General features: G+C 37.4%; 6 protein-coding genes, 1 long non-coding RNA gene and 1 other non-coding gene across 8 annotated transcripts in view; 5 read left to right on the top strand and 3 right to left on the bottom strand.

The window, feature by feature from the left end:
* The first annotated feature begins 24950 nt into the window (after window positions 1-24950).
* Window positions 24951-25058, top strand: LOC112767540 (small nucleolar RNA R71). Its single transcript, XR_003184983.1, has one exon. It is a non-coding gene; the product is annotated as a small nucleolar RNA R71 (small nucleolar RNA).
* Window positions 25059-32922: 7864 nt separating this feature from the next.
* On the bottom strand, window positions 32923-36871 carry LOC140180663 (uncharacterized). Its single transcript, XM_072221930.1, has 6 exons — window positions 36788-36871; window positions 36489-36674; window positions 35749-36278; window positions 35318-35643; window positions 34435-34685; window positions 32923-33531 (listed from the first exon to the last, which is right to left on the bottom strand). The coding sequence occupies exons 1-6, from the start codon at window positions 36869-36871 to the stop codon at window positions 32923-32925; spliced, it is 1986 nt and encodes a 661-aa protein (XP_072078031.1).
* Window positions 36872-36962: 91 nt separating this feature from the next.
* LOC112763575 (uncharacterized) lies at window positions 36963-40149 on the bottom strand. The gene is made up of 3 exons (XM_025809211.1): window positions 40095-40149; window positions 38197-38295; window positions 36963-37915 (listed from the first exon to the last, which is right to left on the bottom strand). The coding sequence occupies exons 1-3, from the start codon at window positions 40147-40149 to the stop codon at window positions 36963-36965; spliced, it is 1107 nt and encodes a 368-aa protein (XP_025664996.1).
* A 6515-nt stretch (window positions 40150-46664) lies between these two features.
* LOC112765308 (MLO protein homolog 1) lies at window positions 46665-51648 on the bottom strand. Its single transcript, XM_025811217.2, has 14 exons — window positions 51430-51648; window positions 51240-51297; window positions 50920-51158; window positions 50682-50798; window positions 50495-50555; window positions 50325-50410; window positions 50172-50246; window positions 50005-50093; window positions 49842-49891; window positions 49698-49738; window positions 49391-49564; window positions 49278-49313; window positions 47276-47404; window positions 46665-47192 (listed from the first exon to the last, which is right to left on the bottom strand). The coding sequence occupies exons 1-14, from the start codon at window positions 51559-51561 to the stop codon at window positions 46794-46796; spliced, it is 1686 nt and encodes a 561-aa protein (XP_025667002.1). The 5' UTR covers window positions 51562-51648; the 3' UTR covers window positions 46665-46793.
* Window positions 51649-53697: 2049 nt separating this feature from the next.
* Window positions 53698-56430, top strand: LOC112764376 (uncharacterized). The gene is made up of 5 exons (XM_025809934.3): window positions 53698-54099; window positions 54842-54974; window positions 55260-55356; window positions 55498-55584; window positions 55913-56430. The coding sequence occupies exons 1-5, from the start codon at window positions 54060-54062 to the stop codon at window positions 56045-56047; spliced, it is 492 nt and encodes a 163-aa protein (XP_025665719.1). The 5' UTR covers window positions 53698-54059; the 3' UTR covers window positions 56048-56430.
* A 1157-nt stretch (window positions 56431-57587) lies between these two features.
* LOC112764375 (glyceraldehyde-3-phosphate dehydrogenase B, chloroplastic) lies at window positions 57588-60658 on the top strand. The gene is made up of 9 exons (XM_025809933.3): window positions 57588-58216; window positions 58318-58431; window positions 58526-58687; window positions 58785-58952; window positions 59035-59195; window positions 59310-59371; window positions 59457-59506; window positions 59612-60018; window positions 60271-60658. Exons 1-9 carry the CDS (start codon window positions 58118-58120, stop codon window positions 60404-60406), a joined length of 1359 nt encoding a protein of 452 aa, XP_025665718.1. The 5' UTR covers window positions 57588-58117; the 3' UTR covers window positions 60407-60658.
* A 6138-nt stretch (window positions 60659-66796) lies between these two features.
* LOC112764745 (glucan endo-1,3-beta-glucosidase 12) lies at window positions 66797-68576 on the top strand. The gene is made up of 2 exons (XM_025810507.3): window positions 66797-68267; window positions 68365-68576. The coding sequence occupies exons 1-2, from the start codon at window positions 66812-66814 to the stop codon at window positions 68394-68396; spliced, it is 1488 nt and encodes a 495-aa protein (XP_025666292.1). The 5' UTR covers window positions 66797-66811; the 3' UTR covers window positions 68397-68576.
* A 580-nt stretch (window positions 68577-69156) lies between these two features.
* LOC112767123 (uncharacterized) overlaps window positions 69157-70415 on the top strand; it is a 2257-nt gene continuing 998 nt past the window's right edge. The window contains exon 1 of the long non-coding RNA XR_003815348.2: window positions 69157-69625. This is a non-coding gene — a long non-coding RNA (uncharacterized lncRNA). The remainder of the gene's footprint in view (window positions 69626-70415) is intronic.

Below are 70415 nucleotides of genomic sequence, written 5' to 3' on the forward strand. Positions count from 1 at the left end.
ATTCTGATTGCTCCTTCAGAAGTGTGAAGTTTCAAGTGTACTGGTTCCTGTTCTTAATATTCTGCATGATCAACATACACATAAAATAAAGAAAAAATAGTAGAAACTCAAACAAAACTGATAAAATTAAAAATAAGAAAAATTAAAATAAAAAAATAAAAAACTTAAACTTAAGGATACGAAAACATCGGGTTACCTCCCGACAAGCGCTTCTTTACCGTCACTAGCACGACGGTCAGCTCCTCTAAGGAGGATGATCATAGGGGCTTAGCTCTTCACCCCCTCACTGTGAATTTCTTTCCTGTGCTCCCATTGATCAACTCTATATGCTCAAGAGACAGGATCATGTTCACTGTATGAGGCAGGATTGGACATGCAGTGAATACCACCTTCATTCCTGGGGAGAAGTCTTCAGTGAGAATTTTTTTGTTTCTCCATCCCCTGTGTACTTTCTTTTTTTTGGGAACCTCCTCCTTGGTGGATGATGCATTCCCAACACCAAACTTAGATTTGATGTCAGGAGAAATTTTATCGATTGTCACCAAAGGAGGTTTGAGCTGCAGATTCTATTGTGCATCATCAGGGGTTTCTTGAAGGTTTGGATTAATAAGCTCAGTCTGCATGCACCTCTCCTCTTCACCTGCTAAATGTATATCTTTGAAGACATGAAAGACCAGTTGCTCATTATGCACTCTAAGCACTAATTCACCCAATTCTACATCAATTAGAGCTCTCCCAGTGGCTAGGAAAGGTCTTCCTAGGATTATAGAGGCATTCTCATCCTCCCCCGTGTCAAGAATCATAAAATCTGCTGGGAGGAAGAACTTACCCACTTTGACCAAGATATTCTCCACTAATCCATATGCAGGCTTTATAGATTTGTCTGCCATCTGTAATGCTATCCTTGTGGGTTGTGCCTCTTAGATTTGCAACTTTTTCATCATAGACAAGGGTATTAAATTGATGCTTGCTCCCAGGTTACATAACACTTTCTCAAATGTGGTGCTCCCGATGGTACATGGAATTTGAAAGCTCCCTGGATCTGGCATCTTCCCTAGCAAGTTATTCTGAATTATGGCACTGCATTATTTAGTCAAGACCACTGTCACATCTCCCTTTAAAGGCTTCTTCTTTGATAACAACTCTTTCATGAATTTAACATAGAGAGGCATTTGCTCCAAAACCTCAGCAAAAGGAATATTGATTTGTAACTTTTTGAAAACTTCCAAGAACTTTGAAAACTACTTGTCTTTGGTCTCTTTTGAAGTCTCTGAGGATATGACATCTTAGGCTTGTACTCGGGAGCTTTAGGCAATGTAGGATGAGTGTCAAGAGAGACTGTGAAGGGATTGTCTGCACGCCTAGGAGGGGCGTGTACTACTGTGTCTTCAGTCTGCTCTAGAACTTGTGCTTCCATACTTGTCACTTGTCCACTTATCAAGGACCTTGCACTCCTCTCTTGGATTTGGAATTGTGTTACCAGGAAGGCTATTAGTGGTCCTCTGATCAATTTCATTAACTTTTGCGGCTAATTGATCCATCTAAATCTCCAAGTTTTTTATTTATGCTCTGGTTTCCTGTATAAAGCTTATTGATAAACCCAGATTTTATGATATATTTTGTGCTCAATTTAGGTGATTTATTCAATCCTTCACTCACTTATTCATGTTAATTGCATGGTTTTACTTTCCCTTCCTTATTATGTGATGTATGTGAAAAACATGTTTCCTATGCTTTAAGAATAATTATTTTAATTACCCTTTATTACCATTCGATGCCGTGATTTGTGTGTTGAGTAGTTTCAGATCTTCTAAGGCAGGAATGACTTAAAGGATGGAAAGGAAACATACAAAAATGGAAGGAAAGCACAAAATGGAGTTTTTAAAGAAACTGGCAGCGACGCGAACGCGTGGACGACGCGGCCGCATGACCAGCGCAAAAAGACATCGACACGAACGCGTGACTGACGCGATCGCGTACCTTGAGCAGAACGCAGATGACGCGGACGCATGACCGAAGCGAACGCGTGATAAGGAAAACTCCAGATGACGCGACCGCGTGACCCACGCGGACGCGTGACAGAGGCCACGCACTAGAAATTATAGAAAACGCTCCCAGCGATTTCTGAAGCCCTTTTTGGCCCAAATCCAAGTCCAGAAGGCACAGATCAGAGGTTATGAAGTGGGAGAATGCATCCATTCAAAAGGGAGAGTCTCCAATTATTCACTATTCATGATTTAGATGTAGCTTTTAGGGAGAGGTTCTCTCCTCTCTGTCTTAGGATTAGAATTTAGGATTTTTCTTGCTTTCATGATTGCCCCTTTTTATCAGGTTCAACTTTCCTTTTAATTAATTATTTTCTCAATTTGACTTATGAACTTTTCTATGTTACAGATGACTCTTTTAATTAATGTTATTTGAGGTATTTCAGTTTATTACTGCTCTTTTTTATTTATGTTACTGTTGCTTCCAATCTGAAGACATTTTTTATTTCAGTAGATTTACTTTTCCCCTTTTGGTCTTGGTTAAGAAATCAGTAACTCATGAGTTATCAAACTCAACGTGATCGATAATTATTATCTTTGCTAATTGAATTGAACTTCAATAATTCCGGTCCTTTCTTAGGAATTGACTAGAACTTGAAGATCAGACTAATTAATCCACTTGATCTTCCCTTGCTTTAGTAAAGGCTAACTAAGTGGGATTAAGATTCAATTCTCATCTCCATTGATAAGGATAACTAAGATAGGACTTCCAATTTCTCATACCTTGCCAAAAGTGTGTTTTACAGTTATTTATTTATTTTACAGTCATTTACTTATTTTAATTGCAATTTAAATTACTTGCTCCCTACTTTCAAAACCCCAATTTACAATCTTCATAACCAATAATAAGAACATACTTCCCTGCAGTTCCTTGAGAAGATGACCCGAGGTTTAAATGCTTCGGTTACAATTTATTTAGGGATTTGTTACTTGTGACAACCAAAACGTTTGTAAGGAAGGTTGATTGCTTGGTTTAGTAACTATACTTGCAACGAGAGTTTACTATAACTTCTAAACCATCAATCTTCCGTTCTTCAAAATGGCGCCGTTGCCGGGGAATTGCAAACGTGTGCCTTATTATTGGTTATTGTAAATATTTGCTTTTTGTTTGTTTATTTATTTTCTCCTTTTATTTTTATTAACTACTATGAATTCTCACGCCCCCTCGCTTTGAGTTTGGTTTTAATATTGTTGAAAGGAGTGAAAGCTATAACAGGAATATGCATCAAGGTCTACGCAATCAACGATGGATGGAGCCAAGAGGATCTGATCACCCCTTTAGGCAACGATCCCTTCCAAGATATCATGGACAAAGGCCATTCTACATTGCATACCAAGCTGATAGATATGGTGGACAACGTTGTAGTTACCAACAAGCCCCAACCTATGCTTATAGACCATCCTCTCAACATAACTTCGAACCACCACACTCACAAGCTCCTTTTCACCATTCACCACCATATGATCCTTATTTACCCCGATTTCAATCCAATTACTCCCAAACACCACCACTTCCTTATGTACCACGTCTAAATCTATCGCCTCCAGAATCACAAGTTCACCTCAAGGAAACAGTAAATCAACTTCAAACAATCCTTCATCAACTGGAGCAAGCAATAAGTCAATTATCTTCTAGACGTTCGAACATTCAAGAACCTCTCACAGCCCCATGTGGACAATCTAATGAAGAGCGTAGCATGAAGGAGATACTAGAAACTCCAGTGGACAAGACAGAGCATGACTTCGTACTGGAACAAGTAGAGGAAGCTGTCATTATAGAAGAAGAAGAGTTAGTTAAAGACTTAGGAGACGCTGAACTTCCATGGGAATCCAGAGTTGTGGAGAATTCTGTCAAGGACGTTACAATTGATGCTAAGGAGGATAGTGCACAACCCCCAAGGCAAATCTTTTATGAAGAACTAGATGGAATAATCCAAGAAGCAAGTTTTCTTGATGATGATAATCTCAAGTCAAGTTCTTCCAGTAATGAACTTGCATCCGCGAGTGAATTCTTTGAGATCGAAGAATCTTCCCCAAGTGAATACGAAGATGATGCGGAGGTAAATTTCTCTCAACCTCCAGTTTATGACTTAAGTGATGAGGAAGACATAGAAGGCTTTGATCGGGACATGGATGCATTTGAAGGATTTTGCAAAGAAGTGGAGAAATTCACAGAAGAGCACAAGGGAGTAAAACTCACAGAACCACTGGAAACACCTATCCCAAGGCCATTACCACCCAATACAAGCTTCAAGTGGGTACAATCCTTAACCTTTAACTTTATCTTTCCACTCGAATATGGGTTGCTTGAAACAGATGGCCAGCTTAGAGCTCTCTGCGGCTTTAAGAGTAAGAGGGAAATGGCTCGTACTCAGAGCTAGTGCACAAGGTTCAATAAGGTTCCACGCTTCAACTCGAAGTGCACGGATTGGCATCATGTTCAATCGAATGGGTCACGGAAGACATTTGGTCATCTTGGTGAGAATACAATTTCTAAGCCGCCCGGATGGAAAAATATAGATCAAGACGAAGGCGGATTTAAAAGCAAAGTTTGGGATCCTGGAATCTATTCTGACATTCGTCACCCCGGGAGCCTGAAAATCTGTTTGAAGCTGCTCAGAAGCTTTACATGCCTAGTTTGGGACCCCGGAGGCTATTGGCATTCCAAACATTGGTGGAGATTTCTGGATGAGTATAAGCATAAGCCACCATAACAGGAAGCTCATCTAATGTCCAACTTAAGGACTTTAAATAAAAGTGCTAGGTGGGAGACAACCCACCATGGTATGGTCGTTTCTTTTTCAGTTTTATTTCGTGTTATTCATTTTTATTCTTTTTTTTAATTGAACCTGAATATTATTCATTAGCATTGCATACGACATAATTGCATAATTGCATATATATATATATAAAAGGCGTGTGACGTGACTGCATCGCTCATGCGATCGCGTCAGTTGCGAAAAACACCTCCCACGCGTCCGCGTCATTCACGCGGCCGCGTGACTTGGAGATCGGCGTAAAGATCCAATGCCCAAAAAGTTGGGCTGGAATCGTGCGGCCGTTGTGTGTTTAGCACAAAACGACCCACACGGTTACGTCCTTGACACGATCGCATCACTTTCACAACACCCATCCCACGCGAAAGCGTGAGCGACGCGATCGCGTCGCGTGGATTGCACAACACCCCAAAGGAGACAGAGAGTGGCGCTGAAACGACGCTGGAATTGTTCGTTTCGCCCAATTTCCAGCGATGCGGTCGCATGCCTCACGCGACCGCGTCATTCACCATTTTTTCCATTCCATGCGATCGTGCCACCCACGCGATCGCGTCAACCCCATTCCACCCCAGCCACGCGACCGCGTGCCCCATGTGATCACGTGGGTTCAAATTCATTAACCCCCTCAGCCACGCGAAACCCTACCATTTGCGCCCCCCAACCCCATTCTCCTTTCTCTCTTCTCTGCAACCCTCCACCAACCAACCACCATCATCACTCCCAGCCACCACCTCCGACCGCCGCACCGCCAAACCCCCCCATACCTCACCGCAATGCCAAACCCCCCCATTCTTCCTTCTTCTTCTTCCACCCCCTTCTCTTCCCTCCACCACCGCGGCCAATCACCGACCACCGCACCGTCACCGCCGCGCCACCACCCACCACCAACATCCTCACCACCTCCCTTCCTTCCCCCTTCACCCCTACCCCTCCCATTAATCCTACCCGAACCCCTGCCACCGAACAGCCACCACCGCCGCGCCAACCACCCGTCAACCGCCACGTCAGTCACCACCACCACCACTCCCCTACCATCTCTCTGCCCTACTTTCATTCATACGCCTACCAGGTTCCGCCAAACGCCGCTCTTTCAATTCGTAGTTCATTATATATCTTTTTCCATTTATGTTCAACATTAGGCTTGTTAGATATGCATGTTTGTAGTGGATTATAGGTTGTTAGGTAGCCTAGGATGTGGTTAGTGGACTTAGGCCTGTTTAATTGCGCTGTTCTTGCTACTTGTTTTATAATTTTCGCAATTCTGCTGTTGCTATGATCTAAGTATTGTTCATATGATGTTCTTACTGTTCATGCTGCTATTGCGACTGCTCTTTCATGTTCATATTATTTCTATCTATTTGCAATTTATTTTAATTCACATGAACTATTCTGCTTGATGTTTATTTTCTGGGAACTTCCAATTTTAGTCGGAATGCTGCCCAAATTTCTGTAAACTATTTTGATTTTCATTCATGTTTTGGTTTTGGCAATTTGAATTCTGCTTTACTCAGCTTTTACCAAACCAATTCATGTATGCACGGGCAAGCTTTCTTCTTCTTCTCAATTTCCTGATTAATAAATTGCATTTTGGATGCTTCAGTTCCACTTTTTGCTATTTCCATATCTATATGCATCATCATCAACTTCCTTGTTTGTATATGAGTTGACTGTAGCTTCTAATTGTAAATTCTTGTTACTTAGAAAATGATCATCATGTCACTTACTCTAACCCTCTTTTTACTAACTCACTGATTTCAACTTCCTAAACTCTTTTTCATCCCTAACCAACCTAACTTTCACAACATCTCTTCTTGGTTTTTCACTATTCTCTGTAACCTTCTAACCAAGGCCTGATGATAATTTTTCATAATTAACATGAATTCTATTTATATCACATTTTGGATTGTGAATTTTTTTTCTCAGATTTCTAACTCCTATACAATCCATAATGCACATTTACTCAACTCATTTCATTATTCTACTGCTTCTTTGCCACTATGTGCTTATTTTGTTATTTGCCTACTTATTTTCCTATTTTTATTATATCCTAGATTTCTGTTTTTCAGGATGTCTGACACTCAAAGAAAAGGAAAAGGAAAGGCAACAACTGGCAAACAGAAAAGAGGAGAATCCTCTATGTCCATCTTGGACATCATGCATGATGACTCCTGGCGGGAGAAACACTTTACCCCGCAGGAGAAGGCTGACCAGCTACTCCCTACCACTGATCCCACTAAGTTTGCAAACAGATACTGCGAGTTGAAGTATCTGGTGTTTGCAACCTCCAGGAATCTGTACCTGGAGCGGACTCTGAAAATTCCAGAAGAACTCCAGCAATACACCTCCGATCAGATCAAACAAAGAGGCTGGTACTTCCTGGAGAGAAACCTAACAGAGGTCAATGCTTCTTGGGTAAGAGAGTTTTACTGCAATTACTTCAAAACTTCCCTAGATGCAGTGAACCTAAGAGGGAAGCAGATACTGGTCACTGAAGAGGCCATTGAGGATATTCTGAAGCTTCCGCCTAAATACGATCAGCTTGATGGTTACCAAAAGGCTGAGGAGAACATGCGCTTTATGAAGTTTGACTGGGATGCGGTCAAGGCAAGGATAGCCCTTGACTCGACTGTCCCATGGGTCATGGGTCAGAACACCACCATGCCTAAGGGAATCAAGCGAATATACTTAAATGATGAGGCTCGGCTCTGGCACCAGATCTTGAGCAACTTTATTATGCCGAGTACTCATGAGACGGAGCTACCTGCCGCTATGATCCCCCTCCTCTGGTGTGTGATGGAGGGTAAGGACCTGTTCCTGCCACGTTTCATCCGGTACTACATGGCCAGGGTCCACGTCAGAGGCACTCTCCCCTTCCCATATCTGATTACCCAGCTCGGCCGTCGGGCTGACGTGCCTTGGGAGGATGCTGATGAGAAGCCACCTGCTGCAGACTGCAAGAAGATTATCCCTCACAGCAGAAACTTTCTGGCTTTGGCTACAGACCTCCATTCTTCACTGCCCCTGATGAAACAGCCACACCTTCAGCTGGCCCCTCTTCATCTACTGCTACCCCAGCTACCACCACTGCACCTCCACCTGCCTCAGAGCCAGTTTATCACCTTGTGCACTGCCTATTTCAGCAGCTTGACCAGATGGAGCGCCGTAACTGGCACCGATATGAGAGATCTGAGCGTCGCAGCAAGCGACGCTATGAGCACCTAAAGCTGATGATACGATCTGGCGGCGACATCCCCTCTGAGCCTGACACACCATCAGAGCCATCTGAGGAGGAGGCGGATGATTGATCATAAGGCGAAGATCCATCCACAGAGAGAGGCTGAGTAGGCAGGCCCAGAGCAGGCCGCATCACAGCAGGAGGCCCCACATCAGATTCAAGCTGCAGACCCAGAGGTTCCTATTCAGTCCGCACCTCCTCTGCAGCAAGCAGACCCTCAGACCACCACCACAAAGACTCTAGCCACACCTCATTCCAGTGATGACACTCCTTCACACCCTGCTTGATTGAGCATCGAGGACGATGCTTTATTTTAAGTGTAGGGAGGTCGCCATCTCTGGCGCATTTTTCTTGGTGAACCACTACAGACTCTTTTTATTTTATTTTGTTATTTTTCTGTATTTTGATTTTGATTTTATTTCTTAGTACTTATATATTGCTCTTTTCATGTATTTCTACTCTATTTCTGCATATTGCACTTTAGTTTATATTTTAGCTAGTTAGTTTAGTGCAATTCTAACTTATTAGTTATAGAATATGTGGATTAATTAGTATAGTTTACCCTTTTAGCATATGATAGGTTTAGTTTAAATTGAAAATAAAAAGGAAGTAAACTAGAGACTTTACAAAAACAATCCACACCTTGTATATATAGCATTACATGTTAGTTAGTTAACAACATTTTATTAAGGAGAAACACTAAAACTTTAAAGCCACCCTAAGGTTTACATTGAGAATAATGGAAACTCTTAATTTTTACTTGCATGACATATATAACTGAGATATGATTTTTGAGCTAGAGAACACTCAGCCTGCGAGTTTTGAGCTTAATTGTATGGTTACATTCAAACCATAATATTTTATTCCTGTGTGTTTCACCCTTCTTTTTTATTCTGATATTCTTTACTTTGTTTTAATCTATATGTCCAATTATAGAATATAGATACATACCAAGAAAGTGATTGAGGCCATTGTTTGATTCTAGCTCACTTATCCTAAAATTAGCCTACCTTTTACATCACCCTTGTTAGCCCCCTTGAGCTTTTAATCCCCTCTTGTTCTATAAACTACAGTACTAGCCTTAAGTAGAAAAATAAAATAAAAATCCCAAGTTGAATCCTTGGTTAGCTTAAGATAGAAGTTGTGAATTGTTTAAGTGTGGGGAATCTTATGGGAACATGGATTATGGAAACAAAGGTAGAAAGTAAAAAAAAAAAGAATAAAGACATTTCAAAATAAAAGTTTTGGGAAGCATGCTCATGTGAAATCAAAATAATTAAATTACCATGTGCATAAAAAAAATTTATTTAAATAAAGGGGATATAAAATTCCCCAATTGCAAAATAAAAAGGAATCAATGCACATGGGACAAAAGTTAAAGTTAATATATGAGCTTGCAATATAAAGTGAGAAAATTTGAGTAAATAGGTAGAGAAGCTTTGCTTTACAAAATATGTATATTAGGTGAGATCTTAGACTAATCAAGGATTCACTTATTAGCTCACTTAGCCTTATACATATACCCTTACCTTTACCTTGGCCCCATTACAACCTTAAATAAAGACCTCATGAATTTTGTATGTCTGTATTATGTAATTGTTGATTGGTTAGATGAAGAACAAAGTTATAGAAAATAAGGATAAAAAGAAGAATAGAGTGATTAACCTAATAAACACTGAGTGACTAGAGAGTAAACACAAAATCCAGTGAGGGTTCAATAGCTCATCAACATATATCTCTGCTTAAATTGTTAATTGTCTTGCAAGTTTGTATAATATTTTTCTTTCCCATCTCAATTGTAAAAGTGCTTTAACATTATCTAAGGTTTGGCTATGCATATATGATTCCTTGAGAATGTGAATTAATTCAACTACATGTAAGTTTTATATACAAGTGAATGACAATTAGAATTGCATGACTCATTTAGGTAGTTGAATTTAGAATAGATTGCATTGCATGAGATTCCACCACTTCAACCTTACCTTACTCTTTATCTTGGATTTCGCATGAGGACATGCTATTGTTTAAGTGTGGGGAGGTTGATAAACCTATATTTTCTGATATATTTTGTGCTTAATTTAGGTGATTTATTCAATCCTTCACTCACTTATTCATGTTAATTGCATGGTTTTACTTTCCCTTCCTTATTATGTGATGTATGTGAAAAACATGTTTCCTATGCTTTAAGAATAATTATTTTAATTACCCTTTATTACCATTCGATGCCGTGATTTGTATGTTGAGTAGTTTCAGATCTTCTAAGGTAGGAATGACTTAAAGGATGGAAAGAAAACATACAAAAATGGAAGGAAAGCACAAAATGGAGTTTTTAAAGAAACTGGCAGCGACGCGAACGCGTGGACGACGCGGCCGCATGACCAGCGCGAAAAGACATCGACGCGAACGCGTGACTGACGCGATCGTGCGCCTTGAGCAGAACGCAGATGACGCGGACGCATGACCGAAGCGAACGCGTGATAAGGAAAACTCCAGATGACGCGACCGCGTGACCCACGTGGACGCGTGACAGAGGCCACGCACCAGAAATTACAGAAAACGCTTCCAGCGATTTCTGAAGCCCTTTTTGGCCCAAATCCAAGTCCAGAAGGCACAGATCAGAGGTTATGAAGTGGGAAAATGCATCCATTCAAAAGGGAGAGTCTCCAATTATTCACTATTCATGATTTAGATGTAGTTTTTAGGGAGATGTTCTCTCCTCTCCCTCTTAGGATTAGGATTTAGGATTTTTCTTGCTTTCATGATTGCCCCTTTTTATCAAGTTCAACTTTCCTTTTAATTAATTATTTTCTCAATTTGACTTATGAACTTTTCTATGTTACAGATGACTCTTTTAATTAATGTTATTTGAGGTATCTCAGTTTATTACTACTCTCTTTTATTTATGTTACTGTTGCTTCAAATCTGAAGACAATTTTTATTCCAGTAGATTTACTTTTCCCCTTTTGGTCTTGGTTAAGAAATTAGTAACTCAGGAGTTATCAAACTCAACGTGATCGATAATTGTTATCTTTGCTAATTGAATTGAACTTCAATAATTTCGGTCCTTTCTTAGGAATTGACTAGAACTTGAAGATCAGACTAATTAATCCACTTGATCTTCCTTTGCTTTAGTAAAGGCTAACTAAGTGGGATTAAGATTCAATTCTCATCTCCATTGATAAGGATAACTAGGATAGGACTTCCAATTTCTCATACCTTGCCAAAAGTGTGTTTTACAGTTATTTATTTATTTTACAGTCATTTACTTATTTTAATTGCAATTTAAATTACTTGCTCCCTACTTTCAAAACCCCAATTTACAATCTTCATAACCAATAATAAGAACATACTTCCCTGCAGTTTCTTGAGAAGATGACCCAAGGTTTAAATACTTCGGTTACAATTTATTTAGGGGTTTGTTACTTGTGACAACCAAAACGTTTGTAAGGAAGGTTGATTGCTTGGTTTAGTAACTATACTTGCAACGAGAGTTTACTATAACTTCTAAACCATCAATCTTCCATTCTTCACTTGTCATTAGTGATTCCAAATCAGTAGTCTTCTGAGACTGAAGATTTGCTTGCTGAGATGACTAAAACTGGTGGTTATTGAAATTATTCTGATGGAAATCGCCCTGAGAATTATTATTAAAATTCTGTGGCCTCTGAGGTTGCTCTCGCCACCCTAGATTTGGGTGATTTCTCTATCCCTGATTATAGGTCTTGGAATATGGATCATTATTGGGGTTTCTAGGAGCATTCCCCATGTAATTGACCTGTTCAGAGGAAGATTGAGCATAATCATAATTTTCACCTTGCATAGAGCTACCAGTCATGTCATAAGGGGCCTCTTGAGGTGCATTCTGAGTGTTGACAGCTGAAACCTGCATCCCACTCAATTGTTGAGTAATCAAATTCATCTATTGAGACAGAATTTTATTCTGAGCAAGAAGAGAATCAAAAGCTTCTACTTCCATGACGCCTTTCTTCTGAGGAGTCCAAGAGTTCACAGGATTCCCATTAGATGAGTATAAATGTTGGTTGTTAGCAACTAACTCAATAAGCTCAGTAGTCTCCTCTGGTGTCTTCTTCAGGTGCAATGAACCACCTGCAGAATTATCTAAACACATTTTGGACATTTCACATAAGCCCTCATAAAAGATATCCAGTTGAGTCCATTTAGAAAACATGTCCGGAGGGTATTGCCTAGTCAGTAGCTTGAAGCTCTCCCAGGCTTCATAAAGGGTCTCACCATCTTTTTGCCTGAAGGTCTGAACCTCCACCCTCAGCTTAGTCAGCTTTTGTGGTGGGAAAAATTTAGTCAGGAATCCAGTGACCACCTTATCCCAAGTATCCAGACTATCATTGGGTTGAGAATCTAACCACAACTTTGCTCTATCCTTCACAGCAAATGGGAAGAGCATGAGTTTGTATACCTCAGGATTCACTCCATTAGTCTTCACAGTATCACAAATCTGCCAAAAATTAGAAATAAACTAATTTGGATCTTCCTGAGGGAATCCATGATACTGACAATTTTGTTGCACAAGAGTGACCAGCTATGGCTTCAGCTCAAAGTTGTTTGCAGCTATAGGAGGCACCACAATACTTTTGCCATAAAGATCTGCATTGGGCGCAGTGTATGAGCTAAGCACTCTTCTAGGTTGCTCATTCTCATTCAGATTTGCCATATTGGCATTCACAGCACGATTCTGATCCATGGTGGACTCTGCAGCTTCCCTTTCAAGAGTTTCACTCAGATTTTCACTAGCCTTGTAAAGTCTAGCTTGTTGCAAGCGCTGCCTCAAAGTACTTTTAGGTTCAGGATCAAAATCTGTAAGAGGTTCCTTGTCTCTGTTTCTGCTCATAAACAAACAAAAAACAAGAAAAGTGGGATTCTCTATGTCAGAGTGCAGAGAATTCCCAGTGAGGTAACCTGTATAAAGAAATAAAATAAAATACTAAACAATTAAACTAAGAGATTTTCAAAAATTATTAAAAAAATAAGGCTAGAAATTTTGAAATATATAAAAAAAATTGAACAAGAAAATCAAAATAAAACTAACTAGGTACCACCAAACTTAATTTCAGAAATTAAGGAAGAACAATAGTACTAACTGTTCGAAACTTATAAAGCAAAAATTAAATAAAATTAAACTAAAATGCCTAATCTAAGCAATCAAACAACAAAGAGTTGTCAATCACAGTCAATCCCCGGCAACGACGCCAAAAACTTGGTGCGGAATTTAAAGTCCACAAAATAACCGGTAAGTACACCGGGTCGTACCAAGTAGTACCTCAAGTGAATGAGGGTCAATCTCACGAGGATTGATGGACTAAGCAACAATGGTTAAGTGATTCACTTAGTTAAACAAATAGAAAAGAGTGTTGAGAGTTCAAATGCATCAAACAGTAATTTAGAGAATCAGAAAACAAGCAGTAAATTGAGGTGAAATATATATGGAGAAAACAGTTAAGGTTTTAGAGATATCTATCTTTCGGATTGACTTTTTTTATTAACTATTTTAATCATGCAAGATTCAATTCATGGCAAACTATATGTGACTAAACCCTAATTTCTTAGACCTTTTTAGTCTCCTCTAACTTTCATCAACTGCCAATTTCTTGGTCACTTGATTCCAATTAGAGGGTGAAGTTCAGTTCTAGTTTATATGCCACAAAAACCCTAATTACCCAAATATAAGAGGATTATATGTTACGTATCCCGTTAAGTCCAGATAATTAGAAATTTAGGAGAAATTGTTTTCAAGCTGTTGTTCAAGTAAAGAGCTTTTCCAAGTTATACAAGAACTCAATTAGAACAAGGGTCATACTTCCGTTCCACCCAAATTCATAAGATAAAGAACGAAAACGATTCTTGAAATAGAAATTAGTACATAGAAAAATAATAGTATCAATCTATACAATAGACAGATCTCCTAACCTTAATAGTGGAGGTTTAGCTGCTCATGGTTTAAAGAGAAAACTAGGATTCAGAAAAACTGTAAAGTGCGGAATGAGGTAAAAGAGAAGACATGAGCCCGAAGGGCTGATTCTTTTCCCTTTTATATCTAATCCTAATTAATATAAAAATTTATTTCCTAAAACTAAATAATATCTTTTCCTATTTATAAAAATAAAAGTTTAATCAAAATAAAATAAACTCTACGTGCAGCTTCAATTGGACAAATAGGGACCAAGAAATTTATTAAAGGTGGCACCAAACTTGGGCTGAACTAAGTTTGGCGCCATCACACCCGTATGAAGTCTTCAATGTGTTCCATCATTGGCGTCAAACTTGAAGTATTTCAAGTTTGGCTTTGCTTGAACGCCATGCCTTTCCTGGAGTAGGTGAGTGTGGCGCCAAACTTGGAGAATCCCAAGTTTGGCGCCATTGAGGCCGAATGAAATGGAGGAAAAGGGTATACTATTTTACATTGTTGAAAAGCTCTAGAAGTTAACTTTCCATATCACTGAAATCACGTTAATTAGACCTTTGTAGCTCAAGTTATGTTCATTAGAGTGCAAGGAGGTCAGGGTTGACAGCATCATCCACTTTCTTCCTCTTCGTCTATAAAACTCCGTCAAATCCATCCGAATGCTATCTGAAATAAACAGAATTACACACAAATCAAAGTAGCATTCATAATGGATAATAGTTGTTGTGTGTGAACGCTTCGCGTTTCGTAATACCGCTTTATGCAATTTGAGCTTTTATTCCTTCATCAGGCTTCTAGTAGTACTATTTCCTTCTATATATATAATATGAGTTTTAGAACTATCGTGCCACTTTGTTATCCCTTTCTTTATGGCGCGAGGCAAGGCTTAGGGTAATGGGGTGTTACATTTAGTGGCATCAGAGCGGTTCGTCCTTGTGAGCCTGAGGGATGAATCGATTGTGCTTCATTGCATACTTTGTGTCTTTTTCTTTCATGCTATTTAGGTTATCTATTTGATATATGCATAGCATGCTTATTTGTGAGTGCCTTTTTGAGGTAATTGAAGTACTAGGCTTTTGATATTGAGACTGGTCACCTTGATATTGATTGTTTGGTGTAGATAGGAACCCTAATGGCTACTCACAGACGAGGTCGTACTCGTACACGGGGAGGAACTGAGAATGACCGACTGGCCGACAACCATGCCGAGATCATGGCGGTGATGGCTAACTTGACTAATACCATGGAAGCGAATGCTACTGCAACGTTGCAAGCCGTACAAAGGTTGGGTCAACCGGTGAGAAACGGAAATGAAAACAGAGATGGAAATGGAAATGGAGACAGAAACGGTAATGATGCAGGAGCTGCTCCGATGACCTTGGCTTTGTTTCTAAAAGTTCATCCACCAACTTTCAGAGGATCGACTAACTTTACAAAAGCAGACAATTGGTTCCAAGCTATGGAGCGTGCGTTGCAAGCTCAGCATGTCCCGGCTAACCAATTTGTGGAGTTTGCAGCGTATCAACTTCTAGGGGACGCTCAACATTGGTGGCAAGGAGAATGCCGCTTACTGCAGCTTCAGAATGCTAACATTCCTTGGAATGTTTTCTAGACGGCCTTCTACAAGAAATACTTTTCTAAATCGGTAAGAGAAGCTAAAGAGTTAGAGCTTATGCAACTGAAGCAAGACTCATTGTTAGTAGCAGAATACACAAGCAAATTTGAAGAGATCTGTAGGTTCTCAAGGGTATGTTAGGGAGCCCTTGAGACCTATGAGAGTTGGAAATGTATTAAGTACCAACGAGGTCTCAAGGACATCATTATGACTGCTGTGGCTCCTTTGGAGATTCGAATCTTTTCTGAGTTTATGAACAAGGCAAGGGTGATGGAAGACTGTGCCAAGAAGGTGGCTGAGGGGAGAGAAAATTGTGATTTTACTGACAACTGAGCTCGTGGCAATTACCTTGGACTAGGGGAACAGAACTTCAAGAGAAATGGTGAAGGGAAGCATTCAAGAGCTTACTTCCCTGATATGAGGTGTCTGGAGTGAGGGAACTACCATCTGAATAAGCCATGCCAATTGGGTATGAAACTATGCTACAAGTGTGGTGTACCGGGACATTTGGTTAGAGATTATCCACACCGAGAAACACATGAGGCAGGTTAATCACAACAACAGGGTCGAGGTAATTATGAAGCCGGTAACCAAACCTTAACTTATTTTCAAAGTATAGAATATCATCATTCGTGATATCAGGACTTAGAGATTCGTTAGAGGGACCAATGGAGAAGGAGGCTTTTGATGGATGTGGCTGAGTAATCCGGATTCTTAATGACGATAATCAGAGTGATGTAGCGGAAGGCGAGAGAGAATGTCGACACGGTAGGATAAAGGTGGATGAGATGCTTTAGCGACTTGTTGGATTCATAACGTTGATAGTAGAACACTTCGTGGAGAATATATAACGTGATTCGAATTTTGGGGACAAAATTCCTTATTAGGAGGGGAGCATGTAAGAACCGGCTTAATCGCTTTAATAAAATAATAATTTTTAAGTTCCCGGAGTAGATTCAAAATTTAGAAGTTTTAATTTGAAAATATAAAGGTGAAATTTGATTTCAATGAATTTTTCTGAGTGGGAAAATGTATATTTTGCGAAAGATTTTGTAAAAATGTGTACCGATGCTTAAGCCGGTAGAACCGGCTCTAGTCTGTCCGGTATCGTGTTTTGAGAAAAATAAGATTTTGAAAATTGACTTATTATTTTGAAAGGATAAAAAAATTTTAGAATAAAAAACTGGGCGTTAATCTTAAAGGTTTTGGCCCAAAGTGGGCCAAACGGACCTAAAATGCTAACGAGTTGGACCGGGCCCAAGTTAGACCCAAGGCCCAGTATATATAAGTGAGTTAATGAGCAACTCAGCTCATTTTCACCCTCCAAAAAGAGAGAAACGCAAATTGAGAGAGAGGAGGTGGTGATACTATTCATCATCACCTTCCGGAAGCCATATCTTGAGCTACAGAGCTCCAATTGACGAGCCGTTTGAGGCCACGTGAAGCTCTCGACGAGATCTTCATTTCTATCTAGTTTTTTCTGGTAAGAAATAAAAAATCAAACTCCAGTTTCCTGCCCTAGATTCTGTGCATTTTTTGTTATAGTTTTTTAGTAGATTTTGTAGTTTTGGTTGTTTAGGTGATCTCTAGTAGTGGATAATTATCGGGCCTTATCCTAATCACCATTGGATAAGGTAAGCAACCTTTATATCCTTGTGGTTTGGTGTGGTGCGAGCTTTAGTTAGTAATGCATGGTTATGTTGTATGTATGAAGCTTGTTTTTGGAGTTGGTTGTGCCTTTTGGTTTGGTTTTAGTTGTTTGGAGCTTGGTGGAAGCTGGTTGGAATCAAGTTTGGTATTTGAATATATTGGAAATCGGCCAAGATATGGTTTTGGTTTTCTTTATGTAATATGTAATGTTTCTGGAAACTTAGGCTAGTGGACCTTAGGATAGGATTGAATTGATGGTAATTGTTGGTTATTTTTTTTATTATTGTGGTTGATGATGATTGTTGGGATCTATTTGTGTCGATGAGTATTGATGGTGGGTTGGATTATGTATGAAGCATGTGAATTGTGATGAAAATTTTATGAGTTGTATGTATTGGAGTGTGATTATGATGTTGTTGAGAAAATTGATGATTGGTGTTGTTGATGAGAATTGATAGATGTAGTGGTGGTGTTATGTGGAATGAATTCGAATAATAATGATGATTATATGATTTGATGATGAATAATTATAATTGGGTATATAGCTTGTATATGGAATAATGTTACTGTAATTGGGCTTAGTGAATGAATTGAGGAATGGGAGCGATTTGGGTATTTTAGTAGTGATATGTGTTAGATTCGTGGTGGGAAAATTTGGAAGAGAATGAGTGATTTGGTATGAAAATGATGAAAATGTGAATTTTAGGTTGTGGAATGAATTGGAGGATATGTGAATATGATCTAGGTACATTAGGATTGTTTTGAATATGGAATAAGTAATTTTGGATTAAGAGTTGGTCAAAATTGAGGTTTAGAGATTTTTGGTAAAAATGGATTTTTGGTGAACTTTGACATATCATATCTTAAGCTACGGTTTTTGAAATTGAATGATTCTTGTATCATATTAAATATAATTTAAAGAGCTTTAAAATGGTATAGACTTTGTAGAAATCAGAATTTTGTAAATAAAGATATGATCGTCGGAACTTGTTGCCAGAAATCTGAAATCTGTGATGTTGCAGAATTTGTGATTTCTGGTTTGTGTGCGCACGCACACTGCTGTGCGCGTGCTCTGAACAGTGGCTACACTTTGACTTGTGCGTACGGACAACCTTGTGCCCACGCACACCCTGTGATTTTCAGAAAATGTGCGTACGCACATACTGGTGCGCACGCACACACAGGGAGATGCACTCTGTTGAGAGCGCTAGCACACTTTGGTGCGCACACACAAGCTGGAAAAACTCTTCTGGGCGTGCATACGCACAACTATATGCGTACGCACACTACCCTATTTTTCAAAGAAAACCTTGTTTTTAACTGTTTTACCTTCCCGGCAAGCTTGTAAACTTTCGTAACGCTTATTTAGGATGTCTTAACTTGTTTTTAGGCTTTGGAACATAGAGACTACCCCAAGTGAGGTTAACTAGATATTTTCTGCTAATAAGTTAGAAGACGGAGGTTTAAGTTGCTGGTGGACATGGAGATGAACTAGTTGGGTATCTGACGGCGTGCTATATTGATGATGAACTTGTGATATTAAGGATGGATGATGAGTTTAAGACTTGGAAATGAATGGTGATGGTTAATGGAATGAGTATGAGCGGAAGTGTGCTATGAGTAGTGGCCTCTGAGATTGAATATGTAATTACGATATACATTATTCTCTGTCGTAAGGGATGTGACAGTCTCCCGCCTACGTTCGGATGTGAGGGTCGAAGCTGGTCTTCTCACTCATATTTATCGCTCAAGAAGAAGGTGGTAAGGCACTCTCCCTCGGAATGTTTCCCTCTGAAAGGAGAAGGTGGTAGGGCACTCATCCCTCGGAATTATTCCTCCTAAGTATGCGCAACAGAGAGACTAATCCGGGAGTTACGGTCCGGATTTTCTATCGGGTTTGGCACGATAACTGACATGTGATATCACAGCCAATAGGACAGGCGATCATCATATGCATCTCTTATGTTCTTGTTTGCTTTGATTACTTGTGGTTTGCTAGTGCACGAAATTGTGATCCTTAACAACGGCGCCAACAACTTTGTGCTCGGAACGTAATTCACACACTTTGTCACAAATTCGCACAACTAACCAGCAAGTGCACTGGGTCGTCCAAGTAATAAACCTTACGTGAGTAAGGGTCGATCCCACGGAGATTGTCGGCTTGAAGCAAGCTATGGTCACCTTGTAAATCTCAGTCTGGCGGATTAAAATGGTTATAGAGTTTTAATAATTAAAAGATAAATAAAACATAAAATAAAGATAGAGGTACTTATGTAATTCATTGGTGAGAATTTCAGATAAGCGTATAGAGATGCTTTCGTTCCTCCTGAACCTCTGCTTTCCTGCTATCTTCATCCAATCATTCCCACTCCTTTCTATGGCAAGCTTTGTATAGGGCATCACCGTTATCAATGGCTACTTCCCATCCTCTCAGTGAAAATGGTCCAAGATGCGCTGTCACTACATGGCTATTCATTTGTTGGTTCTCGATCATACTGGAATAGGATTCAGTAATCCTTTTGCGTCTGTCACTACGCCCAGCACTCGCGAGTTTGAAGCTCGTCACAGCCATCCCTTCCCGGATCCTACTCGGATTACCACAGACAAGGTTTAGACTTTTTGGACCTCAAGAATGGCCGCCAATAGTTTTAGCCTATACCACGAAAACTCTGATCTCATGATCAGAAGGCTAAGAGATACACATTCAAGCTTGTTTGCATGTAGAACGGAAGTGTTTGTCAGGCACGCGTTCATGAGTGAAAATGATGATGAGCGTCACATAATCATCGCATTCATCATGTTCTTGTGTGTGGATGAATATCTTAGAGAAGAAATAAGCTTGAATTGAATAGAAAAACAATAGTACTTTGCATTAATTCATGAGGAACAGCAGAGCTCCACACCTTAGTCTATGGTGTGTAGAAACTCTACCGTTGAAAATACATAAGAACAAGGTCTAGGCATGGCCGAATAGCCAGCCTCCCAAAGAGGGTTATGAATTCAAAATTAGGGAAAAAGACCCCCAGTACAATAGTAAAAAGTTCTACTTATACTAAACTAGTTACTAGGGTTACAAAAATGAGTAAATGATGTAGAAATCCACTTCCGGGGCCCACTTGGTGTGTGCTTGGGCTGAGCATTGAAGCTTTCACGTGTAGAGGTCTTCCTTGGAGTTAAACACTAGTTTGTAACCTGTTTCTGGCATTTAACTCTGCTTTGCAACCTGTTTCTCGCATTTAACTCCAGAATAGGACAGAGAGCTGGCGTTGAACGCCAGTTTGTGTCATCTAAACTCGGACAAAGTATGGACTATTATATATTTCTGGAAAGCCCTGGATGTCTACTTTCCAACGCAATTGGGAGCACACCATTTGGATTTCTGTAGCTCCAGAAAATCCACTTTGAGTACAGAGAGGTCAGAATCCAACAGCATCTGCATTCCTTCTTCAACCTCTGAATCTGATTTTTGCTCAAGTCCCTCAATTTCAGCTAGAAATTACCTAAAATCACAGAAAAACACACAAACTCATAGTAAAGTCCAGAAATATGATTTTTATTTAAAAACTAATAAAAATATACTAAAAACTAACTAAATCATACTAAAAACTATGTAAAAATAATGCCAAAAAGCGTATAAATTATCCGCTCATCACAACACCAAACTTAAATTATTGTTTGTCCCCAAGCAACTGAAAATCAAATAGGATAAAAAGAAGAGAATATACTATAAATTCCAAAATATCAATGAAACTTAGCTCCAATCAGATGAGCGGGACTAGTAGCTTTTTGCCTCTTGAATAGTTTTGGCATCTCACTTTATCCATTGAAATTCAGAATGATTGGCATCTATAGGAACTTAGAATTTAGATAGTGTTATTGATTCTCCTAGTTCAGTATGTTGATTCTTGAACACAGCTACTTTATGAGTCTTGGCTGTGGCCCTAAGCACTTTGTTTTCCAGTATTACCACTGGATACATAAATGCCACAGACACATAACTGGGTGAACCTTTTCAGATTGTGACTCAGCTTTGCTAAAGTCCCCAATTAGAGGTGTCCAGGGTTCTTAAGCACACTCTTTTTTTTTTTTTGCTTTGGACCTTGACTTTAACCGCTCAGTCTCAAGTTTTCACTTGACACCTTCACGCCACAAGCACATGGTTAGGGACAGCTTGGTTTAGCCGCTTAAGCCAGGATTTTATTCCTTTAGGCCCTCCTATCCACTGATGCTCAAAGCCTTGGATCCTTTTTATTACCCTTGCCTTTTGGTTTTAAGGGCTATTGGCTTTTTGCTCTTGCCTTTGGTTTAAAGAGCTTTTGGCTTTTTCTGCTTGCTTTTTCTTTTTCTTTCTTTCTTTTCGCCATTTTTCTTTTTTTTTTTTTCGCAAGCTTTTGTATTCACTGCTTTTTCTTGCTTCAAGAATCAATTTTAGGATTTTTCAGATTATCAACAACATTTCTCCTTTTTCATCATTCTTTCAAGAGCCAACATATTTAACATTCATAAACCACAATATCAAAAGACATATGCACTGTTCAAGCATTCATTCAGAAAACAAAAAGTATTGTCACCACATCAAAATAATTAAACTAGTTTCAAGGATGAATTCGAAACCATGTACTTCTTGTTCTTTTGTAATTAAAACAGTTTTCATTTAAGAGAGGTGATGGATTCATAGGACATTCATAGCTTTAAGACATAGACATTTAAACACTAATGATCATATAGTAAAGACACAAACATAAATAAAAGATAAGGCTCAAAAACCGAAAAACAGGAAAATAAGAACAAGAAGATTAAGGAACGGGTCCACCTTAGTGAAGGTGGCGTCTTCCTCTTCTTGAAGAACCAATGGTGCTCTTGAGCTCCTCTATGTCTCTTCCTTGTCTTTGTTGCTCCTCCCTCATAGCTCTTTGATCTTCTCTAATCTCATGAAAGATGATGGAGTGCTCTTGGTGCTCCATCCTTAGTTGTCCCATGTTGGAACTTAATTCTCCTAGGGAGGTGTTGATTTGCTCCCAATAGTTTTGTGGAGGAAAGTGCATCTCCTGAGGTATCTCAGGGATTTCATGGTGAGGAACTTCCTCATGCTCTTGTTGAGGTCTATGATTGGGCTCTCTTGTTTGCTCCATCCTTTTCTTAGTGATGGGCTTTTGAGATGAATCTCTCCATCTCCCATGACTCGGAGATGGAAGCAATTGCCTTCCCTTTCCTCTTTCTAGAGGTTTCTCTGGCCTTAGATGCCATAAATAGTTATGGAAAAATAAAAGCAACGCTTTTACCACACCAAACTTAGAAGGTTTGCTCGTCCTCGAGCAAAAGAAGAAAGAAAGTAGTAGAAGAAGAAGAAGATGGAGGTGTGTGAATGGTTCGGCCAAGGGGGTTTTAGGTGGTTATGATGTGTGAAAAGGAAGGAGTGATGGTTTGAATTTGAGTGGGTGTGTGTAGGTGGGTTGTATGATGGTTTTGGAGGAGTAATAGAGGTGATTGGTGGAGGTTATTTTGGGGAAGAGTGTTATGAAAAGGTGTGAGGAGGAGAGGACAATAGGTGTGGTAGGTGGGGATCCTGTGGGGTCTACAGATCCAGTGGGTCAAGGACTTAGCATCCCTTCTCCAATTAGGCGTGCAAAACGCCCTCAGAGTGTATGTCTGGCGTTAAACGCCAGCTTGCTGCTTGTTTCTGGCGTTTAACGCCACTTCCATGCTCTGTTCTGGCGTTAAATGCCAGTCTGGTGCTTGTTTCTGGCGTTTAACGCCAGCTTGATGCTTCTTTCTGGCATTAAACGGCAGTTTGATGCTTCTTACTGGCGTTTAAACGCCAGTAAGTTCTTCCTCCAGGGTGAGCTATTTTTAATGCTGCTTTTCATTGTTTTTGATTTTTCAGTAGTTTTTATGACTCCACATGATCATCAACCTAAAAAAAACATAAAATAATAATAGAAAATAAATAGATATAATTAAATAACATTGGATTGACTCCCAACAAGCACTTCTTTAATGTCAATAGCTTGACAGTGACCTCTCATGGAGCCTCACAGATGTTCAGAGCATTGTTGGAACCTCCCAATACCAAACTTAGAGTTTGAATGTGGGGGTTCAACACCAAACTTAGAGTTTGACTATGGGGCTTTGGTTGACTCTGCAGTGAGAGAAGCTTTTCATGCTTCCTCTCCATGGTTACAGAAGGAGATCCTTGAGTTTTAAACACAAGGTTGTCTTCATTCAGTTGGAGGACCAATTTTCCTCTGTCCACATCAATCACATCTTTTGCTGTGGCTAGGAAGGGTCTTCCAAGGATGATGGATTCATCTTCATCCTTTCCAGTGTCTAGGATTATGAAATCAGCAGGGATGTAAAGGCCTTCAACCTTTACTAACACGTCCTCTACTTGTCCATAAGCCTATTTTCTTGAGTTATCTGCCATCTCTAAAGAGATTCTGGCAGCTTGCACCTCAAAGATCCCAAGTTTCTCTATTACAGAGAGTGGCATTAAGTTTATTCCTGATCCCAGGTCACACAGAGCCTTCTTAAAGGTCATGGTACCTATGTTACAGGGAATTAAGAATTTACCAGGATCCTGTTTCTTTTGAGGTAATTTCTGCCTATCCAATGCATTTAGTTCATTGGTGAGCAAGGGAGGTTCATCTTCCCAAGTCTCATTACCAAATAATTTGGCATTCAGCTTCATGATTGCACCAAGGTATTTAGCAACTTGCTCTTCAGTAATGTCTTCATCCTCTTCAGAGGATGAATACTCATCAGAGCTCATGAAGGGCAAAAGGAGGTTCAATAGAATCTCTATGGTCTCTAGATGAGCCTCAGATTCCTTTGGTTCCTCAAAGGGAAACTCCTTATTGGTCAGTGAACGTCCCAGGAGGTCTTCCTCACTAGGATTCACGTCCTTCCCCTCCTCTTTGGGTTCGTCCACACCAAGTAAGGTAATGGCCTTGCACTCTCTTTTTGGATTATCTTCTGTATTGCTTGGGAGAGTACTAGGAGGAGTTTCAGTGACCCTTTTACTCAGCTGGCCCACTTGTGCCTCCAAATTTCTAATGGAGGACCTTGTTTCATTCATGAAACTTAAAGTGGCCTTAGATATATCAGAGACTATATTTGCTAAGCTAGATGGATTCTGCTCAGAATTCTCTGTCTATTGCTGAGTGGATGATGGAAAAGGCTTGCTATTGCTAAACCTGTTTCTTCCACCATTATTAAATCCTTGTTGAGGCTTTTGTTGATCCTTCCATGAGAAATTTGGATGATTTCTCCATGAGGGATTCTAGGTATTCCCATAGGGTTCCCCCATGTAATTCACCTCTGCTATTGCAGGGTTCTCAGAATCATAAGCTTCTTCTTCAGAAGATGCCTCTTGAGTACTGTTGGATGCAGCTTGCAATCCATTCAGACTCTGAGAAATCATATTGACTTGCTGAGTTAATATTTTGTTCTGAGCCAATATGGCATTCAGAGTATCAATTTCAAGAACTCCCTTCCTCTGAGGCGTCCCATTACTCACAAGATTCGTTTTAGAAGTGTACATGAACTGGTTATTTGTAACCATGTCAATGAGTTCCTGAGCTTCTGCATGCATTTTCTTTAGGTGAATGGATCCACCTGCAGAATGGTCCAATGAAATCTTTGATAACTCAGACAGACCATCATAGAATATATCCAGGATGGTCCATTTTGAAAGCATGTCAGAAGGACACTTTTTGGTCAGTTGCTTATATCTCTCCCAAGCTTCATAGAGGGATTCACCTTCTTTCTGTTTGAAGGTTTGAACATCCACTCTAAGCTTGCTAAGCTTTTGAGGAGGAAAGAACTTGGCTAAGAAAGCCGTGACCAGCTTATCCCAAGAGTTCAGGCTATCTTTAGGTTGAGAGTCCAACCATATTCTAGCTCTGTCTCTTACAGCAAACGGAAAAAGCATAAGCCTGTAGACCTCAGGATCAACCCCATTGGTCTTAACCGTATCACAGATCTGCAAGAATTCAGTTAAGAACTGAAAAGGATCTTCTGATGGAAGTCTATGAAACTTGCAGTTCTGTTGCATCAGAGAAACTAATTGAGGTTTAAGCTCAAAATTGTTTGCTCCAATGGCAGAGATTGAGATGCTTCTTCCATGTAAATTTGAATTTGGTGCAGTAAAGTCACCAAGCATCTTCCTTGCATTGTTATTATTTTCGGCCATGTCTCCTTCTTTTTCAAAAATTTCTGTCAGATTTTCTCCAGAGAGTTGTGCTTTAGCTTCCCTTAGCTTCCTCTTCAGAGTCTTTTTAGGTTCAGGATCAGCTTCAACAAGAATATTCTTATCCTTGTTTCTGCTCATATGAAAAAGAAGAAAACAGAAAAGAAAAGGAATCCTCTATGTCACAGTATAGAGATTCCTTTATGTGAGTAGAAGAAGAAAAGAAATTCGAACACAGAAAGAGGGAGAGGGTTCGAATTTTTAAGAAGAAGAGAAGTATTAGTAGATAAATAAATAATTAGAAGTATGTGAGAGAGAAGAATTTTTGAAAATATTTGAAAAGAAAAGAAAAATATTTTTGTTTTTAATTTAAAATTATAATTAAAATTCAAAAATTAAGAAAGGAAAATAAAATTAAATCAAACTAAAATTTAAAACAAATAGTTAATTAAAAAAGAATTTTGAAAAAGAGGAAGGTGATTTTCAAAAATTAGAGAGAGAAAATTAGTTAGGTAGTTTTGAAAAAGATGAGAATCAAACAAAAAGATAAGATTAATTGAAAAAGATTCTAAAATCAACTTTGAAAAGATAATAAGTTAGAAAATATTTTGAAATTGATTTTGAAAAAGAAATTTAAAAAGATTTGATTTTTGAAATTAAAGTTGATTACTTGACTAACAAGAAACAAAAAGATATGATTTTAAAATTTAAAGATTGAACCTTTCTTAATAGGCAAGTAACAAACTTTAAAATTTTTGAATCAATCACATTAATTGTTAGTAAAGATTTTGAAATTATGAAACAAAATAAGAAAAAGATTTTTGAAAATCAATTTGAAATTTTCGAAAATCATAAAAGAAAAATGAAAAAGATTTTATTTTTGAAAAAGAATTGAAAAAGATAGGATTTTTAAATTAAAAATTTGATTTGACTTATAAAAAACAACTAAATTTAAAAACTTTTTGACTAACTCAAACCAGATTTTCAAAAATTTATGAGAAGAAGAGAAGGAAAAGATATTTTTTTTATTTTTGAATTTTAATGAAGAAAGAGAAAAACAACCCAGAGACTCAAAACATGAAAATTATGAATCAAAACACATGATGCATGCAAGAATACTATGAATGTCAAGATGAACACCAAGAACACTTTGAATGTCAAGATGAGCATCAAGAACATGTTTTTGAAAAATTTTTAAGAAAAGGAAAACATGCAAGACACCAAACTTAAAAAGTTTTAATGTTGAGACATTAACAAATTGAAAATGCATATGAAAAACAAGAAAAGACACAAAACAAGAAATTTTAAAGATCAAACAAGAAGACTTACCAAGAACAACTTGAAGATCTAAAGAATGCAACGCATGAATTTTCAAAAAATGCAAGAAAGAGATAAAGATGCAATTGACACTAAACTTATGACTTGACACTAGATTCAAGCAAGAAACATCAAATTATTTTTGGTTTTATAATTTTATTAATTTTTTTGGATTTTTTTTCAAAAATTCTTTTGAAAAGGAAAATAAGGATTTCAAAATTTTTAATAGGAATTCCAGGAATCTTGCAATGTTAGTCTAAAACTCCGGTCCAGGAATTAGACATGGCTCACTAGGCAGCCAAGCTTTCAGTGAAAGTTCCGGTCCAAAACACTAGACATGGCCAATGGCTAGCCAAGCTTTAGCAGATACCAATCAGACATACAACAGCTGATACTTCATTCAACTTGCTTCTGTGCTGATGAGTGGAAGCCTCGGTCCAAAAGAGTTAGACATGGCTTTACAGCCAGCCAGGCTTCAACATGTTTCATGAAACTCTAGAATTCCTTCTTAAAAATTCTGAAGAACATAAATTAATTTTTTTGGAAAATATTTTTTTTTTGAAATATATATATATATATATATATATATATATATATTGTATTTTTTTTCGAAAATTATATTGGAAAAACGAAAAGAAGAATTTTTTTTTTGTATTTTTCGATAATAAGAAATAAAAAGCTTAAAAATAAAATAAAATTACCTAATCTGAGCAACAAGATGAACCGCCAGTTGTCCAAACTCGAACAATCCCCAGCAACGGCGCCAAAAACTTGGTGCACGAAATTGTGATCCTTAACAACGGCGCCAACAACTTGGTGCTCGGAACGTAATTCACACACTTTGTCACAACTTCGCACAACTAACCAGCAAGTGCACTGGGTCGTCCAAGTAATAAACCTTACGTGAGTAAGGGTCGATCCCACGGAGATTGTCGGCTTGAAGCAAGCTATGGTCACCTTGTAAATCTCAGTCAGGCGGATTAAAATGGTTATAGAGTTTTAATAATTAAAAGATAAATAAAACATAAAATAAAGATAGAGGTACTTATGTAATTCATTGGTGAGAATTTCAGATAAGCGTATAGAGATGCTTTCGTTCCTCCTAAACCTCTGGTTTTCTACTGTCTTCATCCAATCATTCCCACTCCTTTCTATGGCAAGCTTTGTATAGGGCATCACCGTTGTCAATGGCTACTTCCCATCCTCTTAGTGAAAATGGTCCAAGATGCACTGTCACCGCACGGCTATTCATCTGTCGGTTCTCGATCATATTGGAATAGGATTCAGTAATCCTTTTGCGTCTGTCACTACGCCCAGCACTCGCGAGTTTGAAGTTCGTCATAGCCATCCCTTCCCGGATCCTACTCGGAATACCACATACAAAGTTTAGACTTTCCGGACCTCAAGAATGGCTGCCAATAGTTCTAGCCTATACCACGAAGACTCTGATCTCACGATCAGAAGGCTAAGAGATACACATTCAAGCTTGTTTGCATGTAGAACAGAAGTGTTTTTCAGGCACGCGTTCATGAGTGAGAATGATGATGAGCGTCACATAATCATCGCATTCATCATGTTCTTGTGTGCAAATGAATATCTTAGAGAAGAAATAGGCTTGAATTGAATAGAAAAACAATAGTACTTTGCATTAATTCATGAGGAACAACAGAGCTCCACACCTTAGTCTATGGTGTGTAGAAACTCTACCGTTGAAAATACATAAGAACAAGGTCTAGGCATGGCCAAATGGCCAGCCTCCCAAAGAGGGTTATGAATTCGAAATTAGGGAAAAAGACCCCCAGTACAATAGTAAAAAGTTCTACTTATACTAAACTAGTTACTAGGGTTACAGAAATGAGTAAATAATGCAGAAATCCACTTTCGGGGCCCACTTGGTGTGTGCTTGGGCTGAGCATTGAAGCTTTCACGTGTAGAGGTCTTCCTTGGATTTAAACACTAGTTTGTAACCTATTTCTGGCGTTTAACTCTGCTTTGCAACCTGTTTCTGGCGTTTAACTCCAGAATAGGGCAGAGAGCTGGCATTGAACGCCAGTTTGCGTCGTCTAAACTCGGGCAAAGTATGGACTATTATATATTTCTTGAAATCCACTTTGAGTACAGAGAGGTTAGAATCCAACAGCATCTGCAGTCCTTCTTCAACCTCTGAATCTGATTTTTGCTCAAGTCCCTCAATTTCAGCCAGAAATTACCTGAAATCACAGAAAAACACACAAACTCATAGTAAAGTCCAGAAATGTGATTTTTATTTAAAAAATAATAAAAATATACTAAAAACTAACTAAATCATACTAAAAACTATGTAAAAATAATGCCAAAAAGTGTATAAATTATCCGCTCATCATTTGCCTAAATGTATAACATGCTTACTTGCTTATTGCATTACTCGCTATATTTGAATATTAACTGTGTATTACTTGCTTGCATTATCTATGATTGTCTGGTGCTGAGGAGGTTAGGTAGGCAGTGGCGATGGGATCGCACGGAGGGTAGGTTGGCGAAGGCTGTGGGATACAGTGGTGTGACTAGTTTTAGTTAGAAATCCCCTAAGTTTAGATAACCTTGTTTTAAAGGTTTATGGTTTAAGTCATTTATTTTGTTAAGACTTGAATATCTGTTTAGTGTGAAGTTCTAGGATTGCCTTCGGCGTCCCGGAACTTTACATCTTATATATTGAGCACTGTTACCATACTGAGAATCTCTGGTTCTCTTTCTATACTTTGTTATTGTTTTTCAGATGTAGGTCGTAACCCACTTCGGTGAGTTGCGAGATGGTGACAGAAAAGAGTATGATTTCTTCCTTGTTTATTTCTGTTTTGTTTTATTGTAATACTTTCTCTCACTTTTGTATTTTAGACTTTATGGCCTTAGAGGCTTGATTTGAGAGATAAGTTGTATAAGCTGTTTTAAAACTTCAAACTCTATTGTATTCAGTTTGACTAGAAGGCCTAAACTCCGCAGGCTGTGACTAGTTCTCTTTTCGTGTATATATATATTGTTCTTGTATGGATACCTGGAGGGAGAGCTCAGTCTCTGGGAGTCGACGCTGAGCTATTGCCTTCGGTGCCGACCTTTAAGTCTTGTGATAATCCAAGCTTCACTCCGAGAGGGTGTCCAATCGCGTAGAGCTTTGAGCAAGAAACAGGGGGGAGTGTACCTGCAAGGGCACTCCGAGGCTTAAGTTAGTATTGAGTAAAAAAGGTGTAAACACGCAAAATTTTGAGTTTAAGGGAAATTTTTCTCAAGTGTTATCAACCAAAACATGAGTAAAAAAGGTGAGTTTCTCTTGGTTATTTTTGGTTTTTCTGCTTAACCGTTTTCTCTTCTTCTCCTTTTCTGCTTTTGATTTTTCAATGGCTTATGAGAAAGAAACGAAAGGGGAGGTAGATTGGTCTTATGACTGGGTGAATAATGATGTATGGGATCGTGTCTCTCTGTTTTTGGATGTTGGTGCTGTGAATGAGATAGATAAGTTAAAGGTTGTTAGGGTTAATTCTGGGGTTCGATTGGAGCTGTTACCCTGTACTGTTGATGATAGGGTTTTTCATAGAGGGGAGGGTTTTGAGCATTTCTTTATGTATAGCTGTGTTTCGGAGGAACTAAGGGTGAGAATCCCTTTCAGTGATTTTGAGTGTAAGGTTCTAAAGCAGTTAAACTGTGCGCCTTCACAACTTCACCCCAATGGTTGGGCTTTCCTTCGGGCGTTTGAGATTCTGATGGAGTTTTTGGAAGAAAATCCATCAGTGGAGCTGTTCTTCTCATTGTTTCAGGCGAAGGGTGTTTGAAAGGGTGGTTGGGTAAATTTGAACAGCTCTCTTGGGTTTGGTGTGTTTAAGCTATACAAATCATCTTTTAAGAACTTTAAAGAAATATACCTTAAGGTAAGTAGCTGCGAGGATGACTTTCCGTTTTATGTGGATGGGCATTTTGGGGAAAGATTTCCTCTCTGGTGGTGTTCAGAGCCTCAGAACATTTTAGGGCCTGAATCTATAAGTCCAAAAGATGAGTGCATGATCGAGTTTTTGACCGAGGTTGTTGATCGGCAGGAATTAATTTCTGTTTATGATCTGCTGCAATGGGAGGAAAATAAGGCTGCTGTTGTGGAATATTTGGGTAAGATTTTGAGTTGTGGATGTTGTATCATATCTGAGGTTTTTTGAACAGGTTTTGTTTTTCGTGTTTTTCAGGTGGTAAGTACCCAGGTGTATCTGCAGCGAGTTTGAGGTCTCGGGTGAAGAGCAAAGGTTTGGATAAAGAGGTATCCTCGTCCAAGGCAGAGAAGGTCGGTGTTAGCGAGGTTGATCAGCCAAGGCAGGGGAGGAGGAAAGTTATTACTAAGAAGAGAAAAGGTGATGTGGTGGATTTGTCTGACGTTTCTGGTGATGAGAAGGATGATGTTCTGATGGAAGAGGTTCATAGGTTTTGTGATAACCAGAAAAAGTTGCATGGTTTTGTTGAGCGGAGTGAGGGGTCGTCGCTCTGGGGGAAAGATCATCCTTTCATGATTACTGCGGATGAGGTATGCCAGACCTCGTCTGATGTTAGTTTGGCGGAAGAGGTAGGGGATGTGGCGATTGACCAATATATACAGGTAATTTTTGTTTTTGAGGTAAAAAGTTTTATTTGTGTCTTTGTTTTGGAGAAAAGTAATGTGTTAATGTTTGATCCTCAGGTGGTGGGTTTGCGGCTGGCGAGTTTGGGACGGAGTCATGAAAAGATTCATCGGAAGTTGGTTGAAAAGAAGGAGGATCCGAGTTTGAGGAAAGAGTTGGCTATAAAAGTTGCTAGGGTTTCCGAGCTTGAGGTGAAGTTATTTGAGGTTGAGAAACATTTGAAAGAGGTGAAGGAGAGCTATGCCAAATATGTGGAAGATTTAAAGAAGAAAGAAGCTGACTTATCTTCTTTGAGTACTCGTATGATCGAGGTTACTGCTCAGTTGAAGGAGTTGGAGAAAAATAAGCAAGGAGAGATTATGGATTCCTTCCTTGAAGGTTTTGAGAGGGCTGTTCTTCAGGCGAGATTTCTGGCTCCCGAGGTTGATTTCTCGGCAATGGATCCGGGCAAAATAGTGCAGGATGGTGTCATGATTGAAGATGATGGTGCTGCAGAGCAAGGAGATGAAAATGTTTAATTTGTGTGTTGTTTGTAGACTTATTTTGCTCCTGAGTTGAGCTTTTGACTTGTTAATGTGTAGACATTTTAGTTGGCTTTTGTTATTGTAGCTTATATGTTGCTACTGTTTTCTGGCAGAGGACAAACTTGGTTATTTCTATTTGCGTGTTATGATAATATAATGTTATTGCTGTATGATAAGTTGGTTTTTATCTGGTTGAAACCAGATTTTGTGGTAAGAATTTGTTGGAATGGTGAATTGCCATTAATTTGATTGAGAAAAGGTGAGTAGGCCGAGTTTGGGATGCCAATTCATAGGCATGATAATAACTGTATTGTGTTTTGGTCATTGGCAATGATTGTGAATGAGATCAGCTGTTGGCTATGATAGTACCATAGTGTTGTGATTCTGACTAACATCGGGTATTTGATTGACTTCTTGGCAAAATTCAGCATGACTGGGTTCCGAGTTGGGTTGGTCATGCTTAAGCGATCGGACTCCGAGTTAAATCGGGTTTTTTAGTGAATGATTGGATTCCGAGCTAGATCGGATATATGTTTGATTGAATGATCGGATTCCGAGTTAGATCGGATTGTTGTCTGATGAAATGATCGGATTCCGAGTTAGATCGGATTGTTGTCTGATTAAATGATCTGATTCCGAGTTAGATCGGATATTTGTCTGATTAAATGATCTGATTCTGAGTTAGATCGGATATTTGTCTGATTAAAATACCGTTTTAAGGTCTGCAGTCGGATTGACTGATTTTGTCCGAATGATCGGATTCCGTTCTTAAGGTCGGCAGTCAGAATGACTGATCGTATCCGAGTGATCGGATTGATAGTATAGATTGGTATTATATGTTTATGGATGAAGCGAGAAATGATTTGTTAAAATAAAATATTTATTGAAGAACCTTTGATTACAAAGGCCCAGGTAGGCTAGCCTCGTTAAAACCTCTCCAAGCAAAACCCTTGTGGGAAAAATCTTGGTAGTAGGAAAAAGAGTACTTGCCTGTCCCTGGTATTAGCTGTAATATAACTTTAAGGAAGATACATTCCAAGTGTTAGGGAGATCTTTACCCTCTAATGTTTGTAGTCGATAGGCTCCATTGCCGATTATTTCTGTGACTCTGTAAGGGCCCTCCCAATTAGCTGCTAGTTTGCCATGTGCTGGTGGTTTCCTAGCTTGTTCTGTTTTTCGGAGCACAAGGTCGTGGACTTGGAAAGACCTTGGTTGAAGTCTTTGGTTATATCTTTGGGCAATGTGCTGTTGCATGGCTAAATGTTTGATTGCTGCAGATGATCTGAGTTCTTCAATGAGATCAAGTTCGGTTTGCCGAGCTATGTTTTGTGTAGTTTGGTCGGCCAATTCTGTGCGTAGTGAGGATTGGAAGATCTCCACAGGTATCATTGCGTCTGAACCGTAGACCAAGTGGAAGGGTGTTTCCTTTGTGGTTGAGTGAATTGTTGTATTGTATCCCCATATGATCTTTGGGATAAGCTCGGCCCATAGACCTTTTGCATCATCCAATTTCTTCCTTAGAGCATGTAATATTACTTTATTTGCGGCTTCAGCTAACCCATTTGTTTGTGGGTGTTCTACTGATGAGAAGTGTTGTTTGATTTTTAAGTTCTGCAAAAAAGATGTGAATTTTTTATCGGCAAACTGGCGACCATATCAGTGATAATGTGCCGAGAAATGCCGAATCGACAAATAATGTATTTCCAAACAAAGGAAAGCATTTGTTGTGATGTAATCTTGGCTAGAGGTTGTGCCTCTATCCATTTGAAAAAATAATCAATTGCTACCACAAGGAATTTTACCTATCCTGCGGCTGTGGGGAAAGGTCCGAGGATATCAATGCCCCATTGGTTGAATGGCCAACTAACCTCAGAATAGTGTAGGAGTTCGGCCGGGAGATGTGTAATCGGACTGTGTTTTTGGCAATTGTTATAGCTTTTAACTTTCGCTTAACAATCCTGTCGTATCATCGGCCAATATAATCCAGCTCTGAGGATTTTTTAATACAAACTTCGAGCTCCGAGGTGTGTTCCACAGATCCCTTCATGTGCCTCAGCAAGTGCAAGCTCGGCTTCTGTTCTGCAAAGACATTTAAGCAATGGACGAGAGAATCCCCGTCTATATAGGCAATTATTATAAATTGTAAAAAAAGGAGGCTTGTCGGCGGAAGTGTCGAGCATTTTCGACGTCGCCTGGCAAGATCCCTGTTTGGAGATATTGTATGTATGGAGATCTCCAATCTGCTTCCTGTGTTACACTTAAGACTTGTGTTAGTTCAATGCTTGGTTTAAGTAGTGTTGACTGATAAAGTGATGATCCGTTTAGTTGAGTGCTGGCGAGTTTAGACAGAATGTCAGCTCAGCCATTACTCTCCCTTGGTATGTGCTGTATTTCGTATTTAGAAAATTTTGAAAGTAAATTTTGTACGACATCCAGGTATTTAGAAAGCAAAGGGTCTTTAACTTGGTATAAGTTGTTTATCTGTTGGACGATAAGCAAGGAGTCGCAATATACCTTAAGTTCGGTGATGTTTAGGTCGGCCGCGAGTCTAAGGCCGGCAACTAGCGCTTCATACTCACTTTGATTGTTGCTTGCATTAATTGAGAAGTTGAGGGATTGTTCGATGACGTTGCCACAGCCATCGTCAAGTATGATACCTGCCCCACACCCTTGCGGGTTGGAGGATCCGTCGACGTATAAAGACCATTCGATGTAGTCTTCAGTTGTACTTGGTACTGAGAATTCGGCGATGAAGTCGGCCAAAACTGGGATTTAATGGATGCTCGTCCTTCGTACGTGATATCGAATTCTGATAGCTCCACCGACCATTTTACTAGTCGGCCAGCCAGCTCAGGTTTCTGCAGGACTTGCCGTAGAGGTTAATCTGTTCGAACATGGATTTCATGGCTCTGAAAGTATGGTCGGAGTCTTCTGGCTGAGAAGACAAGAGCGAGGGCCAGTTTTTCAATGCTCGGGTATCGAAGCTCGGCATTCTGTAAGGTTTTGCTAGTAAAATAGATCGGGAATTGTTTCTTTTCTCTTTCTGCAACAAGGGCGGAGCTTATAGCCCAGTTAGTGACAGATAAATATAAGAATAATGGCTCCCCTTGTATGGGGGTTTGTAGAATTGGTGGTTTTGAAAGAGTTTCTTTGATAGTTGTAAATGCTTGTTCACATTCATCGGTCCATTGGAAATCTTTTTTGTTTTTTAAAGTTTGGAAAAAACATGAGGATTTAGAAGCTAGGCAAGGTAAAAATCTAGAAAGTGCAGCAAGTCTCCCTGTTAACCGTTGGACTTCCTTGATGGTGTGGGGACTTGTCATGTCTAAAATAGCTTGGCATTTTTCTAGATTTGTCTCAATACATCGGCTAGCGAACATGAAGCCGAGGAATTTACCGCTTTGAACACCAAATGCACACTTTTCGGGATTTAACCGCATGTTGTATTTTCTTAGCTGTCCGAAGATTTCTGTGAGGTCATCAAAGTGATTTTTGCCGACCTTTGTCTTGGCGATCATATCGTCGACGTAGACTTCAATGTTTCTGCCAATTTGTTTGGCGAAGATTTTGTCCATTAGACGTTGATATGTTGCACCTGCATTCTTAAGACCAAATGACATGACCTTATAACAATAGTTTCCATATTCAGTAATAAAGGCTGTCTTATTCTGATTGGATGGATACATTTGGATCTGGTTATAACCAGAATATGCATCCATAAAGCTGAGTTTTTCAAAATCAGAGGCATTATCAACTAAACAATCAATAGAGGGTAGAGGGTAGGAATCTTTGGGGCATGCTTTGTTGAGATCGGTGAAATCAACACACATGCGCCATTTACCATTATGTTTTTTAACCATGACGACGTTCGCCAGCCATGTTGTGAATCTGATTTCTCGGATGAGCTTCTTGGTTTCTTCTAGGAAAGCCTGTTTTCGGTCGTGGCCGAGATTTCTCTTTTTCTGTGCTATAGGTCGGACAGATGGATCTAACGCTAACTTGTGTGATATGATGGATGGGTCGATGCCTGGCATATCAGCTGGGGTCCAAGCAAACAGGTCGGCATGTTGTTGTAAGAATGCTTGGAATGATGATTTTTCTTCTGAGGATAATGTTGAGCCGACGTATGTGAATTTGTCCGTGTTTTTTGTGAAATAGATTTTTTCTAGGTCTTCTGTTGGGGTTGGCCTTTCTAGTGTTCCTGCTCTGGGATCAAGGTCGGCCAGCATGTGTTGGTCTTTCATGTTGCTGATATTGTGGATCTGGGCTTTTGTGTTACAGTTAGGTCTTTTGAGACTATTGTTGTAGCATTCCCTGGCTTCTCGGGCATTACTGTGAATGGTTGCAATTGTGTTGTCCTGCAAAGGAAACTTAACACAAAGATGAATTGTAGATACTATAGCGCCGAACCTATTTAAGAAAGGTCGGCCAAGTATTAAATTATAGGGACTGAAGCAATCAACAACTAAGTATTGAATGTCTGAAGTTTTTGACGAGGAAAACTTACCGAGTGTGGTTTGTAACCACACAGAGCCCATAACCGGGACTCGCTCACCTGAGAATCCTACCAAGTCACCAGTGGAAGGTTGGATGACGTTATTGCTTAGTTTCATTTTCCGGAATGTTGAGTAAAAGAGAATGTTGGCGCTGCTGCCTGGGTCGAGCAACACCTTTTTAACTAGGAGATCTCCGAGCTGTAGGGAGATTACGACGGGATCATCCAGATTTGCTACGCTGTTGTCATGATCGGCTGTCTGAAATGTTATATGTGGAGATGTCGGCAGCGGCTGCTGTTGACTTTGATTGGCGTTGATGGAAAGTATAGCTCGGTAAGATCATTTTCTTGCCGAGCTTGTGGCTCCTTCACCTGCAAAACCTCCGGAAATACAGTTAATTGTACATGTTGGTAGGTCAGGATGGCTATTGTTCGGTCAGTCTCTATCTCGGCCATGTTGTGTAACCGAGCTTTGGTCTCCAGAAGGAGGTGTTCGCCGCTGCATGTGGCCGCTGATGTATTTGTCTAGGTGACCCTGCCAAGCTAGTCATTCCAGTAGGTCTTTGGTGATGACGCAGTCGTCGGTATTGTGTCCATGCTTCGGGTGGAAGGAGCAATATTTTGATCGGTCAGTGCCTTTTGAATCTGGGTAATTGCCAGCTTTTCTTGGTGGCTTGATTAATTTCGAATTCAAGATCTCCTTGATGATATCATCGTGCTTGGTGTTGAATTTGGTGTAGGTCTCATATCGTGGAATTGGTTTGAAATTCTTCTTGCTGTCTCGAGTTCTGTCGTCATCTCTGTAATGAGGCTTTTCTATTTTTCGAGCTTGCCGGAGTTCCTCGATGTCGATCTGACCTTTCGCCTTTTCGCGGAACTCGGCCATAGTCTTAGGTTTGGCCACAGCAATAGTTTCCTGAAACTTTCCTGGTCGCAATCCACTTTTTATGGTGTGTAGCTCCACCTCGAGGTGGAGGTCGGGTATACTTAGGGCTATCTTTGTGAAGCGCGTCATGTAGTCCTTGAGGCTTTCGTGCTGGCCTTGCTTGATTGTGTTCAGATAATCGGGGTCATGTAAGTAGATGGCCGATCCAACAAAGTGCTCCTCAAAGGGTTTTGATATGTCTCGAAATCGAGAAATAGAACCTGCAGGCAAAGAACAAAACCAATCAAGTGTAGGACCGTCTAAGTAAGATGGAAAGCAACGACATAAAACTTTATCAGATGCACCGTTTACTATCATTATGGAGGTGAACTTCTTGATGTATTTCTTCGGATCACCTAACCCATCATAGGGAGTTAGGGTGGTCAGCAGAGTAAACCTCCGGGGTAGCACGAAGTTCATCACTTCAGCCGTGAATGGTCCAGGGGAGCTTTCCTGATCATCATTCTCATTGTCTTGCCGAGCTTCCTCATTATGCTCGGGTTGCTCCTCTTCCGGTCGAGCAGTGTTTGAGACATGTGTTGGCCCTGACTGCTGCTCAGCTTCTTCCGTCCGTTCTTGTTAGTCATTGTTTTCAGTTCTAGTGTTATTCAAGTTGGCAATTTGATTTGCCATTCTTTGGTTCTCCTCGGCCACGGCTTGCCGCAACTCGGTCACCATCCAGAGCAATTCGGATGGCGTGGGTGGAGGTTGTTCAGCCATGACTTCAAACGGGAACCTCGAGGCCGATGATATATGGAAAGTTTTATATTTTCGGCCCCACGGTGGGCGCCAATTGTTCTTGTATGGATACCTGGAGGGAGAGCTCAGTCTCTGGGAGTCGACGCCGAGCTATTGCCTTCGGTGCCGACCTTTAAATCTTGTGATAATCTGAGCTTCACTCCGAGAGGGTGTCCAATCGCGTAGAGCTTTGAGCAAGAAACAGGGGGGAGTGTACCTGCAAGGGCACTCCGAAGCTTAAGTTAGTATTGAAAATTCAATGTCCCCTTAGAATAGAAGATCATACCTTTTTATAGGTGATAATGTATAAATCGGTTATGTTCCTGTTTTATTGTCTGTATTAAAGAGCAATAATAAGGGTAAATGTCAGGTTGGACGTTTCATATTTGTGAAGCAGTCCGTTAAGCTGATTTGTAACGTCACTTTTCAATAAATGACATTGATTGCCGATTAGTAACTGTAATGCCGATTTAATGACTGTAATGCCGAACTGTAACGCTGATTTTCTGAGTAATGATGTGAATAATGCCGAGTTATGAATGATAAAGCCAATTTATGATATTGGATTTGTAATGGTATATATATATATATATATATATATATATATATATATATTGTTTATTTTAATTATTACCTTGTGTATCCTGGAGCTATCTACAAGGTTTTTCACATATTATGTAATATGTATTGTTCTATTCGTACCTATGCGTTTAGTTATCATGTGTGAACGCTTCGCGTTTCGTAATACCGCTTTATGCAATTTGAGCTTTTATTCCTTCATCGGACTTCTAGTAGTACTATTTCCTTCTATATATATATATAGAAATAAATATTATTAATTAATTTTATAATAAAAATTAATATTTACTTATTAAATTAAAAATAACATATAAAAATTGACAAAATATACTTTATATCAAAAACAGAAATAATATATGAATAAAACTCTAGCTTAACATGTTAATGTGAATAAATATTAATTTAAAAGATAGAATATCAATAAAGTACATAAAAGATAATATAATATGTTATACAAAATCAGTACATAAAAATACTATTATTTCTATTGCATGTAATTATAAATTTGATCCCTAATTGAGTCTCGAACACGATCCATTTCTATAGAAGAGTTAACAGTTAAAGTTTGATAAGAACTTTCACCAATATAACTATTATTTTCTATATCAAGAATATTTACATTTTCATATTGATTAAATTTAGTATCTATTTTAGAATGTCTTCCAATAAAGTTATGAATAGCCATTATTGCGCACACTATCTAAACTTGAGTTTTAATTTTGAGCTTGGAAATATATGCAAGATAGCAAATTTATTTTCTCACACTCCAAAAGTCTTCTCTATATAGTGCATCTTAAGCTTGAGTGATAATAATTGAATACTTCGCTATGATTTGTAAATCCAAAGGAGCACCTAAAATATGCAAGATAATAGCCCTCACATTTATATGGACCAATATACTCTTTTGGTGTTGGATAATCGGCATCTACCAAATAATATTTACCTAATAAATAATAAAATTAGTTACATATCATATAATAACCAAGTAAATATAGCTCATTTTGCAAGAATATGATAAAAATTAACTTGAAAAAAGATGCAAAAAATTCATGATAGAAGTTACAATAGTCTTGTCAAATACACAGACATAATGGCCGATGCCTTCCCATCCAGGTAATGCAAAAATAAAGTACATGTCCTAATCACATACAACTGTTATATTTTGTGTTGGATATTCTTTTCTTTCAATAAATTTGGATTGATCACTTGAACTAACTACACATGGAATATGAATACCATCAATTACTCTTATATCATTTTTAAAAAATGGCCAATATCATTGGTTATTTCTTATTTTTCTATCAACGATGTGAAACCTAAGATCAGATGGCTTAATATATTTAATAGACAACCTCAAGTAAGTAACCAATATCTCATGAAAATTTTTAATTTTTGTCTCTGTAGAGTGTTGAAACCTTTCTTGTATCATCCTATTACCTACTCCATGACCAATCATGTTTAAGAACATTGCAACCATTTCCTGAACTCCCATATGCTTTGTAACACCCTCACCACTAGAATGTCATGCTTCTAACTCTGCCACTCTAATAGTGAGGATATTACGACTATTTCTATATATAACTATAATAAGTAGGAGCCTTTACTTGAAATCCGTAGAAATTTTTCTTTTAAAACCTGTATATTTTTTTGTACAAACATGCATTTATATATATACACCAATACATCTTAACACATTTTACACATGCAAGAATATATACAAGTATATACAAACATATATTACGATTACAAATTCCTATCCTTCTTTATAAAAGCATAACCAATAACAAGGCGAGAAAAAACAATAACTAGATACAAACTAATTCTCAAAATAAATTACTGCACATCCAATGCTCAGTAAGCTTTTTAAAGGCGTCCTCGTCCATTTTCTGAAAAATATAGGACTGTAAGAGGGTGAGAACCTAACCCGAAGGTCATCCATAGGAAAAAGAAATGCCACAAACTTAATAGAAATAAATGCACCTAGTCAATGTTTATCTCAGGAAAGTTTATCTTTATGAAAGCTTGCGTTCTTTACTTATTTGTTTTGAAATCATTTTCATTTAGCTGTATAACATTTTAAATCCACAAGTCTCTTAGCCATATATGCTTTGGAAAAAATCAAAGTAAATCTTTAGATCTTTTCTTTAGGAATCAAAGTCATGTCTAAAGGCTTTCTACCCAACAAACTACCATTGCTCATTCTTATCTATTTGACATATAAACCAGAGTCTAAGGGCAATCTGAAGTCAATCCGCCTCAACCTCCATTACCTCTGTACACTAGCAAACACAATCAAATCAAATAATTTAATCACGCAGAAGCAAATACATATAAAGCACGTATTATATAGCACATAATCAGATAAATCACATAAACACAACACAACAACAAAATGCACACCCAAACAAATCAAACAAATGCATATGATACATGTTTGTCCTACTGACTGTAAGCTCACGTGTCGGTTAAACTGTCAGAACTGACACATCCAGTAGCTAATCCAGATATCATCTCTCTGTCGTGCATCCCCAAGAGGAACATAAAAAAGGGAATCCTCATCCTTCCACTATCTCACTGGAGGCAATGCTATTTGGGATATAGTGCCCTCACACTTCACAATCAGAGAGAGATTGTGATGCAACAATAGAGAATCCTCGACCTAACTCGTTCACACTATAATCAGAAATTGAATAGAAGAGAATCCTCAACCTTCTATCCAATCCCCCGATGTAACAAGAGAGGAAATCCTCAACCCCACTTGTCCATCATAACACAAGAGAGGAAATCCTCAACCTCAACTTGTCTATCCGTTATGTAGGGGAATAATACGAAGGAGAGTGTCTTTCCACCTTTTCCTGACTCAGAGGAAATAATACGAAGAAAATTGTCTTTCCATCTTTTCCACATCCACACCGCAACTCTAAGTAAGCGGGAAAAAATCACCTTCTTTGCCCAGTGACGGTGCCTCATCAATAACACAAGCGGGACGAAACCTACGTCCTTACCACGCAAGCGGGACAAAACACACATCCTTGCCAATCAATAATTATCAACAATCAAAACCATCATAATCAAATTCATCATAATCACCGAAAACCATCGTCTTAATCATAAATATTTCATAATTACGCAAGCGGGACAAAACCTCTATCCTTGCCAATCAATAATCATCATAAAATTCATCATAAATCATAATAGCTAGAATAAATCTAAATCACAATTTTCATCATAAACCTCAAATTCTCTCTTTTGTCATAAGCCTTAAATCAATTCTCATTTCTCATTAATGAACTTATAACAACGTAATCATCATAACTATCAACTCAACTTCACTTTCTACTCTAGATACTTTAATATTCACCAGGTTGGACTTAGGCTATTACATACGGTTTGCGGATATAAGGCGTCTAATACAATACCCTAGACTCAAGGTCAATGTTTCAAATAAATTAGCTCATAGAAAAAAATTATTTATAATCAACCTCAAGCTAACTCAAACACCATCATTTCTTTCTTATTCAAGCTCGTTATATTATTCTTTAATTAGTCACTTTATAGGCTAACATATTAAACCTCCATAATCCTCAATTTCAATTTAGAGTATAGTTAAAGTTCCTTAACTCTGCACTATTCTTAGAAGTCACAACTTAATTATATATTCCTCAATTATCTCTTTTTTCTTCGACTCTTATATTTAGTTCTATTAAAACCTCATAATCACACTTCCTATTCCTAAATCCTAGAGTTAATAATTAACTAACTTTTTAAAACTTTAATTATTCATTTACTCTTTTTATTGTTAATCAAACCAAGTAACTTAATTCGATTGTCCCTTATTTTAATTTCATTAAGACTCCCCAAATCAGAATCTTTTAATTTAGAATTAATTAAATAAAATTCATTTTTGGTTTAACCAAGTTTTTAAAACTAATTCCAGCTTCATTTTTAAATTTGAGACTTTCCAAAGAATATTCAAAAATTATTTCATTTCACCAATCACATTCAAATATTTTAAATTCACCAAAACTTCTCATGACATAATTCTTTAATCAAAATTAACCAAATAAAACTTCAAAACAAAGTCTCTAGTTTTTTTTTTATGAAAATAACACCAGTTTTTATTATTCAACTTCACTCAAACTCCTATAAAAAATTTCAGCAGAACTTTCCTTAAAACTCAGACTTTACCACTCAGAGAGAAACTGGCACACTCAACGAGGTGCATCACGTCCAGTACTTGTAAAGTGAAAATTTCCGAAACGGATGAGAACATCATCCCTTTCAGGGTTCTCAGAAAGGATAACAGTTCCAAAGCAAAAATGATGTAAAGACTACATGAATCCTCTAAGCAATCCTAAAACTTTAACAGACAGAAAATCCAAGCCTAGAAGTATAATAAACCAGAAAAACAGTAAGGTATGCTAGGTGTAACTAACTATATCCATACATCTCAGGTTTTCACTCGCACCTTCTCTTTTCATCAAACCTCAAGTCCCTCTCAGCCTATTCTTTATTATTTCTCTCACCTTTCACTCATCCTGATTTCTTTCAGTCTCAAGTTCTTCCCATTTCATCTCAACATCCATATACATGGTCTCACAGTTAATCAATAACATCAAACACAAGTAATGATCTTCAAACACAACTAAATTCAATTATAGCAATGATGACAGATAGCAGTTAAATAATAATAATCATATCGGCAAACCACATATACAATAAACACACTCAAACAATGTCACATAGATACAAATGATGCATGCCTGTCCTACTGGCCATGAGCTCACGCGTCAGTTATGTTGCCAGACCCAACTCGGATAAGCGGGATTTAACCACTGTCCTTACCCGTAGGTTCCATGAACAAGCGAGATTAAACACCATCCATACTCGGAACACGCAAGCGGGATTAAACCACCGTCCTTGCCTCCACAGTACGCGGAATTTAACCACCATCCTTACTGGGTACCTCGAATAAGCGGGATTACACCACCATCCTTACTCGGGTTACATTCATAACTCAATCTGTAAGCAGGATTAAACCACCATCCTTGCCAAACACAGGATAATATGCAAGTGGGATCACACCTCCGTCTTTTCTACACAAAACAATATGCAAGCGAGATCACACCTCCGTCCTTGCTACACAATTCAATCTGCAAGCGGAATCACACCTCCGTCTTTGCCAAACAAAATTTTCCTAGTCTGTGAGCGTGATAAAACCTCCATCTTTACTGCAGGTGGGATAAAACCACCATCCCTGCATGATGGTTTACGCATTAAGCAAGTGGGATTATACCACTATCCTTGCCAGGCCAGAAACCCTCATTGTATTCTCAGTCACCACTATCCATATTCCATTCATTCTTAAGATATCATACTCATCCTCATCAATACCTTACTCATAGTTAATCACCATTCCTCAATATCTCATCTCTCATTAACATGTGAGCGGGATATGACCACCATCCTCACAACCATTCTCAATTCTAGCTCATTCTCTTCATTCAGCCATGCCAAATCAATCCACAATTCAAAACCCAATACTTTTCTTATTAAGTACCAAACTCACATCATCATCAATTATCATCAAAATCATATTTTACTTCATTCATAGTCATAATCATAGTTTTTCACCATCATTTCTCATATCAACTCACTAGGCTTCTTCCATAACTCCATTACCCTCTATTACGCTGGCTCTAGACTCATGACAGAGCTTACAGGGGTTTGAAAGGCTCGAAGAATGATTAAAAACACAAAAATATAATTTTTTTCAAAACATGGTGGTCATGTGTACACATGTCACCCCTCGCGTACGCATGAATGTTGAAATTGGAAGGTCATGTAAGCATACCACCTCCCGTGTACGCGAGAGTATAAAACAGAAGAGGATCCGCGCGTATGCATGACATATCATGTGTATGCATGATGTGAAAACGGTCATTTTCGCATACACAAGCCGTGTCCACGTATGCGAGAGTACTTGGCAGTGGCCAATGCTCGCGTCGCGTGACACCTGCACATACGCATGCATATCAGAAATATCCTAGTTCAACTACACAGTGCAATGTAGTTTACATCCAATCTCCATCACAATAATGACAGAATTTTACTATCTTTGAACAAGATTACACTTTCCAATTTTCTTAGGATTCTACCCAGTCCAATTTAGGACAAACCCAGCTTCTACTCAAGCCATGTTTGACTAAGAACTCACACTAGCTTTCAATTGCAAAGTGCTCACCCAACTTGCAAGGGAATCCCCTTAGAATCATGACAACAAAACAGAAATACATACAAAGGATATCTGAAATAAACATTTGACTTTTTCTCCAAGTCTAACTATCTTTTCAACTCAATGGCTTTTTCATACATTCCTTGCTATATTGCTTTTTTTCATTGAAACAAAGAAAGATTAAATTGAGAAAACAGAATATTCAATAAGAACCATGAAGGAGAAGAATGTAATAGCTCTGTAAACTATAAGAACCCAAACTTTGTGCTCTCACTCCTTACTTCAATCCTTGGCCGTTCACCCATTTAATAGAGGAGTGAAGCTTCCAAAGTTTGAAACTTTGCTTCAGCACATTTGACTTCTTCTCCAAAAAACCAGTAGCAGTAGCGGAGTCACAGAAGAGAGATAGAGTAGAAGCAGTGACTGAATCATACATGTATTCATACCTTCTATCTTCTCTTTCATCCTTTTTTAAATTACTTCTTGAATCTGAGCCGTGCATTTGAACTTTGCCCCTAAGTTTCTTTCTTCACTCTTGATTCACAACAGAGCTCCATGATCTTCAAATCTTGAGCTTTCCAATTCGATGCATGCAAAGAGAATGTTTCTTCACCAATCTTCAATGAAACATAAATTTGGAAATACTTTTTGTGATTTTTCCTTCGAATGTGATATTTGCCTTTAGCTCTAACTTCTTTGACTTCCTTCTTCTTTGCTTAAATTGGTAACCCACTTTTTATACTTTGATTTAGCCCTAATCAGAGTTTCTCCTTTTTTCTTGCTTTTCTTTTGTGATTTCATGTGGGTGATGAAAAAGAGAGAAGAGAAAGAAGAGAGACTTTAGTTCGGTGGCTTTATGGTTTAGTTCAAATGAAAATGTAGTTTCATTCTTTAGTTTGCAACCAATTTGAATGAATGGACTTGGATCGCCTAGTTGGACTTGTGTTTGTCTTTGGGCCAGATTCTTTCTTTCCTTCTTCTTTGTAGATTAGCCACTCTTTCTTTGGATCAAATATAATGATACGAGTGTTTATTGGATCTAAACTAATGTTGGACTTTGGTTGTATGTTATTGGGTCAGAAGCTAGTTGTTGGGACAGTTTATTTTATATTAATTTTCTGCACACTTAAGCAAACTAATCACACATATAATTTATTTTTAATCCAATAATAATGTTTAGTCATCATTTATAATATGTTGTTAGTTCTTCAAACTCAATAGATTGAATTTTAGTCATTTATAATATATTTATAAAATACATGTTGAAATATAAATATACATTAAAAATAAATTAAATCACACATGTATATATATACAAATACATTAGTGGTTGATTTTAGTGATTAATTTTGGTGTACGAATAAGATTTTTGATAAATTAATATGTTGTGTTGACATGAAAAAATAGCAATGGATTCAAATATTAATGAAACATTTTTATTAAAAAACTATCAATGGCAAGATGAATAAAGATCAAGAAAATGGAAAGAGAAACTTCAAGAGAAAAAATTATTAGGAAATTATTGACTAAAAAGAATTGGTTGGTTCCTGATTTTTTTATTTGGCCTAACTTTTTATTTTAATACCAAGCCATAGCTTCTTAATTATTATATTCCTTTTTACAAGCACACCGAATACAACATCTTTTCTGTTTTCAAGATACAAAAATTTTATAACTTTATACGTTGAGATAGAAAAATATTCCTGTCTATCTTTCTATTTCTATATTTCTGTTTCAAAAATAAAATCAAGTACATAACCTTAGCAAAAATGTAGACAGGTCACAAATCTTTTCTAGTTTCTGTTGCTATATATGCGACTTCGAACACAAATTTGTCTAATATCATGAAGGGTTAATTAATTAGGGTGCCATTGGCATATGCACGCACAAGTGGTTCAAATTTAAGGCTTGTCAAAAGAAAAATCAACATTATGAGTTTCCTGTCTGTTATTTGGTGGTCCATGTCCATGTGATGTTGTAATCTCATTGAGTTGAATATGATGATGATGAGTATATGCTAATTCAGTCTCAGATAACTCAGTATCAGAAGGGTATGAACGTGGAGAATAGAGAACACTCTCAGTATCTGTGTGGTTGCTACTAGGCTTGTACTTGTGAAGCAAATGAATTGGTGATGTTCCTTGGCTTGGTGTTGTTTCTCCACTCATGTAACCTGAGTTACTAACATTATCCATCCCTGCTTTCCTTAACTTTGTTCTGTTCTTTGCTGTCTTTTGCCATTTCTTAATGGCCTTTGCTGTTTGCTCCTCAAATATTGCTTTCTTCATGTGTGATCCCATCTGCAAGAAAATGAACATGTTTGCTTTCATTCAACTAGCTAGCGCTACAGAGACAAGACAGAAAAGTTGTAAATAGTATATACCTGGGTTATTAGGGCATAGAGGGGGAATGTAATATAACTGCATATGAATTGTAAGAATACCCCAAGGATGACCCTTATCAGTATTAGTTTCAAGTTTTCATGGAAGCAAGACTTGATCTTAAACTCATACTGCATATATAGTGAAGAACAAAAAAATTACCATTATTATAAAGTAGCAGCATTAGGAAGCCAAAAATATAATATAAGGTGATCCGGTGATTATAATTCGATTGTAACAGAAGATAACCTCATGTAAAAAACGACCAGTTACTCATGAAAATATTATTCTCGTATGACCATTCATTTGTGACTCTTAACAAACTAATTATGGGTGTGTTTGGAGTTCACGTTGATGAAGAAGAGAGAAGTTTGTTTGAGTGTTTTGAACGTCCCATTTTTATGTTTGGCAACTCTTTGAAATACTGAATCCAGAAGTGATTTTACTTCTTAAACGTACGTTTACAAAAAACTAGAAATTATAGCTTCTGCATTTAGAAAATCACGTTAGCATTGAATTTTTTTTTATCGATTCTACCCTTTATTTTCCTGCTTGTAATCTTTTTAGTATTTAAATATTTTAAATATATAATTATATTTTTTATTAAATTTTTACTTTTGAGTTTGTATAAAAAAATTTATTTTTTGTTTGACTGTTAAAATTTGTAAATATAATTCTTGTATATTAATTTATTATTATAATTTTGTTATAATATAAATTATTAATTCCATTAAAAAGAATAAAGTAAATAAAATATTAATTATAACTAAGAATAAAATTATAAATAATTAAAATTTATAGTTTAAAATAATATTAAATAAAAGAGTACCAAAAATACTAAAAATTTATAAGTAATATAATATAATAAAATATATTTTGATATATTTTTTATATATTATTTTTATTTTTGATATAAAAATATATTTTGTCAATTTTTATATATTATTTTTATTTTAGTAAGTAAATATTACTTTTATTATAAATTTAATTAATAATATCTATTTAAATATCTAAATTAAAATAATAGAATAATTAAAAAATTTATTTAAGTTGATGTCTATTTTAGTAATTTTTTATCTAGAAGTAATTTTAAATAGTGTAATCCAAACAATATTTACTTGATTAGAATCCATTTTGATATAAAGATTACCAAACATAAATCACTTTAACACAAACTTACTTTTTATCAAAATCAAGTTTGAAAAATCAATTCTATGCAAACTCCCGTTTACAAACTGAAATCGGCTATTCTTACTACAAATCACTTATAAAAAACTTCGCAATGGGTAAAACATGTTCATAAATCGAATTTACTATATTCGATTTTGAACTTCTAAATATAATTCGAATTAACATGATTCGATTTAGTAGGTTCAGGAAAAATCGAGTTAGATAGCTTTGATTTAGTAGGGTTTAAACGTTGAGTTGAAAAGCTGATGGTAAATCGAATCAATGGGTTTCGAATTATTCTCCTAGTAAATCGAAATAAATGGTTTTGATTTACCATCCTACTAAATCATCGATTTACAGCCGTTGAAGATCATTGATAAATCGATATCAATGAAGTCGATTTACTTGCATAAAGTCTATATATAGAATTTGGTTAGAATTACAAATCACTTTCAACCAACCCTACCAAAATATATTAAAATATTCACTCATATTGACTTGAGTTATAGAGTTTTTTTTATATGTATCTACATTCTGTGTTCTTAATTTATGAAGCATACCCTATTGCCCAAAATATATTTAAGAGGAGTGCTAGGGCCAATAGGTTTTGCAATTTGTAACTATGAATTAATCATCATTAGTATTTTTAATGGTGTGAAATTATATCTAATAGTATAAAATTATTCACTTTTTTTTTTGCTGGTTAAATGTTAGCCAAATTTTAATAAAAGTGCTGCGTCTAAACTTTCTCTATATTTAATTCAACTTCAACTTGACGAGTAATATCAGAGAGGGTTTAATCATGCAAGAAGATAATGTATAATTAGTACTTACCACTGTCCAGAGGAAAAGGGCTATTTGAAAGGCATTCTGCACGAAAACGAAAAAATATATGATTATAATAATTTGAATGGACTGCAAAATAAGCATGTCACACTCACACACACCTGGAATAAGGTGAAGTGTATCAAGAATAGGATCCACTGGGGGCGATTGAACCAGAAATACTTGTTATTTGGCTCCACCACTGGCACCCCTCTTACAATTGTGGTTCTATCTTGGATTTCTTGCGCCATTTCCATTATTATTAGCTCAAGCTTCGTACCAACCAATAAAAGTATCTGCAAATTGCAATTGCATGCACCAATATTTTATATATATATATATATATATATATATATATATATATATACACATTAACAAGTTATTAATAGTAGTAATGGTTTCAGTTTCACGATCACAATTGCTAATTACCACTAATGGGATGAATGAGAGCCAGGTGAGCGTGTTCCATTCTGCAAGAATACAGTAATTAATTAATTAACGTTAATTAAGTAAGCCTCCAATATGGGAAGTAATATGCTTATGAGTGTGTTTGAAAGAGAGCAAGAATATTACTATAAACGTTTAAAAGCAGAAAGATGATAGCAGAAACCCAAAGTGGCATACTGCAAAACAAGAAAACATTAACATCAAAATTATTAACATTAACAAGAAGCTAAGATGACACATCACACACACAGACACACACACACACATACATATATGTATAACAATCTACCTGATACCAACAACCACTTTAAAATCGTCCTCCATAGATCTTTTGATATACTTATGGAAGTTGAATTTGCTATTGGGACCAAGATGTGCCTGTTATTAATTATAATGAACTCAGATATCAAATAGAACTCAACCATAATAAGCTTGCAATAATTACTTAGCACATACATTTATAAATCCATGTCGCATAGTCATGTAATCAACTTTGGTCACAGATGCAAAGAATTGCCTGAAGAACGCCACCTACATTATTGTATGCATATTTTGAGTTTCTTATTATTATTTGTAGTGATTGAAAGAATTGATGGAAGTAGAACTCACAATCCATCGAATTCCGGGCATCCTAGACCACCCTGAATGTTGCTTAACAAATGATGTTTGATGTGCTAACCTGAATCTTGCAGGATCTAACACGAGACCAATATTATTAGTATATAATAATAGTAATAAGATTAATAAGCATATATACGACTATCATCTGATAAAATTACCATTTGAAAATTGATACTCCAAGGAGGATGTCTCTGCTTCCCAAGACTTCCATTTCTTCATCTGTTAAGAAAGTTCATATAATAAGCCAACCAAGAACCACAAACATCAATTCATAATTGATTAACTATATAGAGCGATTAAATAACAAAATTTGATGATGTATGTAAGTTTATTTATTAAACTTACTTTTGCTTGAGATAGGACCATAGTCATGACGCTGTAGAAAATGTGAGAAACAGCGAGGACGAATACAAATATATGCAACTGGTGCAACCCTGAAGCAGATATCAGTGGCACTTTACCCTGCCTTGCCAACAAAATAGGAATTTAATTTCTCATATATAATATATGGTGACTAATTTTTGTAGTATTTTTTATTCTGATATAATTGTAAGTTATAATTTGAAAGTTGATTGTCCCTGACTTTGGTTGAGCAATAGTCGTCGCCGGAGATAGAAGTTGCTAGAATGCGACGCCATGACAACACATCATTGTCGTCCTCCGTCTCAAAAGAAAGCAAGCGTCTCCTACCATCACCACCATGTGAAACCACCTTCTTGCATGGAAGCATGGTGTCCCCAATACTGTGAGGGATGCATATTTTCTTTATATAATTTGTTCCAAATGTAAGTAGAAGCGATAAGAATCCTAACAGCATTAATTCTGCAACAAATTCAAATCATTTTGGACTCACTCCACTATATGTACATATATTACACATAAGCTTATGACTTAATTAATTACCTGATTTGATCTTCTCCAAGGCTTCATTCATTGCCTTCTTTTGCTTTTTCTGAAACCACTATCATGTATATATATACTATGTTGTTAGAAAATCACTACTAGTTAATTGATCGCACAACATAAGTATTAAAGATATAACCGTTTTCTCCTATCAATTAAAATTTTTGGAAGAAGTGGTTTAAGGCATTACCTTTCCAAGAGAATGGATTCCATGTTCAATTAAGACAGAGAGGATGACAAAGACACTGCACACCACAGCCACTGCCCAAGTGGGTGTTTCCTGAAGAGATCTTTCTCCTGCTCCTCCCTCTCCTCCAGCCATTGTTGCCTAGTTAGTTTTGCCAGAAAGAGATTATTCACCAATGCAATATCTCTAGTTATACATAAATCATAGAATAATGTTTTTGTCATATGCTTCTGAGTTTTATCTGCTGAGACCGTAGTATTGGTTATCACTCTGGCGGGAACCACTCACCTTATTTATAATAATATATAACAAAACTAACATTATATAATAATAATAATAATAATAATAATAATAACATTGTTCCAGTTTTAGCCGGCCTTTGGAATTTTACGATTTATATATGCTCTTATCGTAGCTGAACAAGCAAATTAGCAAAGCTTTGTATTGTTACCCCAATTATTTAATTAATCATTTAGTAGAAAGTGGAACGTGTCCTTTGGACTGTTTTTTCATGATTTCTTGTTACTCGATTGTCTCTGTGTGTGTGAATTGTGAGTTTGTATATTGGAAACTACTTAAAACTTATATTAACTTTATTACAAAAATATCTAACTAAGAACTATTATACTTGTACCTAACAACTATATCATAAGCTGGAGATGGTCTCATAGAAGAAATCGCGAAAATTTTATTCTTTTTTGAGTATGGTGTGACTTATTCTTGAATATACCATCACGTATTATCTAATAAATAAAGGGTTTAACTAACATATATTTTTGAGGTACATAATAAATTTATCACTAGTGTAAAATTTTAAATGTTTTTATTTAATAAATATATTAAAAATTTAAATTTTTTTTATATTTTTAATAAAAAATTTTTATTTTATAATCTTAAAATATACTTTTTATTAAGGAACATGATAGAGGATAGAATATTTGTAAGAAAAAAAATATTTTATAAAAACACTTTTATTTAATTAACATATGAAAAAATAGAAATAAAATTAATAGTTCAAGATATTGAAAATTTTAAATTAAAAAAAATGATAAAAAATTGGTGAAGAGACTAGTTTAGTGTACAATATTCAATTTCAAAGACTAAAATAAGTCGCTTAATAAGTCGCTTAATGGACGATACGTAGACGAATACTGTTGCGACACGTAACACAAACAGACACGTGGTCAAATAACATTGTGACATGTGGTACAACTATCCACATCAGCATACTACGTGTTACTGGTCACCACATCATCATATCATTACATGTGGCCAAATTATAGAGTGACATGTGTCACTTACAATCCACATCATTAAGCCATGTCATCACGTCATTAATAAAAAATGAGTTTGAGACTAATATGATGTACTTTTCTTAATTTTAGAGACATAATTGATGCAATTGAAATTTCAGGATAATTTTAGTGTACACACAAAGTTACAAACCATTTTGAAGTTTAACTCCTGATTAGTTGCTAGAATGAATAATGTCGCACTGAAAAAATTGTTTTCTTCGATTTGACCGATTCAACGAATTAAGACAAGTACCATCAAAATTTTTTAATTCTTTTGGGTGCACAAACTAACATCATTTTTATGGTTGACGTGCGTTCTGCTTTTTTCCGAGTTGACTGTTTCAGCCATAGTCAATGTTCATGAAATGGTCTTTTCCGTTGGGATTTCACTTGGACCTGGCATCATGATGGGCCCAACTATGATATGCCCAAATCCATCTCCTTGGGAACAGGATACAAACACTTTGGGCCATCTATTAGACACTAGAGAGGGCCACGGCCCAAGAAAATAATAACTTTATCATCTGATAATTAAAAAGAGTAATCACTTTTTGAAATAATAAGTAATCCTCAAAATTTTATTAAGATTAATTTAAATGTTTACTCTAATTAAAATTTAATGATTAATTGCTTAACTAATATTTCTATGTATGTAATCATTTACTAATAAAAATATTAGTTGTCAACTAATTAAAAAAGTCATGACCAAAAAAAAAAACTAATTAAAAAAGTAACCGTTAAATAAGAATATAAAGAAAATTAAATAGGTGAAGTATTTTGTTTAAGAGCTCCACTAGGTAGTAGGTAGCCATGTAGCTAGTATTTTATTGATTCTATAAATACAAGTATAAAGTATACTAATTGATTTATTTATGTTAATACATAGATGCAAAAATTGAACAAAAGATTAGTCAACTTTTTACCAAAATTGATTAGTGGTCTAAAAAAGTTTGTGTTTGTTTAATCAACTCGGAGTCTTGGACCATTTAAATGGGAAAAAAAAAGGGAAGAAATAGGCTGGGAAGAGAAAGAGGTGTGTACATATCCAAAGACGACTGTGTGTGTGTGTCTGTGTGTTTTTGGGGGAAAAAAAGAGGGGGGTAACTGCAGCTGGTTATATACAGTTATCGTTTCTTTTCGTTCTTTCTTTCTCTCTCTCTTAGATATTATCGACATATATATACACTCATTTTTTTCACTTCACTCTTCTCTCTTCAAAAATATCGCAAACACTTTTCGCACTTTCTCAGTTTCCCAACCTCTCTCTCTCTCTCTCTCTCTCTCTCTCTCTCTCTCTCTCTCTCTCTCTCTCTCTCTCCAGCTGAACTTAACTCAACCATGGCAGCAGTTTCCACTTCTTTCATCCTAACTCACTCCGGTAACCCTTCTTTTTCCTTTTCAAGATTCCTGCTTTCTACTCATCTCTTATTATATCCTTAATTCATTTTGCAAGATTTTCCTTTTTATTTTCTCCGGATTCGTTTTAGAAGATGCAAGTATCAAAATTGAGGTGCATTCCTCTGATTTAGTCAACCATGGATGTGTCTGAGTCTTATATGAACAGTGATCTCAGTAGAATTACCAAATATATGCTTGATCTTGATAAAATTCAAGTTATTCTTTTACTATTATTGATTCCGTGTTTAGCTTCAAAAATTGCATAATCGAGAGGCTTTCTTGTGTTGTGCAGTGTTGTGTTCATACCACAGTTATAGGTTTTCTTGGTGTGTAGTAATAATTAGTTGGATTTCAGTATGTCACATTGATATAAATGTAACGAGTTTCAAGACCACCGATTCATGTTGCTTTCTTGTGTTTATGAGCCTTTCTTTGCCATTCATCAAGATCTTCTTCTTCTTCGTATGTTGGGGTTAAAAGGGGGAAAGGGGGGGGGGGGGGGGGGAGGGTATGATAAAGATTTGGTGCGTCTTTGTTTCGTGCAATGGTGGTTGGCATTGCCCATTTTTCACTCTCATTCTGTATTTTGTTTTCTGCCGAAAAGGGCATGTTTTCTACTTTATCAAAAGCTTCTACTACAACAAGAATTACTGCAATGATTCTTTTAGCTGAGGGAACATCTTGATTTGTGACTGATCTGTTGTTCCAAACAATTTTGCTAGCATCTTCAATCAATAAGTTGGACTACTCACAGTTCAAGATCAAACATTCCAGCTTGTCACAGAATATCAATCGTCGTGGGGGAGTGCACCTGTCTTCGGCAAGAAGGCCTCTCACAATCCAAGCTGCATATAGGTATTCTCTTGGCTATTTCTGCAGTTTATCTGCCTGACTACATTGAATTTGTTGCAAAGTGAAAATGCATGAATCGAAATCCGTGATAATACAACCGTACATGGTGGTCTTTTTATATAAATTGCCTCTCAAAATCATAATCATAAATGAGTGGCATTCACACAGCACACATAACTGACACGAGGAAGAAACTAACAGGATTAAAAAATAAACTTTTGATTACAGCATTTTGTACTACATGATTAGATGTAATTAATTTGGAGTTCTACTTGTTTGGAACTACAGTGAAGGTGGAAGGCCCAGCGGTGCTAGCATCTTTGTCGGTGGCTTTCTCTTGGGAGGATTACTTGTTGGTACCCTTGGCTGCGTGTATGCACCTCAGGTAATAGATACTGGCGTTGTGTGGGAGCTGGGAGGCATTCAGATATTCGTCATAATATTTCTTTTCAATTTTATATGCCATTAACCATGATTAGCTTTGTTGCTTGAATGCTATTACCATTTTAATTTTATCTTTATACAGATCAGCAAAGCTCTGGCTGGAGCTGACCGGAAGGAGTTGATGAGAAAACTGCCAAAATTCATATATGATGAAGAAAAAGCCTTAGAGGTGAGAAACTGCTTGTTCTTCATATTGCCCTTCATCTATATCTTAATGAAGGATGCTTGCCATGCTGAATCTTACTTGTCCCTTTTCGCCCACAAATTCCCTTGCATGCACGTTATTAGATTTAAGCATTTTACCAATCTTAGACTTATTTGCCAAATTCATATAATGATTGTCAATTTGTCATTCTGAAATCTGATTTCCCCTATCCGTCCAGTTTATGTCCTACGTTGGGTTGCAAAAGTTCATATGTATTGTTAACTTGGTCGACGTTATTGGTGCTAAGTATTTCTTTAATAGCTCAAAAATTTTGCCTTACTTTGCATTGCAGAAAACAAGAAAAGTACTGGCTGAGAAGATTGCACAACTGAATGATGCCATAGATGATGTTTCCTCTCAGCTACGGTCAGAAGAGACCCCAAATGGAGTGGCTGTGAACTCTGATGAACTCGAAGCTGCTGCATGAGACTGTTGCTGTGATCTCATGGTACAAATTGACAATTACTCTGTTCACTAAAAGCACTTGGTACAAATTACAAAATGTATTTTGAATTTCTTGTAATACCTTTTTAGTATTAATAAACGAAGCAGATTTCTTTTCATGGCAGCGTCTAGTGTGTGGGATGACTATTAGTTAGTGTTTGAATTCATTCACTGTTGTTACAATGTGAGTCAAGTCCTATAAGTGGCTGGCTGCTTCTGTGCTACTATCATCAGCTATTACCATACCCTAATGAGAGGCTGCTATGACAGGCGTCAATTTTCATAGTTTACCGTTTCTGGTTTGTGTTGTTTACATAATCAGTGATTAATAAATACTTTGGATTATTCATGTTTGGATGATGTCAATTCTGTGCCCCTTTTGTAGCGAACATGAAATGGATGCTAATGCTACCCATGTATCCATACTGCAATTATTTTGTGTTTTCTAGTGATGCTCCAATATTAAAAGATTATTTGATCCAAATTCCAAGATTTTGAAAGTAAAAGAGTTGGTTACAACTTACAACAATCAAGCTAAGGTGCAATTAGTGTAGTCAATCCAATTGATGATTATAGCTAGTCTGAATGCATGGATGGCCTACCTTTAAATAGCTATGATAATCATGCAGCTTTCATAAAATTAGCAATATGATAATGATATAGTAGTATACGAATGGAAATTTTGTATGAATTGATAACGAAACATGGAGTGTCTGCAATTATTGATTTACCAATCCCCTACTTTCGGAAATCACAATTAAAAAGGAAGATAATTAACAAGCATTTCTTTTTCAAATATTTATATTTTATAACAAATTGACAATTTTCTGCCATTTTACCTTCTTATCAAAATAAAATGAAATGGATTCTACTGCTAAAATTTAATAGATTTTCTTTACTCATTGTCTTTTAAGGCAACAACCAGTACAAAAAAGTTTCTTTTTTTCCCTAACATTTTAGTGTATACTAGTGGATTAATAAAGACAAATAAGCCTATTAATCTACTTTTTGTATTTTTATTAGAGGAATGTTAGATTACCATTAGAATTTATTTTTTTGACCATCACTTAATCTTTGATGTTTAAAAGACTAAAAAAACTAGAGTAAATGAATTGAGTTATCGTTAAGTAATAACCAAAAATAATAAATTTTGATAATTTTTCTCTTTTTGTTATTATCTCAACGTAAAATTAGTGAAGATGGCAAATTCTTTAATGATATAATTAAAAGAAAGTATAAGAAAATATTGGTGATGGTAAATAATGTGAATAATAAATTTAAAAAGGAAGATAAATTAAAAATTAAAAGTCAAATTCTTAATTAATTATTTAATTTTAAATTTTAAAATTTAAAAAATTAAGATTAGTAATTAAATACATTCACATTATAGTCACCAAAAAAAATACATTCACATTACTTATTGTTACTTCTAATTTTACCATAATTTCTCAATCTACCGTGCACGTCCAAAATTGTGGTCGTCGATCTCCTATTAATTAAACGGGATTACCAATTAAATCGGTGTGAAAATAGCAAACGACAGTTTAAGTTTCATGTTTGCAACTCCATTGGTTCATGATTGCATTCAATAGAGGAGGATGTGTGAAAAACCATAAAGTTGCTTAAAAGCATCCAAAACGCTTTTGTAGTCGTTCATTTATTTTTCTTCTTGCTCTTAAAAAATAAAAGAAGAAGAAAAACAGAGAAAAACATATAGCACAAACGAAGGGAAATTAGTAAGCGGTGAGGAATATGCTACATGTGGCTGAAAATATGAAAGTCTAATTACTGGAAAAAAAAAAGGAGAAAAATGTTGTCCAATCATGATCTTATCCTATCCTACAGATTTTTGGTAACTTATTCACCACTCATTCCCGTTTACTCACCATCAACGTCAACCATATTTTTATTTTGACACACCAACTTCAAACAAAAGAAAGCTGTAAAAGAATAAAACTAGAGGACCAAACGCAACATAATTATTTATTTTTCATATTATATACCCAGCTTGACAAGAAGAACAAGAAGTAGTTGATTTGCATTGGTTGCAGCCATGGCTACTTACGCAGCTCTAGCTTCCACGAAGATCCCCACTAACACAAGGCTTCCATGCAAGTCCTCTCACTCTTTTCCAACCCAATGCTCCTCCAAGGTTACTACTATATCATCATCTCTTTCCAAATTCTGTGGCATAATTAAGTAGTTCGATCTTAATTATTATTCTTATTCATCACTTTGATTCATTATGAGCAGAGGCTTGAGGTGATGGAGTTCTCGGGGCTGAAATCAAGTTCATGTGTTACCCATGCCATTAATGCTAGAGATTCTTCCTTCTTTGATGTTGTGGCTTCTCAACTCACTCCCAAGGTTCATTTCTTAATCAACCATTTGAGCTTTTTATTTAAGCAATTTTTTTTTCTTTCCGTTTTTTTTTTTTTTAAATATTGTGAGTTAAAAGTAGACGACGGGATCAAGGCCTGTGAGGGGAGAGACAGTGGCCAAGTTGAAGGTAGCTATCAATGGCTTTGGACGCATCGGTAGAAACTTCTTGCGCTGCTGGCACGGTCGCAAGGACTCACCCCTTGATGTGGTTGTTGTGAATGACAGCGGTGGTGTCAAGAATGTAAGTATTCGCATTACAATGCCATTTTCAGATGAAATGAATGACAGTAATTAGTACGTACGTAATTAACATATGGTGATTTAATTTGCATAAGCAGGCGTCGCACTTGCTTAAATATGATTCTATGCTGGGAACTTTCAAAGCAGATGTGAAAATAGTGGATGACCAAACCATTTCCGTGGACGGTAAGCCCATTAAGGTTGTCTCAAACAGGGATCCTCTTAAACTTCCTTGGGCTGAGCTTGGAATTGACATTGTTATTGAGGTAAGTCTTGACCTTTTGGATTCTGTGCTTCCTTTGATTTGATTTGATTTGATTTGATTCGATTTGATTGGATGATATTCAGGGAACTGGAGTGTTTGTGGATGGGCCTGGTGCTGGAAAACACATCCAAGCCGGTGCCAAGAAAGTCATCATCACTGCTCCTGCTAAGGGTGCTGATATTCCAACCTACGTCCTCGGAGTCAACGAACAAGACTACGGCCATGATGTTGCCAACATTATAAGGTCCTTGAAACATTAACACTCTTCTTTAAGCTAAGTAAAAGTAAATGAGTAATTATCATTAGTATAACTAAGTGGTTGATTTTGAATTCTTTCTTTTTTTTTCCTTCAATTTAGTAATGCTTCTTGCACCACAAACTGTCTTGCTCCGTTTGTGAAGATATTGGATGAAGAATTTGGTAAGTCAAAACCTCCGACACATGATGATGTTACTTAATGTTTGAGAACTTAGAGAGTTACTTTGATTTGCTCTATATTTTCCAGGCATTGTGAAAGGAACCATGACAACTACACACTCCTACACAGGAGACCAGGTACAAAATCAGCTACAATTTTGCTCTTGTTTATCTCTTTAACTAGTCTAGTGTTTACTCTTCAGTGCTGTTTTACCAATTTGTAACTGAATTGTGCTTGTGCAGAGGCTTTTGGATGCTTCACACAGGGATTTAAGAAGAGCAAGAGCTGCAGCATTGAACATTGTTCCTACAAGCACCGGAGCAGCCAAGGCTGTGTCCTTAGTGCTGCCAAAACTGAAGGGAAAGCTCAATGGAATTGCGCTGCGAGTGCCTACCCCTAATGTCTCAGTAGTTGACCTTGTTATCAATGTTGAGAAGAAGGGTGTTACGGCTGAAGAAGTCAATGCAGCTTTCAGAAAGGCAGCTGAGGGGCCGTTGAAGGGTGTATTGGACGTGTGTGATGTTCCTCTTGTGTCCGTAGACTTCCGCTGCACCGATGTTTCTTCTACTATTGACTCTTCACTCACTATGGTCATGGGAGATGATATGGTTAAGGTTGTTGCTTGGTATGACAATGAATGGGGTTACAGGTTAGGCCACTCTCCACATATAGCAGCTACTTTTGTTTTGGCTTTCTCACTTAATGAATCCTTGAGATAGAACATGCACATGTAGCAGTACATTGAATTAGCATGTACTATAGAAATTATCATATATAATTAAAATCGGCAACTATAGAAATTTAGTACATTGAATTATCAGTGATATATATTTTAGAACAGATGGTGAATATTGTTACAAAGGATCAGATTATTGATAGTTAAAATACGGGGTGATTGCAGCCAAAGGGTTGTGGATTTGGCACATTTGGTGGCAAACAAGTGGCCCGGAGTAGCTGCTGCAAAGGGAGGTGGAGACCCATTGGAAGAGTTTTGTGAGACAAACCCAGCTGATGAAGAATGCAAAGTCTTTGAATAGAATAGCAGCTTTGGTTATTATCGCTGCCACCAGACCATTTATTTTGAATTTGTGTTAATTTAATTTATGAGGGAGAACAAGAACAACGTGTTCAGACGACAATAGGTGAGGATCATGTCTGGGGCATGTCTTCTAAAATTTAAATGTGTATGCTATTTGCTGTTGAATAATGCCTTTTTTTTTGCGCAACAACAATGCATAATACCATGATGATATATTGTATTGGTGATATATTATTTATTATTCTTCGAATTGATTAAGCTTGTTTAGTTCCAACTGGAATTTCAATGGCTTGTGCAGCCTCCGTTTAAGGTAAAAAAAAAAAAAAAAAAAAAAAAAAAACCAAAAAACGGTTTTTGGTCAAGAAGGAAACATAGTTTTTGGTGTCTAAACATGAAAAGAAACAAAGTAAACACTATCTTATATCCGAGCACATAATTTGCTCAAGATCAACACAAGGCGCAAACCAAATAACATGATTAGAGTTACTTTTAGCACCATATCTAACCATCTAATTCGTAGTTCTATTTGCTTTTTGAGATACCCACTTAACGTGAACAAGCCAAGAACGAGATAAAAGCTCCTGAACCAAATCTGTTACTTCCAATGAATATTCACTTGTAAGATCATGCATAATGGCCAGAATATCAAGACAATCCGTTTCACATATAATATTTCTCAAACCGCAATCCCAATCTAAAACCAACTCCCTCCAAGCAGCAAATAATTCACATTTGATGATAGACCAAGGAGGAATGCTTTCAGAGCAGCCCAAGATCCAACCTCCCTTAAAATCTCTAATAATACACCCGAACTCTGCTAAATTTGAATCCAGATACAAGTTTGCATCACAATTAACTTTAAAACTGTTGCTTGCCGGTGGTTCCCAACACAAGCAATTTTGAAGAGACCTAAAGGTATTGTTTCAATTCCTGTAAAGTAAGTCCTTGGCGATAATTTTGGCCAAGGCAACAACCTTGTGGTCTGTCCAAGGGTTGTCAGCATTGAATATGTCTTGCACCTATGTCTACATACCCACCAAAGCCTTGCACCAAAAGACGCCTCATTGTCAGCCAAGGCCTTCCGAAACCACTCTTCGAGAGCAGTACCAGCCGTCAAGTCGAGGATATTAGGATCCAACATATGCCAAATTGCCTTTGATCGTTCACAGACTCTAAGGCAATACTCCATTGTTTCCTGTGCCTTATTACATCTCTTACATATATCTGAATAAGCTAAATGCCGCTCGAATCGAAATGTCTCAGTTGGTAGAGCATCATGTAAGCCAAGCCACATAGTGAATTTGAACTTCTCCAAAATGTTAGTATTCCACAACCAGTTCCAGTTGCTATTGGCATTCCAATTCAAGGATTTCTCTAATAACTATCTATAACTCTCCCTTGCACTATACTTTTTTGTTGCTGCAGGGCACCACTTCCACTGTGGCTCCAACTCAGTCAAATTAGGATATCTCAAACCACGAATAAACTGCTTAATCTCATGCGAAATAAGCGTGGTAAGACTATCAACCTCCCATGATACCCCTTTCCACAAGTCAGCCACTATGAAATCTGATTAAAAAATATGCACATAAGGAACAAGGTTGCAAAGCTTACCAAAAGAAGTCAACTTATCATACCAAACTGATTTGTGGATATCCCCAACATTCCAATGAAACCCTTCCTTAAGATGCTCATAGGCACTAACAATGTTCTTCTAGGTAGCCGATGAAAAATTTCTACTATTTTTTCTCATACCAGACTAATTCTTGAGATATTTATGCTTCAGAACCTGCACCCACAACTTCTCACTATTATTTAGACAATCCCATACCAGCTTTTCCAAAAGTGCCATGTTAGCATGGACCTTAATACCCAATTCTCTTGCCTTTTTAGGATTTATGGCGACCTCCCACCTGACCAGAGACAGCCCTTTCCCGGTCGCTTGGCCTTTCCACAAGAACTGTCTCATCAAAGAATCAATTTTATTACATGGATACTTCGGGAGAAGGAAAATTTGCATGTCATAAATCGGGATGGAGGCCATAACCGATTTGATAAGACAAAGCCTCCTTGCCTTATTCAACAGACATCATTTTCAACTGGAGAGCTTCCTCGAAATTTTTTCAATAACCTCTTGAGTCGTCCTCTTGGAAACTCTGGCATGGCCGATGTTAATTTCCAGGTATTTACCTAAATCATTGTAGAACTGGATGTCAGAGACCCCTGAGAGAACCTCTTTCCTCCTCTCCGACACCCTCTTGAAACACTAGGCCTTCGACTTATGAAAATTTATCTTCAGACCTGACGCTCTAGAAAACAAGTCCAGGCAATGCATGACCTCTATTATTTGAGCTTTCGATGCCTTACAGAAAAGCAAGAGGTCATCTGTAAACATCAAGTGAGAGAGTCCAAGTCCGTTTCTAGAAACCGCAACCAGGTTTCACGAACCTTGAAAAACTCTATGAGAGATAAAGCAGGCAAGCATTTTCATACAGAGTACAAATAGATATGGAGACATAGGATCTCCTTGCCTCAACCCTCTCTTTGGATTGAAATTTTGGAGCCTGTTTCCATTCTACAAAACTGTCAGCAAAGAGGAAGTCACACAATTTAATATAAGATTAATGGTAGCCTTTGGAAACCCAAATTGGACCAAAATAGCTTCCAAAAAATATCAATCTACCCTGTCATAAGTTTTTTCCAGGTCAATCTTGAATGCCAAGGTCCCTTTTCGAGACTTGGTTTTTCTCATGAAGTGCATAATCTCCTGAGCAATGATAATATTCTCTGCGGTTCCTCTTCCTGGAATGAACCCACCTTGCAAAGGACCAATGATTTCCGACAGAAAAGGTCTGAACCTGTTAACTAGAACCTTTGTAATAATTTTATAAATTACATTACATAAGCTAATAGGCCAAAACTCCCGTAAAGAAGAGGGAACTTCCACTTTAGGAATTAGAACAATGAGTATAAAAAATAGCCGCATTCATTGGCTCACCCTTAAAAGCTCGTTTGACCAGCCCACACACATCATTGCTAAGAGAGTCCCAAAACTCTTTGTAGAAAATTGCTTGAAATCCATATGGCTCTGGGGATTTAAACGAACTCATGGTCATCACAGATTTTTTACCCTTTTCAGACATCACTGGTTCCACTAGCTTTTGACAAGTCTCAGTACTAGAAGACAGGCAGGAAAAAGGCTCCATGACGTCTAGGTCAATATCCTCCTTTGTAGAAAAGACTTTTTGAAAGAAAGAATTTGCCGCCGTTTTTAGAGTCAAAAGTCTCTGTTGCCCGAGACCCATCCTCCAAAAATAACCCATGAATCTTGTTTCTCTTTCGCCTGATAACCATCTGCAAATGAAAAAATGTTGTATTTCTGTCTACACATCTCACCCACTGTTCTCTAGATTGTTGGTACCACAACAGCTCTTCTTGAAGAAGGAGGAAATTCAGTTCCAGATGCAAAACTTGCTCTTTGATCCTAAGTTGTTGGTCCTCCCGACTCTCCAGAGTAATCTGAACATCATTCAAAAGCCTCTCCAACTCCCTTTTCTTTACAAAAATATTGTCAAAAACCTTTTTATTGAAGCTAGTTACATCTTTCTGAACCTCCAACAAATATTTGACCACATCCGGAGCTCTTTTATTCCAAGTTGTATGAACAACATTACTAAAAGAGGATGAGTCATCCATACAGCCTGAAATCTGAACGAGTGATGGCCCTTGATAGCCCTCTCGGGCAACTTGCACCTAGTGAACAACAGGCAATGATCAGAGTAAAGGCACACCAGCACCTCAGTATAAACCTCTGAAAACACAGTTAATAGTACAATACACAGCTGTGGGGTGGTTTTTGGATTGAATTTTCGAAAATAACCTAGCTAAAAGGTGTGATTGAGATTAAAGATGCATTTCCTCATTGTCACCATGGGAAAAATTGCAGCAAGCTCAGTCCTAACAGCAGAAGCAACTGCAGTAAAAAGCGCAATTATTTTAGCCAGAAACCTTGGATTGGATCAGACGACCTTCTTACTATTCAAGCTTTGAAATAAAAATTCATAGGGGGAGAAGCCGAGCCAATTCTGAGAGATGTGTTGGACTGGATGGAGGATATAGAGGACAACAGACGCAGTTGGGTTCCAAGGGAAGGAAACAACCTGGCACACATGGCAGCTGCGATGGAGGCGGAAAGAAAATTGGAGATAAATTGAAATGGGAACATGCCAAGAGAATTGCGCGAGCTGATATGGAAGGAGACCCCCCAAATGTATCAGTGGAATACAACGGCATATGCAAGCTCGGCGCGAGCGCAAAATCATGAGGAGAAACTATCAAGTGCGAGAGATCAAAATCCAGTAGCAGAACGACACTCATCTGATATGATCAAATGGAAGCCAGAGAAAATGGCCAAAACAACAATCCCAACCTTGAGCTTGACACTAATAACTCTGTTCTTGGAAGCAACTTCACAACGCAAGGTGTCGAACCACTGGGAATCATAACAAATAGTAAAAAGGAAGAGGCACATCCAAGGACCTTCGCAAGGACCATGGGGCTGAGGCGTGGTATCACAGCAATCTTAGGAGTCATCAATGGTGGCGTTTGATACCATGCCACGAGTAGAACCATGGAAACTTCGCCTGCTCAACGGCGTCATCGGCGGCATCACAACACGGGAAGAGGATCAAGGCTCTGCATCCCAGCTACCTTTTACAATGGTAAGCGGTGGCAGTCACGGATACCATGGGCATGATCGGAAGGTCACCGTGGGAACATGTCGACGAGGATCTTCAAGCGGTTGAACAAGGGAAGAAGATGAAGTTTCAAACCAAACAATAGCCAAAGAGTGGGTTAATCTCGGGTTAGGTTGGGTTATTGCGGGTTTGGTTTCGGGTCAATCCAACCTGAGCCAGACAAGGTAAAAAATAAAAAAATAAAAAACACATGGTCGGTTCGGTTGATGTTGTGAACTGGACATGCAGTTGATCCGGTCAACGATGGTCAAATTCGTTGAAAATCGAGCAATTTGTGCCTGAATCGCTGTTGACCCGTGCGAGTCCATGGATGTACCCGCCTGCCGTGAACTATTGAAGGATCTCCACTCGAACAAGGGACCTCCTGCATGCAAGGTCTCATCTCTTACCACTCAAAATCCCATCTCTTACCACTCTGCTAACACGTTTCTTAATATATATATATATATATATATAACAAAAGATAATTATATAGTAACTTTAAATTAATTTTATTTTTTATTTTTTTAAATATAAATTTACATTAATACCAAATTTAATATATTAATTATGTTATGTTTTTTTTCTTATTATTTTAAATTAAAAAAATATTTTATACTCATAATTAATTTATTATCTCTTTTATATCATAAATTATATCTAAAAATTAATATTTAATTATAATTGAATTAACCTGATAAATCCAGCAATTCAGTCGTATAACCGATTAATTATCGGGATAACTATGCGCATGATATCCTCTCCTTTGTAAAATGAATAGGATAAAATAAAAGCTTCCCTCCTTCAAATGAGAATGCAACGAGGGAAATTTGATTTGTTTGATTCCATCCCGTTATACGACAAACATGAGTAGTAGGTAGAGAAAAAACAGCGGAAATCATAAAAGTAATTTTAAAATGTTGAAGCGTGGAGGATGAAGAAGAATCTGTTGGAAATGTGCATAGTAAGAAGCACCCACAAATCAAAAGTCCAATATGGCAATATCTAATACCTCACTCGTCTCGCGTTACCCTATACCCCGACACCACTATTTTCTTTTTGACTTGACTTGGGTCCCCCATCTCTGCCCCTGGCCTCTCTTCTTGAATTTCTCTTCCCACTACTACATACATACCCCTACTTACTTAAATCACGCTCTTTATTCTAAATGAATAAAATGTAACACGATACAATTATGGAAATAGATTTTTTTAATTATTAAAAAAATTAAGAACATAAAGTGTAATTTTTAGTTTTTTATTATTTTTTTTTATATTTATTTTTTATTTTACTTATAAAATTAATAATAAAAAATTATACTTTATTTCTTCAATTTGTTAAAAAAAATTAAGAATCCATTTCTACCAACTACAGTACCGTATCGTATCTATCTCCTTGGGAGTTAATAATAGTAGTAAGCATTAATAAATGCAGAAATTATTTTTTACGAGGAGTACTAAAAGAATAATAAAAATTTTGAACAACATGAATAATTACCAGTCAAATAAAAATACACTACATTCTAATTTAATATTATTAATTAAATTTATTCTTTTAATTTTATTAATTAATATTATTTATACATTGTTCAAAAATCTTATTTGTTATCTATATTTTTCCATTTTTTATATGGTCTCTTGGTTATGTGGCGAGTGGGTCTATTATATATGGATAGATGGAGAATAGAGATACTGTCAAGTGTCATCTTCCAAGAAAACCTCAGCATTATTGACCACTTGGTCATGGGCAGCTACCACCCTCCACTTTCAATAGAGCCAGTGGTGTTGCTGCTTTTGACGCTGCTCATGGTTCCAGTTTCAGTTACGGGAGTGGGCATCAACTATGGCACGCTGGGTAACAACCTTCCATCACCAAAGAAAGTAGCACAGCTTCTTCAGTCAACACTCATCGACAAGGTTAAGATCTATGACTCTAACCCTGAAATCCTCCAAGCTTTCTCCAACACCGCCATTGACCTCATTGTCTCCCTCGAGAACTCCCGCGTAGCCAACATCAGCTCTGACATCTCCGCTGTACACTCCTGGCTCTCCACCCGCATCCTCCCCTTCCTGCCCGCCACCTCCGTCGTCGCCATCGCCGTCGGCAACGAGTACCTCACCACCACCATCGACAACAACGACGACCACCTCGACCCCAACGCATTGTTCAAAGCCATGCAGAATCTCCACTCCGTTCTAGCCTCCCACGGCCTCGACCGCAAAATTAAGGTCACAACGCCGCACAGCATGGCTGTTCTCGCTTCTTCCTTCCCTCCTTCCTCCGCCACCTTCGCCATGAACCTCGTTCCCGTAATGACCGACATTGTTACCTTCTTAGCCGATACCGGTGCTCCCTTCATGATCAACGCTTACCCTTACTTCGCCTACAGAGACAACCCTACCTCCGTGAACCTCGACTACGCTCTTCTCGGTAACGCTTCCGGTGTTCACGATCCAAAAGGCTACGTCTACAGCAACATGCTGGACGCGCAGATCGATGCTGTGAGATCCGCCATTGATGCTCTAGGGTTTGGAAACAGAAGCTTGGAAATAACGGTTTCAGAGTCAGGTTGGCCTTCCAAGGGTGACAACGCTGCTACTCCTCAGAACGCGAAGATCTACAACACGAGGTTGATAGAACGCGCGCAGAGTAACAAAGGAACACCGATGAAGCCTAAGGACCGAATCGAGATCTTCGTGTTCGCACTGTTCAACGAGAACAAGAAGGAAGGTGACGAGAGTGAGAGAAACTTCGGGATTTTCAACGGGGATGGATCTAAAGTGTATGAGGTTGATTTGAGTTGTGAGTTTTGCAGCGGAACGACGTCGTTTGGGTTCAGCGAGAAAAATGGTTTAAGTGGTGGTGGTGGTGTCAGGGGTCCTTCGGTTTGGTGTGTTGCGAAGCCTCATGCGGATGATAAAGTTCTTCAGAGCGTTTTGGACTTTTGCTGTGGGCCCGGCGGTGTTGATTGTAGAGAGGTTTATGAAGGTGGTAACTGCTTTCAGCCAAACAAGCTTCTTGCTCACGCCTCCTTTGCTATGAATGCTTATTACCAGATGCATGGTAGAAACTACTGGAACTGCGACTTCAAGGGCACTGGCCTTGTTACCTTCAGCGACCCTAGTAAGCTCCTCTACTGATTTAGTTTATTAGATTAATCAAGGTTATTAGTTCATGCATCTTCTTGATTAGTCCTAATTAATTCATTGTTTTTGTTAAGGTTATGGTGAGTGCCGGTATCCTCAACAGTAAGGACTATGGAAAAACACACCGAGGAGGACGAGGAGGAGCGCTCTGCCTTGCTATGTTACTGCTGTTATTAATTTATTATCTTGTAGCAGTGGTTGACAGCTACTGCTTGTATTTATTTTTTATCATTATGATTTATGATTACTTTCTAAGTTGAAAAAGTAACCAATTTTTCTTCGTTCACCGTTGGCAGTTGGCACTGTAAAAGTTTTCATTATTTCGTCCTTTGTGTCTGACGAAAATTTGCCTCCATCATAGCACGCTCCATTTATTTGGACACACCTAACGAAGATAGGCACGTGAACTTCTTCGGGACATTAGAAAAATAAAAGAGAACAAAGGCTTCAATTTGGATTTTTAGGACGTTTTTTAATTTTCAAATGGAGATGAGAGTATAATAATGCAGTAGTTTATATCGAAAGTGAGTTTACAAACTGAAGAAGTGAAGACTTGAGATTTTGATTTTGGTGTGTTCAAAACCAAGTTGAGTGGGTAATTTGTAAGACATTCTCATATGGTTTTGCTACGGTACGATGATAAATTAATACGTACCAATACGTTTAAAATATGGACAAATAAAATATGGACAAATAACAATAAGACATGTGGAATTTATTTTCCACGTCAGCATTTAATTTTTTTTTTAAATATATAGTATATCACCACTTTTACTAAAACATCCTTTTAATTAAATAAAAATAAAAAATATTTATTTATTTAATTTTATAAAAAGACTTAAACATTCTTCCTTTATTTGATTAGACAAAAATACCCTTTGAATACCCCTATCTTAACACTTTCTTTCCAAATCAAAAAAGGAAGTTGAAACAGAAACCCTAGCTTCTTCACCACCGCCGCAAGGACTGCTGCCGTCCGTCGCTCTCAGGCACTACCATCGTCGTCTGGTCGTCTGTGCTTCTTCCTCCTTCAAGAATTGCAGCTTCTTCTTCCTCGACCTCGGCGTGTCAGTTCCTGGTATTCATCTGCTCCATTGCGCTCCTGCCGCCGTCCGTCGAGCGCTTAATCACCATCGTCTTCGTCTGGTCGTCGCAGATTCTTCCAACCCACCACCGTCTTCTGAGTTGTGTTCGTCGCCTGGCCTCTATCTCCGTCACGATTCTGCCCCCCTCTTCTCAGACTGCTCAGAAGAAAAACCCATCTCCATTCCAGTTTCCTTTCTTCGAGTTCAGAGAGCAGAAGCTCAACCAAGAAAAAAACCTTAGACTTCGACGGTCAGTTCACTGCTAACTTCTTCTGCGTTTTTTATTTATGCCATTTTCAATGATTATTTGATTACTGAATATTTGAATGTTTTGCGTTTTAATTTTTTATTGAATAATTATTTGATTACTAATGAGCTCTAGTTTTGCTGTGTTGCTATTTTTGTGTGTTGTGATATTTTTTTGAATGATCTTCTTCTGTGGTGCTGTTTTGTGTGTTGCTGTGTTGCTTTTTTATGTGTTCTTTATTTTTTATTGACATGCATCTGAGTGATATCACCACTGAAACTTAACTACTTGCTCTGTTGATGTGCTTTTGATTTCTGAATGTCATGCCACTTGTTATGTTGCTGCTGCTGTTTTAGTGTTTTTTAACTTCTGAATGTGCTGTTTTTGAATTTTTGTTGATAGATTTATTGATTTTAGGATTTAGGGTGATTATATGTTGCTGTATTCTAATTTTAGTTGCTGATTATTGTTGATTTCTGGCTCTGTTTAGTATGTTGTGCTGATTGTTCTTGATTTTTGGCTCTGTGAGTTTTGTTCTATTTTTGGTCTGTATTTGATCTTGTTCAAATTTCATGATTTTGTTACTGTCTCCTGAAAGTTGGGTTTCTTTTTCTAATATGCTTAACATCAGAAAGATTTGGAAAAATTTGTTACTCTTTGTTAAGAATGTGCTGAAACTTCGTTAAAATTTGGCTAAAAATTTTGTTATAAGATAGATAGATGGATAGATAGATAGATAGATAGCTTTTGATATGAATATCCAGTGGTTCCTCTTAATCTTGTATGTTTATTA

Source organism: Arachis hypogaea, chromosome 17, assembly GCF_003086295.3.
Source record: "Arachis hypogaea cultivar Tifrunner chromosome 17, arahy.Tifrunner.gnm2.J5K5, whole genome shotgun sequence".
Classification (NCBI taxonomy): domain Eukaryota; kingdom Viridiplantae; phylum Streptophyta; class Magnoliopsida; order Fabales; family Fabaceae; genus Arachis; species Arachis hypogaea.

Excerpts from the sequence above, each read along its gene's own strand:
- LOC140180663 (XM_072221930.1), bottom strand. The coding sequence starts at position 36,871 with ATGGCCGAGATAGAGACTGACCGAACAATAGCCATCCTGACCTACCAA. Across the intron at positions 36,675-36,787 it reads TATTTCCGGAGGTTTTGCAG|ACAGCCGATCATGACAACAG; the intron begins GTGAAGGAGCCA and ends ATAACATTTCAG. Across the intron at positions 34,686-35,317 it reads TGCATTTGGTGTTCAAAGCG|TTTTGGCCGACTTCATCGCC; the intron begins GTAAATTCCTCG and ends ATTAAATCCCAG.
- LOC112763575 (XM_025809211.1), bottom strand. The coding sequence starts at position 40,149 with ATGGGAGTTCAGGAAATGGTTGCAATGTTCTTAAACATGATTGGTCAT. Across the intron at positions 38,296-40,094 it reads CATGATTGGTCATGGAGTAG|GTACACTCCCCCCTGTTTCT; the intron begins GTAATAGGATGA and ends GTGCCCTTGCAG. Across the intron at positions 37,916-38,196 it reads TTTAAAGGTCGGCACCGAAG|AACGGACGGAAGAAGCTGAG; the intron begins GCAATAGCTCGG and ends ATGACTAACAAG.
- LOC112765308 (XM_025811217.2), bottom strand. The coding sequence starts at position 51,561 with ATGGCTGGAGGAGAGGGAGGAGCAGGAGAAAGATCTCTTCAGGAAACA. Across the intron at positions 50,799-50,919 it reads ACGACTATTGCTCAACCAAA|GGTAAAGTGCCACTGATATC; the intron begins GTCAGGGACAAT and ends TTGGCAAGGCAG. Across the intron at positions 49,892-50,004 it reads AAAGTGGTTGTTGGTATCAG|TATGCCACTTTGGGTTTCTG; the intron begins GTAGATTGTTAT and ends CTTGTTTTGCAG.
- LOC112764376 (XM_025809934.3), top strand. The coding sequence starts at position 54,060 with ATGGCAGCAGTTTCCACTTCTTTCATCCTAACTCACTCCG. Across the intron at positions 54,100-54,841 it reads TTTCATCCTAACTCACTCCG|CATCTTCAATCAATAAGTTG; the intron begins GTAACCCTTCTT and ends CAATTTTGCTAG. Across the intron at positions 55,357-55,497 it reads GCTGCGTGTATGCACCTCAG|ATCAGCAAAGCTCTGGCTGG; the intron begins GTAATAGATACT and ends ATCTTTATACAG.
- LOC112764375 (XM_025809933.3), top strand. The coding sequence starts at position 58,118 with ATGGCTACTTACGCAGCTCTAGCTTCCACGAAGATCCCCACTAACACA. Across the intron at positions 58,688-58,784 it reads ACAGCGGTGGTGTCAAGAAT|GCGTCGCACTTGCTTAAATA; the intron begins GTAAGTATTCGC and ends TTGCATAAGCAG. Across the intron at positions 58,953-59,034 it reads GAATTGACATTGTTATTGAG|GGAACTGGAGTGTTTGTGGA; the intron begins GTAAGTCTTGAC and ends GATGATATTCAG.
- LOC112764745 (XM_025810507.3), top strand. The coding sequence starts at position 66,812 with ATGGATAGATGGAGAATAGAGATACTGTCAAGTGTCATCTTCCAAGAA. Across the intron at positions 68,268-68,364 it reads TGTTACCTTCAGCGACCCTA|GTTATGGTGAGTGCCGGTAT; the intron begins GTAAGCTCCTCT and ends GTTTTTGTTAAG.